This window comes from Diceros bicornis, chromosome 16 (genome assembly GCF_020826845.1).
Source record: "Diceros bicornis minor isolate mBicDic1 chromosome 16, mDicBic1.mat.cur, whole genome shotgun sequence".
Lineage (NCBI taxonomy): Eukaryota > Metazoa > Chordata > Mammalia > Perissodactyla > Rhinocerotidae > Diceros > Diceros bicornis.
The window spans coordinates 48822134-48894222 of record NC_080755.1 but is presented as its reverse complement, the minus strand read 5'-3'; the positions used below and the strand labels follow the sequence as shown (position 1 = coordinate 48894222).

Below are 72089 nucleotides of genomic sequence, written 5' to 3'. Positions count from 1 at the left end.
TCCCTCTTAGGTGAGACAGGAAGGCTGTGGGGGGCTAGAATGAGAGAAATTCCCTTCCTTCAGCTGGCATAAGGCTCTGACAAAATGTTTTTTCTGAAGAGTGGACCTCTGTTATGGATAAGGCTTTGGCTGTGTGTATTTTACAGTGATTACGCTTCCTCTCCCCCTTCTAGAGCTATAAGCTGTATGATTCATTGTATGTGAACTCCAAGAACAGGGAAAGTAATCTATGGGGATAAAAATCAGGGTGTGTTTGCCTCTGGGGTGGGGGAATTGACTGAAAGGGGCTGAATGAAAATGTTAGGATTGGTTGAAATATTTTTTATGTTGTTTTGGGTGTCAAAATTCTTGAAACTGAATACTTAAGATCTGTGTACTTTATTGTATGTAAACTACACTTCAATAGGAAAAAAGAAAAATCCAGCCTATAGATATGGGAAAACAGAGTAATATTAGCAAAGTATCTGTAATCATGAAGATACAGATGAATGGAGATGCTAGGTCAAGCCTAGATTAATAGCATGGGAGAGGTAAGTCGGTGCCAGCACCTCACTTTGTGAGCTTGTACCAGTCACTTCACTTATCCGGGTTTTAGTTTCCTCCTTTATGAAAAGAAGTGGTTGAACCAGATTATCAATAACTAGGGTGATATTATTATTATGTATTGTTCACATCATGACATTCTTGAGAGGGAGATGAAGCTCCCTTAATAATTATGCCAGGAGAAGAGTTGTAAACTGCTCCTGTCATGGGCAAATGGGGAGGAATAGTTATCCTGTCAATAAGGGTCTCTAAAACGTCTAAGACCACACGAGGTGACAGCCTCATTATCAGCAGCAGTGTGGATCTAGGAGTTGGACGTGATGTGTGATTTCATGGGTTCTGTTTGATCTGATGATGTGTCAGTTTCTGTCAGCACAGCTGCTTGCAGGGCAGTGAGAGGGGTTTCAGAAAGGCCTCCAGCCCTTCCAGTCAATGGGCTGCTGCCTTCCATGCCTGTGGAATAATAAAGACTTTCTAGTAGTAAGACATTGACATTTCTAGGTTAAAAACTATTGTTGAAACGAAGCTAATTTCTCAATAGGATGAAAAATGGATCCCTCTTTCCTCTGCTCTGATAATATGAAAATAATGGGTCGCCTTTACAGCAGTTACCCTTTTTTTTTCCATCTTTAGAGGCAAACTGATTAACCTATATTTATAAGACTCAAGATTATAAACTATTAGTGTCACTTCTGTGCTGCCAAAGCTTTGAAGGAACTGAGAAGAAGAGTTCTAAGTGACTAGGGTTCTAGCCATTCTGATATGTAATAATGTCATGTTGATGGAATTCAGTTTACTAGAAGAGACATCTGACTAGAATCCATTCCTAGAAAGAATCCAATGGGTGATATACATTTGTATATAAAAGCAATAGAGAGTAGAAAATATCTAGGAGGTGACTGGAAAATGCTCCAAAAGTTAGTGAACCTCCCTAAGGTCTTGAGAAGGGAGTGGGATTTAGACAAGGGAACAAGCACTGTGCTCAGAGTTAGGTTGGACTGAGACTCTTATAAATAAATAAATTTATTTATAAATAAATCCAGTCTCTTAGGTAGAGCAGGAAGCAGCCTTCCAATTTGTGTGCAGCTAAATAGGACCTCTTTGTCCCCAGACATTCCCCAGGGGATGTATCCTGTGCTAAGAATCAGGAGGGGAGATTCCTAGTTCCAGGTCTGCCCTGGAAAGGTCAGATTGCCTGATGGTTAAGTGCATGGACTTCATCAGCATGACCTTGGGAGGTTAGTAAGCACCTTAGAGGTTGGTAGAGAGTAGAGAGGATAAAATGAGATCACGTTTTAAAATCCTTTAGCATACTCCCTGGTACATCATTCCGCTACTAGAAAGTTAGTTTCTCAGGTTCTGCACGGTGCCTCTATAGTGCTTAACTTTTTTGTGCTGTTGTATCTCTTTGGCAATCTAGTGAAGCCTAAAGACCATGTTTCATAATTTTTAAAGTGCAATTATATTGAACATAACTATCAAAATAGTAAAAACAAGTTTTGATATAGTAATATGTATTTCTTAAATTAACTCATTAAATAAGATCTCGTGGTGGCTTTAATACCTATTTATTTCAAAGTCGTGATGAATATATGATATATTAAGATATCTGCTGTAATTTAATGTGATATGAAACTGTCGAGGATTTCTATTGGTGACTGAGTCACAGATATTGCTAATATCACTATGATTTGTTGCCTCCTTTCATAATTGAAGGAAATTTTTTCATTTCGGTTAGAGATTAGTCAAAATAAAGATGTAATTTGTTTCCCATCTAGATTTATGGACCACTTGAATTCTATTTAGGGTGAGCAACTGTTTCCCAGGACCCAGGACTTTCAGTGCTAAAACTTGGACAGTCCCATGCATACTGGGACAGTTGGTCACTTAGTGGACCCCAGGTTAAGCATCCCTGGGAGCTCCAGGTAAGATGTAACTTTCTTTCTCAAAGGCAACATATTACCCCATTATTAACTTTTTGTCTATCAAAAGGAATTAGAGGGGCCGGCCCCATGGCTTAGCGGTTAAGTGCGTGCGCTCTGCTGCTAGCGGCCGGGGTTCGGATCCCGGGCGCGCACCAATGCACTGCTTGTCCGGACATGCTGAGGCGGTGTCCCACGTACAGCAACTAGAAGGATGTGCAACTGTGACATACAACTATCTACTGGGGCTTTGGGGAGAAAAAGGGAAAAAAAAAGAGGAGGATTGGCAATAGATGTTAGCTCAGAGCCGGTTTTCCTCAGCAAAAAGAGGAGGATTGGCATGGATGTTAGCTCAGGGCCGATCTTCCTCACAAAAAAAAAAAAAGAAGGAATTAGAAGTAGCTTCAATGACCAGACTTGGCAAGTTATATATTTCTTTTAAATCTACTTTGCTTTAATTTTTTTTGACGTTTTTGTTTTTAATTTTCAGTGAACCCCATTGTGTGTTCATTGTTGTTGGAATGCTAACAAGTTAATTACTAATTACAGCACAACAGTGGTTGTTTGAAATCTAAGCAGTTGCCTTTTGATCAGAGCAGTCTGAAAGCTGAGCAGAGCACGGGGTAGGCCACTACGGCAAGAGGTAGAGGAGGTGATGCCCACAGGGATGCAGGAAGGGGAAGACACACTTTGTTTCTGATGTCCCTGTGCTTTTTTCAGCACGATGTCATGCGTAGGGGCCCAGAGGAAGAGTCAAGGGACTCAGGTTCCAGTCTTGCATCTGTCATTTACAAGCTGTGTGACTTGGGAGAAGTCAGGTCACTCCTCTGAGCCTCTGAAATGCCTTCCAATGTTAATATCCTCTGGTCGTCAATCTGGGAACCCCATACTTTTAGTGCCCATTCACCTAGAACGTATCATCCCTTGGAGTCCTGTTTCTAGATGGAGGAAAGGAAGTATTCTGGGGTTGCTCTGACCAAGACATTTCCTTCCCCTGTTCCTGTTTTGAGCCAGGTCTCAAATGCCAGAAGTCATGGTTCATGGAGCTGCTGGCTCCCACTTTGCAGGCTCCCCACAAGGAGTGTGATATAATATTAATGGGGCAACATTGGCATCCAGCTCAAGTGGGTTATTTGGGACAATTCTCTGTGGAGACTGATATTCCTGTGCGTGGCTATAAAAGCATGTGGGCCTACTGGCTTTTCTTGTTTAACTTTTATTGTTTGGTTGAACATTTTAGCTGATGGATAAAGACCTCGCTCTGCAGTCCCAGTGCTTCATCCAGTCAGGATGGTCACTTAGGGACAGGGCTGAGCCATAGGTAAGACCTGAATATCTCCTGAGGGAATTCTAGCTTGTTTTTAGTTGTATTCTGAATGGAATCATTGGGTTTTTTGGGGGGAGAAGGGGAAGAAACAAAATAATCTAACATTTTTTTTCCAGATCACAAAAATAAATGTTTATTGGAGAAAATTTAGAAAATTACAGAAAGGCATCAAAATTTCACCATGCAGGGATAGCCATTGTTAATTAACATGCTGATGTCTATCCTTCCAGGTGGGGATATGAGGGAAATGCCATAATCAAATATCTGAAGGGATTTCTGGATATATCTGCTCATGAAAACTATCTCTACTACCCAGTGAGCTTCATGCTGAAATTGAGTAGTACGTGCCATTTACTTTAGAAGAAAAGCATTAACAACCACAACAGAACTTTCTGGCTGGGTGAGACAGGCCGACCACTGAGGAGTAAATTCTCCTACATGAGGCTGTTTAGTGCAAAGACCACACACTGAGCCACACTGTCTTCCTATCTCTGAAACTGAATGAAGCATTTTCTGTTGATAGAAATGATGCTATCAAGGAGACAGGACTAGATGCTGCAGAACTTTACAGACAGAACTCTAAGAAGAGTCACAGGTAAGTCTGAGCAATTGTGCAATTAACAAACACTTACTGAGTACCTCCTGTGAAGGAGTCAAAGGACACAAAGAAGTGAGGGGCGTGGTCCTTGCCCTCAAGGAGCTTACATTAGTTGGGGTGCAAGGTATAAAGCATAAAATACAAAGCAAGATGAGCCAAAGGTCAAAGTAGCAGCAAATATAAGGACTGCCATCAGTGGTGGGGTTTTTAGGGCAGAGTAGGAGGAGAACAATCCTATGTCAGGAGGAGGAATTAGGGGCCAGGAATGCAAACTTATTTGGGGGAGGTAGGATCTGTAGCTGGATACCAAGATGTTAAATTGGGGTAATTTCCATATGTACACCATCTTTTGGCAATATCTGTTTTTGAAAGTTTAAAGTCAAAGATATTAATCTGAATAAGCTAGGTTATGTTTTAGTAATTAATTAACCCCCAAATCTCAGTGGTTTAACACCAGAGTTGATTTGGCTCACTCGAACACTGCTGGGAATGCAAAGTCATGAATAAGTTTCTGAAGAGGCTGTTTTTCTATGAAACTGTCAGCAATCTGCCCACCCCAGCTTCCTGCCTCTCTTTCCATAGCCAATTTCTCCCTCCCCAGAGGGACTTAGTCTATTTTTCTTCATCACAAGGCTACCGCCTATTTTATCCTTCGAGCTTCTTCTGTGTGTCCCCAAACTGGCAGCAGAGGAGGCCAGACTCCTAGTTCCCAGCTCTTGGGGTTACCCTGATAATTGTCTGACTGCTTTTCCGAGATGGCCTGGGTCTTGGGGTGCTGTGGGCTTGCTCAGTCATGTCCCGAGGGCCTGGCTTGGGGGGCACCGTACAAGCCTGAGATTATGGCTTGCACATCTCATGGCAGTCCCCGGAGTTGGGGTTACTGAGTGCAGGCAGGGACACGTGAGAAGAGGGCACCAAGCCAGAAGCTGAGTGGGAGGGGGACTTGGGGGTGTTAATATAGGAGGAAGGTCAGTGCAGTTAGAAGGAAGGCAAATGAGGAGGACATCCCTGAAGTAAAATGCTGGGACTATTTAAGGAGGCTGCCAGAGAGTTAACACTGCCCACAACAGCGAAACAGTCCAGGCATTCAGCAAAAGGAACATAGAGAATTACAGAGGTTAAAGAGAATGACAGAGTTCCCTGGTCCCTTGTCCCACGATTCTCTTTAGATAGTATACAGATAAACCTAACCCTCCTCCTTTTTTTTTTTAAACTCTAAGCATATCTTTATGTTTTATTTATTTATTTTCCCCAAAGCCCCAGTAGATAGTTGTATGTCATAGCTGCACATCCTTCCAGTTGCTGCGTGTAGGACGTGGCCTGGGGCGGGAGAAGCGGTGCATCGGTGCTGCGTGCCTGGGATCCAAACCCGGGTCGCCAGCAGCGGAGCGCGTACTTAACCGCTAAGCCACGGGGTCGGCCCCTCCCTCCTCCTTTTATACCAGAGACTCACTGAACTTACTTCTGCCATCTTCCATTCTCCCTGCTTTAGCATTTGCTGGATCCGGCCTGTGGAAAATCCCCCCTCTTAGTTAGGGCTGGATCAAAGAGTGAGAGCATACAGGCCATGTAGTGTCCCTGTCACCAGTGGATCATTTCTTGGTCTAGGACGTCCAGGTGGGGGAATAGTTCCCATCTGGGAACCCTCAGCTACCTAGAGGAAAGACTGTTTGGGCCACTTCCTCTTAGAAGCCTTCACATTCCATGCAATTTTGTCTCCTAAGAACGAAGCCTCCAAGTAGTCGTTCTGCTCTTGACATGCCTTAAGGCAGAAAACTTTCTTGTCTATGTTCCATTTTGAAGGATGTAACGCTTCCAACAGGACAAAACACATCTATGTGGCTGCTTCAGCTTCTGATTTTCTATTTAACTCGGACTTTTCTCTCCTGTAAGTCACTCAATCATCCTCCTTTACTATGTTCTACACTTTGTTAAAGATAATTTCAGTGTGTCCCGTTTCTGAGAAAAATATCTCCAACTAAATTTCCACCTTAGTTCCCAGCAGGCTTTGTTTGCTGATTAGGTCACAAAGGTTTCTGGAAGCTAAATCAGACATATTAGAGTTTGTGACTAAAGTTGTTTAGATCTATATCTATGTATGTGTGATATCTACTGCAAGATGAGAATGAGTTTTAAATTGATCTTTAAGTGTTGAACAACTGTGTCCACTCAAATATTTTAGACATTTCTTCTGAACTTATCACTTCATGTCATAGGTTGGTCAACTTTCATATTTTCTCCATACACATTTTTTTCTTTCGATGTGGTGCATGCACCCCAGCCGGAAAACTCACTTACACGAGATCAATATCCCTGGCGCTGAGCATCTCCTTGGTGTGCAAAATGAGTCCCGTATACTAGGACGTCTTTAGAATTTGTTGATTTTGGAGGTGATGTTTGGTTTGTTTCTGAATCTGTTGCTGGAGCACATTCCTTTACTGTCTGTAGACACTGGAGAGCTTTATAAAATGTAATTTGAGGACATAACTTTCACCACCCAGTAATGCTGTTGGGCTTTTGCAGTATGGTACCTTTGATGGGGAATAATGGCACCTGGAGCACATCTGCGTCTGTATCACTAAACTGTGTCCCATGGGCTCTTCTCTAGGGGTCCTTGAATTACTTGGTGGATGGGGTAATATTGTAAATGGATATAGTGGGTTGAAGTGTGGCCCCCAAAACATACATCCACCTGGAATGTGACCTTATTTGCAACACGAGTCTTTGCAGATGTAATTAAGGTAAGGATCTTGAGATGAGATCATCCTAAATTAGGGTGGGCCCCAACTCCGGTGGCAAGTCCTTAGAAGAGAATAGAAGGGGAAACACATGCAGACACACAGAGAAGGCCATGGGAAGATGGGGCAGACTGGAGTTACAAGCCAAGGAATGCCAAGGGTTGCCAGCAGCCACCAGAAGCAAGGAGAGAGATGTCAAACAATTCCCCTTCAGAACTTCCAGAGGGAATCAGCCTTGCTGATACCTTGATTTCAGACTTCTGGACTCCAGAACTGTGAGGGAATAAATTTCTGTTGCTTTAAGCCGCAAGTCTGTGATAATTTATTGCGACAGCCCTAGGAAACTAATACAATGAATGAAGGTTGTCCAATGAAATATTTTACATGTAGTAGGGAGCATGTCACTTAAAGCAAGGGTTGGCAAACCATAGACCCACGGGCCAAATCTGGCTCCTGCCTGTTTTTATAAATAAAGTTTTAGTGGAGCACAGCCATACGCATTCATTTATGTATCATCTCTGGCTGCTTTTGTGCTACAATGGCAGAGTTGAGTAGTTGTGACAGAGACTGTAAGGCCCACAGTGAGGAATACATTTACTAATTTTTTTTGGCGTACAAATACAAATTTACTTAAGAGAGGAACAATGATGGGGAATAGGGAATTCTGTAGTCATTTCTTGGCCACCCTTAATATATCCGCTTTGAAAATGTGTATGTTCATACTTTGAATTTGCTTAAGGTCACATCTCTCCTATAGAAGTGGAGATATTGATTAAAAGAAGTTCAACAAAAACAACTGATCTATAGGATTTGTGTAGCCTCAAGGTAGATTGCTTAGTTCAACCTCCTCATTTTGACTTCTTGGACTTAATGTGGATTGGAAGCATTATTAGGTTGGGAGGATTGAGTAAGCAATAAATATACTCTCAGAATAAGGAAAAGAGCTATCTATCATTGTATTGAAGGTCCATCTCTCCCAGATGGTCCCGGTTGCTTCTTATTTGATTAGCAATGAGGATACAATTAGATGGGCTTTCTCTCTTCATGTGTGAAGTTCTCGCAGCTCCTAAACAAGAGAGATGGTAACTGAATTTAACTAGCACACACCAAGAGCTTATTTATTCACCTTATTTTTATAGTACATAAAAAGGCATTATTTCTCTGTTGAGGAAGTCATCCTCAATGATGATGCATGCTTTTCTCCTAATGTTTTTGCCTTTTTAAAGCCTTTTAAAGTTTTCTAGGGAAATAAAGATTTAGAAATTAGGTCATTGAACTTCTACTTGAGTATTCTGACTGGCTTTGAAAAAGACTCCTCTTACAAAAATTTTTCATACCTTGTGAAAATCCATTTCAAGGGATTTATACAAGGAAATAATCATGGATGTTCAAACATTCAGTTACAAATATGTTCATCAAAGCACTGTTTACAGCAATGAAAAATGGCGAAGAATTTAAACCTAAATTTGAAGCAACAGTGGAGAATTGGTTAAATAAGTTACAGTGCTTCCATACTGTGAGCTTATCAAAAAAATATTTGATGACATGGAAAGATGCTCTCGATATATTTTTAAGTGGGGAAAAAACACCACAGTATGCATAGTGTAGAACAAGCACATACTCAGAAAAACAGGTGAAAGTTTTAGGTGGTTTTTTTATATATTTTTTCTTATCTCTATTTTTTAATATTTTTTTCAAAGAATATTTTTGTAATAATAAGAAAAAACAGTTAACTTAAAATGAACAGACTGTCCTTTCAAATATTTCCATTTAGAATTGAGAATTGTTAGTTGATATGAAAATAACTTTTTCTTTTTCTTTCCAGAGAAATTGATAAAGTACTTAAATTGTTGCTCACTGGGAGAGTACATTTGGACAAGTCATTTTCTCTCCCAAGCTTAGATTTCTTTGTCTGGAAACAAGACCATTGAATTCATTGAATCTCTGAGTTCCTGGTTACCTATGACATTCTGAGTTTTATAGGATAGTGTTCAGAGCAGCCTATTCGTGGAGCTAATGCCCCAAGAATAGCGCACTCAAAATGGGGGATGCCTCAGTTGTTGAGGCTGGTTTCAGCCACCCCCGGGCCTCTGGACCCTGTGGAAGGCCCACTCACGAAGGAGCCCATGCTCTTGCTCAGACTAATGCAGAAAGCCTACTTCCTTACTGGCTGGGGGGCCTTGGGTCAAGTTGGCCCTTTTATGAATGGGATTTCTTTAATCCTCTTTGTCTTGATCAAACTGTGGCAATGCATTTTCTTAGCGAAAAAATTCTACTTTAAAAATTTAGTTTGGACTAATCCACCCCAGGCAGAGAGCCTGCAATAAACTTGGTGTCAATTTCATTTTTGGCTGAAGTTTGTGAAGTGTTTTGCTTTGTTTTTGAACAATTTACCATTTTTCAACGGGGAAGGTGGAGGGAATCATCAGCCTGGCAAGTAGTTTTCAGAAAATATAAGTACTAAGTATTATATCTAGCCTCGTATGTTTTTATTGTCTTCACTCGAATTTAATGGGGTCATTGTTTTCCCTCTCTGCCTCTCTCTTTCTCTTTGTCCCTCACCTGCATCCCAGCATCCCTTGGAGCTGCCCAGGATCAAAGATATCCCCTTGTAATGTGTTGAACTGTTTCTCCAGTAAGACTTTTAAGTTCCTTCAGGATAGGCATTATGATTTTGCTCATTTTGTATCCTGTTCATATCCTGTCCAGTGTGGTACATAGTGACCAATAAGGGCTTTTGATTTGAATTAAAGAGCATTGCAGCAAGTCCTCTCAGATGCAACTCTGTTTACTGAAGGCGGGTCTTTCCAATCATGCTGTATTTTTTACCCTACACAAGTTCTCCTTTTGGTTGAGATTATAATCAGCCAGGCACAAGAACAGGATGTGCTGTGGTGCATTAATATGCTGGGACGTTCTTAATGTTGGAGCATGGATATTGAGAAAAACAATTCCTAGGACTGTTCATTCATTCATTCAGTCAGTCAACAAATACTTATTATTATTCACGGTGCTGTCAGAGGCAGCATAGTCAGAGCAGAGTGGGGGCTTTTGGTGTCTATGGTCTATGCACAAAGATGGGATGGGAGATAAAAAAGAGTAGAGGTGATACATAGACTTTGTGGTGTGTCTGTCCGTCCATCCAACAAATATCAGTTGATAGCCTACTAGATTCCCATCACTGTTGTAGGCAGTGAGGGCACAGTGTGATTAAGGCAGGCAAAGTTACCTGCTTTGCAGAAGGTAGAGCTTATAATATAGCGGGAGACACAGACAAACAATGAGGAAATAAATAAATACTATCATTTCAAGTGAGGAAAGAAAATGCTACGAAGAAAAATAACACAGGATAAGGGGATGGAGGCTGATGGGGGCATCAGGGAAGGCTCTGTGAGGAGGTGGCCTAAAGAGAGACTGGAAGGGGGTGAAGATGCAAGGGGAAGAGCACTGGACCGAGAATCAGGCCATGTTCTCATTTTAATTCCACCACTAACTGTACAACATGGACCAAGTCCCTCAGCGTCCCTCCCTCACCTGATTATTGATGAAATAAAATGATGTATGTGATTGTAACATTCAAGAGTAATGTAGTATTATTAATAACGTTAAGGCTTGTTGCATGACTTGCATTCAAAGGACCTACTGAAAAAATGTGCCTGGGGGAATTTTAGTATTTGCTGCTAGTTCATGGCTGTAGACTGCCAACCCAACCTTTCTGGGGTCCTACAAATCTCCACGGATAATTCCTGAAAACGCAGAGAATGAAAAAAAGGAGGATGCATTTAATCTCTTCATTGGATGCAATGTGTTAGTGTGTGCATGTGGGATCTTCTGAACGGGACAGAGACAACCAGCAGTGTTTTCCAATGCACAATAAAACAGTTTATTTAAAAACAACGCATTCAGTACTGTGTTTGGCACACGAGGCAATGAGGCAGGCACATTCACACTTAACAGGTACATTTGGGGAGCTGTCGAAGCAAATCATTGCATTTTCTTCACAAACTACAGTCACAATATACACGAGATTACCTCTACAAAAGAAAGATGATCATCCTTGTTCACCAAGAAAGCAGAAGATATTTACATGTTCCTCAGTTCAGCAGTGCTGGCTTCTTTCAGGTCTCCATGGCCCTGTCAGTCTGGTAGCTTGTTTCTAAGGGCAGCTGAGGCTGCCTCTCACAAGGGATGTGAGTCTGATTCCTAAGGGCCACGGCTTCTTCCAAAGAGCAAGAGTGCTTCTGATGTAGTTGGGAAGGAGTGAAGTCTTCAGTGCCAGTCTCTCAGCATAAAATGGCATTTTCCAAAACAAATGCATCAAGTGTGTGTGGGGGAGGGCTCCATGATTATAACAACATAAGAAGCATTTATTTTCCCTGACACATGCTTCTTGCCATTTCTTTAATAATTTACATTCACTGGTCTCCTGCCTTTTGACCTATTGGTTTCATCATTACTCTATAAAGAGCTTTGTTCCTCATTCTCCATTGATATAACATTCTTTAAAATGATGCTAAAATAAAATGGTGAAACCAAGTAGGTTAAGTGAGAGAAGATATCACAAACATTCTTTTGTCTTGACTTCTGATTTATGCTTTCACAATGGATTGTCAACTTCCCATCTAAAGAATGGAGGCAGCATGGTGTGGTGTAGTAGAATCAGTGGTTGGGAGACCCAGACTCAATTCCAGTTAACTAGCTGGGCAGATAAGTCACTTCCTCCTTTCTGAACCTCAGTTGTCTTATCTCCACATTGAGGATTTTGATCTGGATTCTAGACCTGAGGTAATGTCTAGATCTGTGAAGTTCTGCTATGGACTTAGGTGACTATCCTATGTGAGTAAACAATGCTGCATTGTGATATTTCAATATTTTTGTTCTATGTCCTGGGAGAATTTCAGTGTTAATTGCTGATGCTTGGTGATTGGATCTTAACCCATCAATAAACCCCTCCCAGGTTCTTCCTGTAAGCCTGCTTTTCTGCACAGTACGGGCTCAGATCTGGATCTTGAAATGTGGTTAAAGAGCATTTCTGAAATGGAGACCAATTATTCTAAGTCTTGCAAAATTCTGCATTTCTAGATTCCAGATTTCAGAGGGAAACCTCCCCTTCCTTTTTGCAAGTACTTCATTGACGTTATTCCACCTACACTCCATTGACCAAACCTTTCTCCCATTATCTACCAATTTTTCTTCCTCACCTCCCTGGCTAAAAATGTTGTGGGAGTGGCTGGTTCCTCAAGGCTGGTTTTGCTGTGAATTTGTTCATAATAAGATGGGGCCTACTGTCAGGTCCTTTCTGCTTATAGCTATGGACTTATCTCTTTGGTGTCCAGGAAAGAGCCAGAGGATGAAGGCCTACTTTGTGCCCAGGCTACATGCAATTTGTTTTGAATACAGAAAAACATCTGAACTCATTACTGAACATCTGAACACCTGACTCATTTAAAACCAAATGTAGCTTATTCAATATAGAGAAACAAGCTCATTTCGATGACTCTTGAGAAGAACAGAAAACAGAGGTATACTCTGGCCTTTTAAACATGATATAGAAAATGTCCAAGTTTAATTTCAAACCTTTACAGTCTAGAAATGCCCTATAGAACCTGTAGGATATTTTACCACAGCAAAGAAAGTAGATTTGGTCCTTCATGATCTAATTTTGATTTACTGCACATAGAATGAGAACCTATGGCCATTTATTGTATCTGAGGAATTAAATGCATTTTTTTCCAGCATTGCCTTCCAAAGGATTTAATTAAGCCCACCTAAGAGTGACTTCCATTAAAAAAACCTTTAATTTGCAAACAAAGCTTGTTCTGTGGCTCACCAGGGTATCTGATGTCTAAACATTTAGTAAGTAGGGCATTCACTTACAGCTGGTGGTGAACAAGAAGGAAAGTTGCCCTACTGCTCAATGCCCAGGGGACTGCAGTGGCCAAATGTTTGTGGGTAGGTCTTTTCAGGGTCTAGCCTTACACTAGCTTAGGTAAGGCCAAGGCCTCACATGATGCCTTCCTCTACAAGGTTTGTCCAGTGGTGTTTTGATTTAGTGGTGTTTCTTGTCCATTAGGAACTTTTCTGAGGGCAAATGAAGCCCAGCTGAGTGCATACTCAAACCCTGGGCCTGAGGCTCAGCTGGGTGTCCCTAATGGGATAGAGACATTTATAATATGGAGCCTCTCCAGGTGTGGTGGGGCCAGGTAAGCTTATTGGATGTCTTGTTCTTCCCCTGCTCCTTTGCGGGCACTGATTTCTGGATGCTTGTGAATTTTGTGTTGTCAGAAGGATGAGGAGCAAGTGGACAGGGAAAATTAGAGAACTGGGGAAACAGGCGATGATATATGATCATATAGGATATGAAAAAAGATCAGCCAACATGGTTTCAACTGGCAGTTTAACTAAAGAATGTTTACCTAGGTCACCCTTAGAAATCAGACAAGCCATGGCTAGTAATCTACTAAGGTACTGAGGAGTCTGTTGAGAGGTTCCTAAGAATCACATGGCTAGGAAATATTTTGAACACCTTAGGGTCCTTATCCTCAAGGATCCAATAATATACTAAAAATTAGTAGAACTAACTAAAGTAGAAATGCCTCCTTTGGGGGAGGGGGCACTTGGGAGTCCCTCCAAAGTCACTGCTCACCTCTCCTATTTGGTGCTCACTGACTCAGAAATTGTTCAGGCAGTGCTGTGCTGGAGCCAGCTCACACTGGCTCTTGAAAACATAGTGTTACATTTCAGCTGGTTGACATCAAGTTAGTAGCTTGAAATTGGCTATGATGAGAGTATTTACACCATGAAAATTGGCAAGTGCTACAAATCAGGGCTTCACTGTTCTCCAGAGCCAGTTGTTACACATTTAGCATCACACCAAAGAGCTAAAATTGTCTCTGAATCCCACAGAAGATAAATCAAAGGAGCCCTTTAGCCTCTGATGATTAAAGGCTTTGCATGTGCACAGCTATAGAAAGGAGCCTGGCCAAAACTTCATTAGGAGGGTGGCACCTTATTCAACAGAGGCTGGCACAAGGCAGCCAGCGCCAACTCACCACCTTTCTCATATATATCACCACCTTTCTCAATTTTAGCTCCTTGAATTTGCTTTTTTGATTGGTTTCATTTTAACCTTAGGCCCTTTGCATTTGGGGCATTACCTGGAGGTTGAGAAATAAGACCCCTTTAGGAATACTTTAGGCTCTGGGAATGAGAACCAAGTAGAATCTGAATAAATCATTTAACTTCCCTGTTTCTCAATTTATTTGTAAAGATGTATGACCTGAGATCTGCCTCTTAGTTTGAAATATAAAGAGCTGGTCTTGGGGTAAAGTATATTAAAGCTATGTTCCCGACTCTGTCTTCAGGCTGGCATCCACTCTGACTAAATTGATCAGTTACTATTTCCTTACAAATTAGTGACTGATCAATTCAGCCAAAATAGCTGAATGGTTGAGTCACTAAGACTGTGTCTATATTGCCATGTAGCATGATAACCTCAAGGAACAGATCTGATGCTAATTTCATGAGGAGTAATAAGCATTCAGCTACTTTGGTCAAAATGGTATATATGACTTTGTATATATTGTTGGTCCCCAAATGCTGGCCACATCAGAATCACCTAGGAATCTTTGTAAGCTGGGCTTATCCCAGGACATTCTGAGTCAAAGGTCTAGGGTGGGGAGCAAGAATTGTATTTTAAAGAGCTTCTCATGTCATACAGCTTTGTTTGCTGGTGGATCAGCAGTATAATCCAGGTCCTAACCCCATAACCCTATTGTAATCTTAACTTGGAGTCAGTTATTCTGCGACAGGCTCTTCACTGTGATTCCACTGTAATCAACAACAAGAGAATGAGCTTCATTCAGGATAAAAGCATCTATTCAAACACATATATCTTCAATAATAAGCCATCACAATAAAAATAAATTTTAAGAAATACTGCATAATCCAATAATGACATTCTAACAGGTTTTCCATTTCAAATGTTATAGCTATGGTGCAAAGCAATCAGAGTGTGAGAGAAGCAGATTTAGTCATTTTGGTCCTTGGGGTCAACTCACCTGTGGCCTTCATTAATTGAGCCACAGAGCCCAGATAGGTCAGTCAGGTGGCCCAGGGGCTCTAAGTCCCCAGTGCCATTGATGCTCTGTCTGGGTTTTTCAGCTGTATACACATACACATACAGCCTCAACTCTCTTTGTAAGCAAAAGGACAGTTCTATGCATTTAGGGAGAAGTAGAGGCTAAACAGATACTTTTGCCTGGCACATTCAAACAATTAGGGCAAAAAGGATTTGAGGATCCAGAATTATACAGAAAATTGCTCTCTGTCATTTTGCACATGAAGACCCAGCCCAAATTATTCATTATTATTCCCACATCTTAGCATATTGTACTAAACGCAATACTGCAAAGTTTGCTGTTGAAATTGCTTACGATATGGAAGGCATTGACAAAGGTATTTCTTACCTCAAGGGGCCCCCGCTGAAAATTATACATATGGTGAAATACATCACCATCCTCAATATTCAACTTTTAAATTATGCATACATATTACTAAAACAAGGTTTTATTAAGATGAATAGATTACTGGATAAGATTCCAGCTGTCGACTGTGAACTGTCAGTAACTGAATAGTGATTTACCAGAATCATAATTTATTAAGTGAGTTTTCTCTCATTTCAGGGGGGAATGTAGGTTACCAGTAGACTGTTGTATACCTAGGCAAGCATCTCCTTTATTGTTTTGCATTGAGAAATAAATACCTTTTTTTTGGGGGGGGGAGAATCTTTTTCCTCCCTTGCAGTCTTTCTAACTTATTTTCTGTGCCTTGTGGACCCCAGACCAAAATCGCTTTCCCTTTGAGCCTATCTTCATTTGATGCTGATAAGGCCAAGAAGTACTAGAGGAGGAGTCATAATTGCTCCACTGATTACCGGTGCAATCTTGGGAAAATCACTTAGCCTCTCTATTTCTCCACTTCTCATTTGTCAAGTCAAGAATTAGGACTAGAGATGCTCAATGGCTCTCCATTTCCAGTGTCCTAGAGTTCTACAATTCTGTCCTTGCTTCCTCTGGCCTCAGGTCAACACCTCTTTGCTGTCTGAGAACGTCTAATAATTACTACCTTGCCCAAAGGCAGAAGAAACGCTCTTCCGTTCCTCGGCTTACCCACCAAATGAGGTTAGTCTTGGCACTCACATTCATGGATAATGGAGGCCCAGACACAAGAAGGCTGGAGGAGCTTCTCCCTTTGCGCATCCTGGCTGGTAGCCCCACGGTCAGGTGCCTGACATCAAGGTCACAGACAGATGGCACAGTAGTCACAGTCAGCACTGCTAGGCACACAACACTACTAAACATAGCACTTTTGCAATGGTCAAGGACACTTAGGACACAGAAGCAAAGGCAGAGGAACCATAGATGTTTAATCATCAAATATGAGAAAGAGTTTCTGGATGTGGGAGGGATTCTTGATACTGCATTTTAACTCTGTCTCCCCTGGATCTACATGTCTGCACATGACAGAGCAACTGATGAAAACCGAGGGACTGGCATTAAGCAGGTGGCTAAATGTTTGTGTGGTTTTTTTTTCCTCTGCAACTGAATTGGTCATTTGTGATGGTGTCATGTGTAGACAGCTTTGTGGGCTTTATGGTGAAATTTATTCCAGTAGCTGCTGATGGACTTGGCTGTGAGTATCCTAAAAGAGGGAAGGTTCTGACAAAAGGATGCACTTAACCTAGAACCAATAAAGCAAGAGCAATACCAAAGCCAGGGGTGTGTATCTGTAGCTGAGTTGGGGGGGAGACGCAATGGTCCTGTCTGCCCCGGTCACTGCTCTTGACCATGCAGGCCCGGAAGTTCTGGTTACTTACACTACTGCCTTTCCAATCTGGACTTGTGGGACCCACCAACTCTTTTTGTCATGACAGTGGTTATATAGGTTTTATCTTTGAAGGAGTCTTTAAAAACAAAAGGAGGTTTTGTATGATCAGCTAGAGGCTGTTTTTCTCTATGCTGGCACTGTAGGTCAAGGGCATAACTAACAATAAAAATAACAGTAAAAGCTGCCATATATCGAGTGCTCATTACATGCCAAAAAATGGGATAAATGCTTTATTCACATATTGCATCTAATTTTTGCAACAGGAGGGATATAGGCCGTATATAAAGAATTTATAAATTATGAGAATTGTGGCTAACTACTATGGGAGGGCCTGGGATTTTCTTCAGACATTTTTAGAGAAAAGAGAAGGGTGGTCTTTTTGGATCAACTCCAGGAAGTTCTGCCTGGAAACAGGGAATGAACCTGATCTCTAAGGCCTTCTAGTTCTGGGAGATTCTGTTTCCTCGACATTTTGAGTTCTCATGAAAGTGACAGATGAAATGATGTTGGGAGATGGAGAAGTCCTCTCACTGTAGGTTAAGATGGAGCCAAGAGTGAAGTGAGATTTAAAAAATCTCCCTGAACTTTAAACAACCCCCCTCGACCACCAAAACTTGGCATTATGATGAGATCTAATTTAAATTTTTTTAATAAAAAAATTAACCGGTTTTAGGGATTTTGGTCTTTTGCTCTTTTAACCTGCCTGGCTCAAAGTGTCTACGTATTTATATTTAGTGAAATCTAATGGGCACATTGGGATTAAAACTCCAGAGTCAGAATCTGGCCCATGCAAGGCGAGCATTAACATCACTTAGCTGTAACCAAACGAACTAAGTGCTTTGGAAGAGCCAACTAAACACTCTGTCAGTTATCAGTCTTGCACGATCCTAACATAGCACAGCATGAGAACTGCAGTACCGTCCTCTTTAAAGTGACAGAGGATGAGCATGGTGTGGTTTTGATGCCCATCAAATTATACCATTGAATTTAAAAATGTTTTTTTACTGTCTCCCCTTCTAATTATTTAAAGTATCGAGCTGTTTTAGTGTTTCCCATTTTGAAACATCTATTCTTATTTCTTCCCATCTATTTGGATGATTGCCATTCATACAGTGTTGTAAGATGTGTCACAATTGGTGACACACTTGAACCTGTATGGTTTTCCTTCACTAGTTAATATCTGGATCTATGTAAGCTGCTATGATTAGCTTTCTGAAAAAAATTAGAGTAAGACAGCTCCCCTTTAGGACTAGGCAGAACATGAGCATAAAGACTGTCTTTCCTTACTGTATTTGGTTTAATTTTAGGCATGATTATACTTCCCAAGGAGGGGCAGTGAGCTGATTACTGAACTATAGCAATTAAATAGTATTTGTAACACTGCAAGCAATCTAGATGAAATTTCTGGAAAAGAACCAGCCACCTGACCCAAATGTATTACAAATGTGCTTGACTGGCATTTGGAAAGAAGAAAGAAACTTATTAAAATTTAACATCAACTTGGCCAGACTTTGGGCTGAACTGGAAAAAAAAAGTGCTGCTCAGTGAAAAGCTAGGGACAGGAGTGATGTGATTGCTACTCCTAAGGCTGAAATAACGAAAAAGATAATGGCCAACTGATTCCTTCATGGCAGGTCTACACATCTCAAATTCCAAGAGTTATTTAGTACCAAATCTTGCCACTACACAATGGCTTTTCCTTTTGAAATGCTTGATTTGTAGATGTATAGATCCAATTTCAGTGGAAAGAGGGAATATACAGTGTCTATAATTGTCTTGAAGAGAACAAATGGTTCTGGAGCAGTGCTAGTGGACACAATGGTACTCAGCACTATTCGCAAGGGGGCCTGCCCTGGCCAACCTGGAAGCTTCTACTCTACTCTAACCCTGCTGGTTCTCAAAGGCTCCGAACAGGCAACATGGTCACAACACTTTAGGGTATATGGGATCCATAACAACTTCTGAGCATTCTTCCTTTTCCTCTGTATGTCCCAGGCTCTTAAGCTGACTCATTACCTTTCTGAGAGAAATCCCAGCCCAGTGCTTGGTTGGGATTGTGGGAGGCACTAAACCCAGGCTGCAATGCCCTTGCAGATGTGGCAACAGAATGATTTGCCACGATAACACTCATGTCAAGAGATGCGATGCCACCTACAACATAGGCTTTCTTTGTGATAGTGCAAGATGCACTGTGTTACATGCCACCTACCACAGGGCGACCACTCTGCTGTAGAGTGACTGCATGGACCAGTGAGAACTTCCTAACAGGTATTTCTTATAGAAGTCGTCATAAGGGGATTGATCATGATTTGCTCAGTTTGTCATGAAACATCAAAGTTACTCAGAGCCTTGAACACATTAGTACAGATGCAACACATACAAGCAAAGCTAATTCAATATGATTCCTAGCAAATTATTAAACTCCATGGTGGTGGGGCAAGGGGAGTGTTTGGAGAGAGGGAGAGAGGGGGAGAGAGAGAGAAAGAGATGAGATAAGCAAACCAGTTTTTTATGTTTCCATTTTGAAGAGTCTGATCCCACCCAGGCAAAACTGAAATCCTGCCCAAATTGGCCAGAGGCCTCTGACTATGAGGACTGTATCTGAGCAAAGCTGCAGAAACTACAGCTCTAGTCCTCATAAAAAATGGGAGGCAGTTTATTATTAAAATACAAACATGAAAATACTTTAAACCATCTCGTTAGCAGCATAGTTCCAAATGCAACATTCCTTTTATCAATCAAGTTTAAATCATGTGGCTTCAATGCGTCTGTCCTGCTAAGCCCCTTAAAAGAGCAGTGCAACAGAGGGAGAGAAGACATCTTTCCTTTTAAATGGCAGACAATCCTTATAAGAAATTCTCTAGGGTTCTATTCTGATGACTATTCAATTTGATTTGGGGCACTTTTTAAACAGCCATTTGGCACTTTCTGTTCCAAGTTCTTAGGCACAGTGTGACAGAGTCAGCTTGGTGAGCCCTTCCCCGTGCATTCGGTACAGCAGCTGAAACTCAGCAGGCAGCTGGTGGGACTCCTGCCACTTGGTGGTAAATTTGGTTCCTTTTTTGTCATAGTAATGGTATGGAAGATCTTCCCTTGTGTTGGGGTCAAATCCAAAAGGCCAAAATCCATACAAGTGGATCTCTTCACATATTGCTGATGCAAGAGTGTACATAAGAATACCTGTGCTCAGCCGTTTGGGTGACAAATGTTTGTTTTTCCAGTACCTGTGGAACAATAAGTACAGGTGGATTCAGAGGCCAGTGTTGAAGTTCCAATCAGATAGGTCAATATCTGGGCTGGGAGGTGAATTTGTCCAAGTAACTTAAACTGTACTTGCTTTGAATCTATCTTTTAGACCATAAAATGCGTCTGGGCAGGACCAGCTACATAATTTGTGAGACCCAGTGCAAAATGAAAATGTGGGCCCTTGTTTCAAAAATTATTGTGGATTTTGAGAGAATGATAGCAGAGTATTAAACCCAGTGCCAGGCCCTTCTGAGCACGGTTCCTGTGTGACTGCACAGCTTGCCCATTTTGATGCCAGCCCTGCCTCTGGGTTGTACTGAAGAGTGGTGACTCTGACTCAATTGTGACACCACAGAAGGCCACCAATGAGAATGACTATGCTTCTCATACATAAAGGGCCCTTGGAAGTGGGGAGGAGGTTGTTTAATCTAAGGGGACCTTCTCTGTCACTTCCTTACCACACCTAGAGATAAGTCCTTCTTCTTGGGTTTGGAAAGATTGTGAGGGCTTATTTTTCTCCACCCTCTTGTAAAAAATCATATTCCCTTCTCCTTTGTCTTCTAACTAGGGGTTTGCAAGCCCTTCTTTAGCATGCCACAACCTAAGGAAAGTATTTACTCAGTTTCTGAATTAAAAAAAATGCTAAATTATGGTTATTTTTCCTTCCATATTTAGATTGTCCTTCTTCACTACTTAAAGGTTTCAAAGATAGACCTCTTCCCTTCCAGTTGAAGTTTAAAAGTTCAGTCTTGGTCTTAATATTCTTACCTAAGGAGTTAGAATAATTTCTGACAATTCTTTTGGTATAGCTGAACTTAAATAGAGCAAGAGGGGAGCAAAATGATGAGGTCAAAGACCACAGGACAGGTTGGCAGAGGCCTGGCTTCGAATTCTGGTTCTGCCCATTTTGGGCAGTGACATTGGGTAAACAACTCCTGTTTTTTGTAGCTCACTTGACTCATCTTTCAACTTAGGAGTTGGGCTAGATTACCTCTTAAAAACATGACCATACATCCTGGGAAACTGGGACAGTCCCAGTTTTTTCCTGATATCTTTGTTGTAATTATTAATAGCACCCTCTTTGTCTCAAAGAAAAGTTCCAGTTTGCACTATCAATTATGGTGTCACCCTACCTGTTAGATACGTACCAGTTTATTAGATGATGATTCCTCTTTCTGAGAGGTTAACCAAACAGATCTTAAATTTGGAAGACTGTAGGGGACTACAGGATGGGAATAATCTACTATGGGATAAAAATCTTTAGAATTCCCTGTTTACCAGGCCTCCTAGAACCCACTCCAACTTGTAGTAATATCTGGACAGTATGTGGAGAGAGTGGAGCTACTTACATAGGGGAAATTAGAATTGAGGCAATTTCCTCAGATGATGTAAAGAAAAAAAGAATCCTACGATTAATCTTGCTTTATAAAATTCCCTGAATTAGTGGCTCCCAATTCTGACTGCATATTAGAATCATCTGGGGAGTTATTAAGAAATACCAAGTACCTGGGCCTTTCCTTCCCCTCCCCAGACAAATTATATTAGAATGTCTTGAAGTAGAGCCCAGGCAACAGTATTTTTTAAAGCTCTCCAAGTGATTCTAATGTACAGCCAGAATTAAGACCCATGAGACTAGACAAAATAATCCATCTCTGGTCAGTCTGTCTATCAAATTACAAGGGATAACACCAAGCTCATAAAATACATATTTGCCATTGTTTGACCACTCAAATCCCAAATTATAAAGGCAGATTATATAATTTATGATTTATCTAGGTGGTTTGCTAATCTTGGACATATACAAAACACCCAAACATCAAATAAAAAGGAACATTTTAAGTCAGTTGCCTCTTCTTTGAAAAAAACTACTTGATTTGTCTAATTTAGCCATTGGCGTTATTGGGAAAGAGCTATCCATTTAAAGAAAATTCTTGATCTGTGAAGAATTTCCATGACTGCTTGTAGGACTTACCACCAAGGGAGGGGACAGGGAACAGAGAGGAGAGGCTGATGAAACACCAGTCCCTCCACTTGGCACTTGGTTACCAGCTGGGGCTAGGAGATTGAACTTCTTACCTAGAATGATTCATTCATTCATTACAAAACGTAAGAGTTTGTCCTGAAGTACTAAGATAACCACATCAACTAACTAATCGAATAGCTCCCACCCCCAAGAGATTACAGTATTGATTTGCCATCTGGTGGGGTATGAGTTAAAGGCAATAAAATATACACACCTGTTGACATGCTGCATTATATTTCCAGGCCAAGCCAATTGGACCTTTAACTGACCTCTGTGTTCAACAAAAAAGTCAACTAATGTCCTGGTAACAGTTGCTGAAGTGTGGAAGAAAAATGCAGGGATCCAAAGAATGGCCCCATCGAGCTTTTTTAAACTGAGGAAAAAGTTGTTACGGTCCTGAATGGTCAAAAGATTGTTGTAATATTTTTCCAGGATGCTGGGGTTGAACGTGGTAAGGTTGGTTTTCTTTCCAACATCTCTTTGGAAAGCCTCCGTAGGGGCGAAATTGCAACGGAAAACAAAATCTGACTTATCTATTTCTTGTCCACACCGGCTCCCTGTCAGGATCCCACTATTTCCAACCACAGCACAAATATTATAATGCTTATTCACAATGGGTGACACATCTGGAAGCAGCGATCGGAAGTTATTGCTAATAGAGAAAACATATTTATGGCTGGAATAATCATAGTGCATCAGTTGTCCAATCCGAACACTATTCTTGGTCAAAGAAAAATTTTTTATTACATCGACATGCTGAAGAATTTCTTGCCTAAAATAAAAAGAAATTCATTAAATGCATCCCATTCAAAAGAATTGATTTTCCATTTTATGTCTTATGCTGCCATTTCATTCAGACAAGAATCGTAGGCACGTTAAATCCAAGAAAGAATATACATTCATAACAATTGTGGTCTTTGAGGGGAGGACTGCTTCAGAATCTACAGACATGCGCTCATCTTTCAGTCAAGTTCTGGATGTAATCCTTCGAGGCTTGTGACTATTGTAACTTAGAGTTCTAGCTGCCATTCTTTGGTTTTTCTGCTCTACATAAAGAGTGTATTTGATCAAGGGGGAGGCATAGGCCAAACTGTGTCAGGAAATAGAAGGAGACAATTTACACAGGCTCCAAAGAGCTCACATTAATGCACAAACATTGGTGACTTAGAGTTTGTAACTAGGGACTACTTGTTTGCTATTGGACTGCAGTGTTCAAGGAATATCAAATATGACTGGTGTCCAAATAAAAGCCAAATAGATATGAGTCAGTAGAGTACTATCTATTATTAAAATGTGAAAATGGTAATAGCAGTGGGTATAGTTGAATATTTAATAGAAATGAGATGATAATCTCATTAAGGTCATTTGAATATTAAAACAGGGATATTTTTTCTACTTGATTATACAGAAACACAATTTAGTTGGAGAAATCTAATCCTTAGAAAAACAGGCTATTGTAAATCCTGAAAACGTGTGTATATTCTAAGGATTCAGAGGATAAACAAGGCAAGGGGGATACTTAGCGCTGATTTCAGTTTGCTTTCATGTTGAGCTTTAAGTAAAGTTAAGCAGCTCTTCTTAAAGTCTCAGCTATTTAAAATATTTAAGAGAGACCAGTAACATGTTACTTTGCTACTAGATTCTCTAATTCTAAGAAATCACATTGAATTTCCTGTATCTTTTGCCTAAAAAATAGCAAGAATGAAATGAAATGCTTTGCATATCATCACTTTACCTAGAATTTTATTTAAAAAAAAAATCACTATTTGTCAAAGTATAGAGCAACATAAACTGAAAGCTTTAATCCAAAACTTCCAAAGTTACCAGTACTGTTCTTTATAAGCTGTTACAAAGGTAAAGTAAATTTAAAATAATACTGGGGAAATTAAAGATTACCTAATAAAAGGATTAAAAGGAGGAAAGTTTTGAGAAAGAAATATTGTTCTGACTGGTCATTTGGGTCACATGGCCTAGTATAGGAAGAATATTTTTACTGAGTTAGAAATATGTTTTGGGAAAAGGTATAATGTGTTTTATTCATTAAAGTTTTCTGGGTTGTTTATGAAATTAATATTGGATAAAAACCCAAAAGTTTAAAAATAAAAAGCACTTCTAGGTTTTAGACTTAATCAATTATTGTCATGGACTAATTTCTAATTAAACAGTGTTTTAAAAATTTTAATCATAATCACATGAGTGTATGCCAACTTTTCAAGTAAACAATATTTTCATGACACCTTGGATATCTACTGAATTTAATTCTGTCAGATTAAAATAAAAAAGAGAGAGTGCAATAACTAGAAATGCTATGGCCAAACACAACCCCCTAAATAGAGTGGTATAGTAAGTATTTGTAAAATAAGTATTCACACGCCTAATGAATACACTAGATGGCTCACATTCCATTTAGCAGCACAGTAATCCCACCAAGAAGGAGGGAGTAATGACTTATCTGGCATTGCTAAGAGTAGACCAGCATCACTGAGAATAAATAAATTTGAATAAATCTCATCTTTCTTCCCCCACCTCAAACAAAACAAAACAAAAATACAAAACACCCCCCCACACACACACACACATAAACTCCTTCACGTATAAACGAGGCTGCTACAGAAGAACTATTAAGAAAGATGCTGGGTAGCTTTTACAATATATTAAAAACTGTAAAGGTTTAAAATAAACAGGCAAAATCAAAACAAAACCTTACTTAAATACCTGCATTTATTTGGGCTAAGATTTTCACTAGTAATTTGACAGAGATTGATTGTAGTATTTTCTGTGTGTTTCAATGAGACAATACTATTTTATATTTTCAAATTTTTTCAGTGGTGGAATGAAAATGCATTGGGTGGTCTTTTTGCAATTAACCTTTTTTTTTTAATAGATAGCCTTGATAGTATTAGCCATACATATTAACTATAAATCATGGTGTTCAATTGATCCTAAGTTAGGGAGGATATCGGAAATATTTTTTTTCTTCCATTCAAATTGGTCTTCCTGATGTTTTCTGAGAAGGCACTACATACATAAAAAGGGTTACCAATCAGCTTTTGTGCGGTCAGGCCAAGAAGGCAATGCAAATACACCTCAGGGTGGGGGATAGATTTTTGTTGTTGTGGATCATTTCGTTTTGTTTTGTTTTTTGAACTCCAGAATTCAAAAACACCTTTTGGATTCTTCCCCCCCTCCTACCTTTGATGTAAAAACGCAGTCCGATTAAATGTCCACTTAGAAGGTTTCTCTTGGAGGTCATGGGTCAGAGAATTCGTAATGGGCACAAATGACGGATCTAGAAACTTCAGCGCAAACTGTGACCTGGAGAGGAGCATGAGTACACAGACAAACGTGCTGGCCTCAGCTGCGGGAAGCCAAGGGAGCCATTAAAAGTCCAGCCGGTGGGGGCGGGGGGCAGCTGGCACACGGACTGGCTCCATCCCGCCCCAAGTCACCTCTCATTTGGTCCACCCTCTGTTCCCCAACGCACCCCGGAGGAAGAAAGAAAACTAGGGGAATCCGTCTCCATTGTCCATCCCTCCCGGTGCGGGAGAGACCATAAAATGGCCGTCTCGCGGAGAGCAGGGGCGGGAGCCCGGCGCGCCGCTGGAGCCTGACGCGCGGCGAGGACCCGGAGAGTCAGCACCGCGGACAGCGGCCGCGCCGCCGCCAGCCCGACCCGCCACACTCCCGCGGTCCGGGTGAATCGATTTTTGGAGAAAGGGCAGAGGAAATCGGAGACCCAGGGGAAGGCTGAGGGTGGCTCCCGCCTTAACCTCTTCCTTCCCGAGCCTATGTTAGATTTCACTCCCTGTCTCCTGACTGGGACCCCTGGAAGCCGTCGGCCAGCTCCTCTCTTCTGCCCAGCTGGGGCTTCTCTAGGTTCCGCACCTCTGGCCCAGCTTGGACCACAGGGTGCAGGTTGTATTTGCCACCTGCCCCTCAGGGGGCCCTGCTGAGGGACCTCCTAGGGGTCAGAGGTAGGAACAGGGGCTCTCGATGAGCTGTGCCAAGCTGCTCCTGGCGCCTTCCCAGTCCAGCCCTACGCTGCCGGGCAGTGACTTGGACCTGGGGCGAGGGTAGGCGGCCCTTTGGAGGCTCGCTTCCCGCAGAGGGCGGGGGAGTTGCAAAAATCCCGGAAGGTGGAGGGGGAATGGAAACAGGAGGAGGGGTAAAGATCGAGGTAGAATACCCCAGGGGCTTCTTGAGAATAGACCCGCGCATCATTTGATGGGGTGGGGGGTGGGGGAGAGGAGTGGAGGAGAGAGCAAGGGGAGTCTGGCGCCTGCGCCTTTAAATCGCCTCCGGACCGCCCGGAGCCTGGCCGCGGAGTCTGCGGACAGAACGCGGCGACGGCGCTCACCTCACGCATGTCCATCTCGCGGTTCACCGCCCCCTCCCAAACACACACATTGCCTCTCCCTCCACCATCATTCTCCTTAACCCCTCCCCCCATTTTTGAAATGGGGGAACGGATGCCGAGGAAGAATATGAGAAATGCAATCACATCGATTAGGACAACGGCTTTTAGGGGCTTTGGGTTAAAAAAAATAAAGCGGAGGGGGAAGGGAGAATCAGAGAGAGGAGTGGAAGGACCACGCAGTTATCTTGCCCAAAGTGTCTCAGAGAAGCCAAAACACCCCCCTCTCACCCCCCCCTCCCCATAAACCTGCTACCCGAGGGCGCTCAGAGGCCCGCACTCACCGGAATCCCGCGTGGAACATGTACATTCGGGGCGCCCCCGGGCTGGCGTACTTGGGAGTGGTGAAGATGTTCTCCTTTTTCAGGGACACGTAGCTGATGAGCGATAAAATCAGCAGGGCGACGCTGAGCATGACCAGCCCCAGCACACTGGCGACCCGGGCCATTTTGCAGTTTCTCATCCCGGGCTGCCTGGGATCAGGGAAAGCGGGGAAATCGGTCCATTGAGCGGCCAGCAGCTCGCTGGCGTGTCAGCGTGTGAGTGTGTGTGTTCGCGTGCGCGTGTCAGCGTGTGTGGCGGGGGAGGGGGACCGGGCAGGGGAGCCGCGGAGGGCCGGGGGTGGGGTGGCGTGGGGGCGGGCAGGAGCCCCAGAGAGAAGGCGGACCCCCAAGGCAGGGGCGAGCGGGGCCCGGAGGCTGAGCAGGAAGATGGAGGGTCTGCGCGGCGGCGTGGCGATGGAGCGCGCTGCGCTGTGCGTCTCCGGCCGCCGGCTCAGGCTCCCTCGCGCGTTTCCAGCGAGGCTGCCATCTCCCCCGCTGCCTGCAAGATAAATGTGATTGGAATAATGTTACAGTTCGATCTAAGCACAAGATTTAATTAATGAACTCTAATCTCCCAAATAACTGGGGGGAGGGGCGGGAGAGGGAGGGATGAAGAGGAGTGCGGAGGGAGGGGAATTGAGGCTGGAAGGCTGCAGCCCACGTCAATGGCCTCCCCGGCTGAGGATGCGGGTGAGGAGGTGGCTGTGGCGAGACAGACGCCCAAACTTAGTTTAATAGACCATTCATTACTCTATAAATATATCACGGAATATGGAGGTAAATAACTGGATTTGCTGTCCTGGAGGATACACACCAGCTGGGTGCTTCTGAAATGCAGGAGAGTTTTAGAAAGGCAACCATTTAAAAGCTTCTCTCCTCACCACAGAGGTGCTTCCCTGGGCCCCATGGAACAGCACCCGCCCCAGCATCCCAGCAAGGAAGCCCTAGACAGCTACTGGGCTGGCCTGCCGTGTGAGGGCTTAAAACCTCCTTGGAATTTTCGAGAATCTGTACCCTGTCTACCTCCTAGCCCGCCGCATACCTTGTTTATCTCTAAAAGATGGGTAATGCCTAGCAAAGTTGTGAGGTGAACCGTGCCTGTGGAGGGCCTGGCTCCCCACCCCCTGACCTCCTGTCAGGTCGACTCCCAGCACACAGCAGGCGGCCAGTGGGCATGCCCCTGAGTTGACCAGGCCTGGAGCAGTCCGCCCTGATTTAACTCTCCCTTGCCCACTTTTCTGACTCATCCCTGTGGCTAGGCCTTCAGTATGGGCCGCTTCACTTAGCCCTGAGCAGCCCAGAAGCTGAAGGCATTGTAAGCCTCTGTCCATTATAAATGCCCAGAACTCTTTTGAGGGGGCCAAGAACCAAGTAAGAGAGGCTGCCTTTGAGGGTGGAAGGAAAGCTCACTGCCTACCTCTTTGTTTTGCTTGACTTTCAATTTGTTTTAGCATATTCATATGTTGCCTGTTTTAATATCCATTGGAAATAAAAATTAATCCATCTTCAGTCACACTGCTGGGTGCTCAGAGGCAACCCACATATTTCTTTAGCTCTGTCCTTGGCAATTAGCTTGTGGCTTCTTCACCCTAGCTTCACCCTTGGCCTACGCCTCCCAATACTGGTCAATAAGCACTTATGAAAGAAGCTAGAGGTGAGAAATTGGCCTTTGAGAGCCTTTTCCAACAAAGCAGTTGATATTTTCCAAGGTGGTTATGATTTCTTTCCCTCCTGAACTTCTTGTCTTATGGGCTTTGGTGGACCTACTGTTATGGTCTGTCTGTGGGCTGTGAATTCCTCAAAGGGGTGAGCTCTGGGCTGTGAGCTCCTGCAGAGCCAGGACTACGTCTTCTGCCTCCCTGTTTCCACATACCACTCAGCAACTGTCTGTGTCCTGCTAGGATGATTCCTATATTGCATAACGGGACTGAAGGTCATAGGATGTAAAGGAACCAAATTGGCCAGAAAATAAACAGGCAGGCAGGAATCCTATGCTAGGCCTAAAGGTGAAAATGGGTGGCTCGATAGTTACCAGAGGGAAAAATCCTGCAGATGGTGCTTCAAAGAGTAACCGCAGCTACTGGATACAGGATTTTTTTTGGACCTGGGATTATAGCTACTTAGTAAATTAAAAAATAATTAAGATACTTTTGCAAAATATCACTTAGATTTCATTGGAAATCAGACTTGTATGGGGGGTGAAAACAAGAAATATAGACATGAAAGACCCTGCTGACTTAGTGTTTTCAAGGGGAGTTGTTAGTTTGGACACATGTGCTTCCCTCTCCCACCTGCGTGAAAGCCTACCCTTTGCAAACATGACTCTGTTGCCCTGTGTAGTCCCTCACCAACCCATAGCTACCAAGAGTAATTTCCAGGCATCATTTGGATGGGAAGACTGGGAAAGATGGTGTGTTTTGTGAGAAATGGCATAATTCATTCATTTATTTCTGTTTTTTTTCATCAATTCATTAAGTAAAATGTGTTGGTTATCAGGCACTGTGCTGAGCAGACACAGGGGTTATAAAATCATCCTTGATCTCTGATACTTATGGTCTTGTGGGGGAGAGAGGAGTAAGCATCCTCCTAGTACCATGTGAAGAGCTCAACAATAGAGGGCCGATGAGAGAACTGGGGAATAGACTGCAAGAGGTTGGCAGGGTTCTTCATAGAGGGCAACATCTGAGCTGGGTTTTAAAGCAAGAGTGGGATTGATTAGGTAAAGAAGTTGAAAAAGGACATTCCAAGTAGAGGGAAGACTAGGAGGCAGGGAAGATCATAGTGGGCTTGGGGAAAAGCAAGACGTATGAGGTGACTGCCACAAAAGAAGAGCCTAGAAAGAGAGTTGGGGTCAGTTTGTGAAGGGTCCTGGATGGCACACTAAGGAGTTGGCTGCATCCTCTTGCAGCATTGCTCAGAATTGTCCGACATTTGTAGAGCACAATGGCGCAATCTGATTTGCACTGAATGGATGTAGGAGCAGCTGGAGTCAGGCCCATGGGGAGAGGGAAACATCGCTGCTCATGTGGATGTCAGCTAGTGTCCAGCGGCCCAACAGCCTGTCCACATGCTGGAATCTCCAGTGTGCCTTAAGTTATCCATGAACCAACTGACCATTTTCTGTTATGAGACACTCCTGAATAAGGCATTAAGGAGGTGATTTTTGGAAGGGCTAGTGACCCCTCCTAGACAACACGGAGATCATAGTCCAGGGAGCTCACTGGTTCCTGGGAAGAAAGTTCACTGGGAAACTGCTTTTTGGCCGCATGTGACTGGAGTTCTTTCTGCACATTATTGCTTGACTTCTTAGTTTCTAGTAGGCCTAACAGGGGACACAGAGGAAAGATCTCAGGATCTTCTGGGTTTCTACCTCTATTTTCCCACAGAAGATAAACATTTTATGAGTTCAGAGGTGGGAAAAGCCATGGTGGTCAAAGAAAGCTCCGCAAAAGCTCTTCGATGAAACTGAGTCTAGAAAGATGCATGGAAGTTTCCAGAGATGGAGGTATTAACAGAGGGCAGGGCAGGCAGGGGAAACCAGGCTGAACAGAGATGTGGAGACAGAAGAGGGAAAGGCCTGCCAGGGCCAGTGGATAGATAAGCCCCCTTAGAATGAAATGGAAACAGCCAAGATGTAGAGAGTACCTACTATGTGCCAGACACTTTTCATACGTTATCTGTACTCTTTCTCTTGATCCGTTGAGGCGGGTATAACTATCCTCACTTTATAGTTGAAGTAAACTATAGGACTTGCTCAAGATAAAGTCTCTCTGGTTCCAATGCCCACCCTTTCCACTCTTCCATTCTGCTTTTCCTGAGACAGAGAGCTAGAAAGGTGTGCAGGTCTGGCAAATCTGACAGTGTCATCCCTTGGCAGTGAGATCCAGTTACTACTACTCACGGTGATGGTGATGATGATGACATCTAACATAGATGGCACACCTGCTGTATGTTGGGTGTTATACCAGGTATTTTACATATCTGATCCCATTCAATCTCTATTCCGTCCCTCTGAGGATTTAATGACTGCCATGATTTCAAGAATGAAGAAACTGAGGCTCAGAGGGACCAAGTAACTTGCCAAGGTCACACAGCTAGTATGTTCTAGAAGAGGATTTGGCTCCAGTGTGTTCCACTGGTATTCCAGAGCCCAGAGGAAGAGGAGCTTCCACCTCCTCCCTTAGTCATTGTCTCAGGGTTTCTGAGGAAGAGAGTGCACGTTAACCTCTTAACGCCATTTAATCACAAGGGTGGAGGGGTGGGGGCAACAAGGGAAAGACAGGAGCGATACATCTGAAAAGCAATGGCCTGCTCTAGGGACAGGGAGAAGGCTGGGGAGGGCTGGAGCCTGGGGAGGGAGGGCCAGCCGTCCTGTGGGGACAGCCTGGAGACAGCCTCTTATTTTCGTTGTGTTCTTTAGTGCCAGCACAGCACCCAGCTGCGCTGGGTGCTCAGTGTGAAAAGAAGGCAGGGAGCTTCTCTGCTTTACAGAGTACCTGGGGTCCAGGCTAGGCAGAAGGCTGGTCTTCAGAGTGTAGAGGAAGATCATCCACCTCGACTGGGCTGGATGAGTTCGCTTGCCTATTGAAGAGACCACGTTTAGTTAAGTAATTAGGTTGAGCTAGATTAATATTAATACATGCACATAGTACAAAATATTAAACACATGAGGGATGCACTGTGAACAGTAAAACTCCTTCCCACCCTTATCTCCCTAGAGACAGTCACTGTTGCTGCCCAGAGATACTCTATGCGTCCACAAGCGTATGACTATGTATTAATTTTTTTAAACATAAATGCTGAGACCAGTTTGAAATGATATTTATTTCAATGTTTTTGTCTGTATCTTTTCAAAAGACATTTTGCATAAAATTTTAACATTTCAGATGTTTGCAACGATTACATTTTCTAGAAGCTGAGGAATTACTCATTTTGCGCCTACAAACGAATGTTTCTCTTAAAGCTCCGTGAAGCATCTCTATGTGAAAGGAATACAAGAACGTCAAATAGCCTTTTCTTCACTGAATAAATAAAATATGTTTGGAAAGCTGTCTTAAGGCTTTTTGCGCTCCAGTCCCTAGGAAATTGTTTGGAAGGAGCTATTATGTTCAATTGTGTTAATCTCCCCGGTCCTTGCATAGAATTTCGACTTTTCAAATGTTTGCAGTGATTACTTTTTCTAGAAGCTAAGGTATTATACTTGGAGAAGCTACTTGAAAAATAATCTTACAGTTAAGTTTTAAGCTATTCTTGTGTCTATTGTGTCTCTTTATTGCACTAACTGTGGGTGTAGGAAATCACCCACAGTTAGAGCAGCCGCAATAACATTACCTAGGGACTGTCAGGGGAGGTGTTTTAAGAAGAAATCTAATTTTAGCCTTTATCTTGAGTTTTTGGGCAGTTTTTGTCCCTTGTGCTTCTGAAACTGTAATTGTCAACAACATATCTTTGGGAACAAAACTATTGTTTTGTTTGTATATTGTTATAACAAAATATAACAAAAATGGTAAAATTTCCATGTAATTTTTAAAAATGCACTACCACTTGCTGATTTATTGATGAGCACGGCTTCAACAGAGGAAATGGTAGGAATTGTTGAAGGATGGAGTGCTAAGTACCCCCTTCTCTGGGCTCTGGACGCCCCCCCACCTCCCAATTATAAGCACACACTCCTAGCTGAGATTTCTTGTGTTTTGTTCATAGGGAATTCACAAGGATAAGAGATCACTAGGCTTCCCGATATTGAAAAATTCAGTTGCAGAGGGAGGTGGGGAGAGACTGAGCCACACCATATTTTATATTATGGACCTCCATATCAAGTCATATTCACAATAATGCCGTATGATAGTATTTTTATTCTTTTCCATAGATGTGGGAAAAAGGGACTCAGGGAGTTTAGAGAACTTGGCCAAGTTCACAGCAGCTTTTTACAAAATGAAATTTTAATATAGGACCAAATGGCTGCACAGTTATTCCTCATTTCACCAAACCTTGTAGCCTCTCAAGCTAGAAGCTTAGAGTCTGTACACTGAGGCATGAAAGATGCTTCTTCGAAGTGGATGTTTCTCATTAGAAAAGGAGTCAAGGATGTAGTATCCACCTTGGCTTCTGTACTCCTTCCTTCTCATGGTTAGCTTTTTACAAGGATGTTTGAACACAAGGAAAGTGGTTTCTCAATGTTTGAGATGATCAATGTAAACTTGTGAAGAATCCTTTATATCTTTGCTTAAAATTCTATTTTGTTGTGTAGTTTTACATACAAAGGGGTCTAAGTCCTGTTGGAGGTGGTGCGAGATGTGGGAATATCTGGCTTTGGGTGTCTATACTTCTGTTTTGAGGAGGGCAATTTTTGTTTGTTTGTTGATTGTGGTAACATTGGTTTATAACCTTGTATAAATTTCAAGTGTACATCATTATACTTCTATTTCTGCATAGATTACATCATGTTCTCCACCCAAATACTAATTACAACCCATCACCACACACATGTGCCGAATTATCCCTTTCGCCCTCCTCCCTCCCTGCTTCCCCTCTGGTAACCACCAATCCAATCTCTGTGTCTATGTGTTTGTTTGTTTGTTGTTATTATCTACTACTTAATGAGTGAGATCATACGGTATTTGACCTTCTCCCTCTGACTTATTTCACCTTCATAATACCCTCAAAGGGAACTCTCATACACTGCTGGTGGGAGTGCAAAGCTGGTGCAGCCACTATGGAAAACAGTATGGGATTCCTCAAAAAATTAAGGGTAGAACTATCATATGATCCAGCTATTCCACTGCTGGTTATCTATCCAAAGAACATGAAAACACCAATATGTAAAGATACTTGTACCCCTGTGTTCATTGCAGCATTATTCACAATAGCCAAGACGTGGAAGCAACCTAAGTGCCCATCAAAGGAAGAATAGATGAAGAAGATGTGGTATTTATACACAATGGAATACTACTCAGCCATAAGAAACGATGAAATCCAGCCATTTGTGACAACACGGATAGATATTGAGGGGATTACACAAAGAGGAGGGCAGTTTTGAAGCGAGCCTTTCTGCAGGTGGAAGAGGTTGGGCGGAGACTATCAGAGGAGTTGCAGGCGGATCAGGAACGTAATTAGCACCTTCACCTTAATAGCAACTGGAGTAGAAGGAGCCAGGGCAGGCTCAGAGGTGAGAGGAAGGTAACTCATCTTCCCCAGGATATCTCTGATGCTTACACCAGTTATCTGACACCTGGCTTAAGTCCTATGTAGGAGTTTGCCCATCTTTTTATTCTCGCTCTGAGTTCAAGCTGCTTATTAGAAAAAGGAAACTCAACGATTATGTATGCTATTTCCTTGACAAAGAATTGCATTTTTTGTATTTTCACTGAAGGAAAACATCAAACAAAAGTGAGTAGAGAACATGTTGTAATACTACTCTTCACATCTATGATCATCTATAATTAAAGAAAGCCTCCCTATTGGACCTTAGTCACTATGAACAGGTACCACTGCTCACCTGGGGGCAGGTGCTACCTTAGGGATGGTCAGAGTGCGGAAGGTTGAGAGTATTACTTCATTTCTGGGAGACCTGGCACGACATATATTATATAAGTAGGTGTATCCAGGTACCTGAAGCAGACCCCAAGGTGGTTACTGAATTCTACTGCTGGTTTTGGCTCAGATCTTGGACTGTCCTGTCCCATCTTCCAGGGGAATTAGGCTTTTCTGATCCTGCAGCATTGCCTGCTCTCAGAGACATCTCTCAGTCTCTCCTCTGCCTTCTCCAGTCTCTATAACAATTAGGATTCTCAACTAAATGGGGACCTTATAACATTACACTTACTTTCTAATATTTACAGCAGCATCCTTCAACTCTTCAGTTTTATGTTGGATGGCTGTGTATTTAGCAATTTAGGTAGGATTCGCAAGACTATGGAAACTGCATCTATTATAGATCCAGTGCAAGGCTAGCTGTGAAAAAGAGAGAGTTGCAAACAGCATTAGACCTTTAGCTAGTGATTGTGAGCACTTATCAAAGGATGCTCTCTTTGTGAGCTCAGTGTGGAAAGGGATACTGGTTCCACACAGGTCTTTACAGCTGATAATCACTATCTTTAGGGGCATCTTTGGGGAAAAAATCTGACAACCATATAAATCTTACATTTTTATAGCACTGCAATCTTTTTTCAAAGTACTCTCACATCTATTATCCCATCTTGACCTCCCAAGGAAACTGTGAGTTGGGCACAGAGAGTATGTCTATCCTGATTTCACAGATAAGACACAAGGAGGTTAAATCACACAGCAAGGGAGAAGGATACTGGGGCTAAACATCCATGTCTGATGTTAAGACTGCTAGTCTCTCTACTAAAAAAAAAAAAAAACCCTCCTTTTTTATTCTCTGCAATCTAGCTTCTACTGCTGAAATTGCTTTATTTAAAGCAACGTTTCTCAACTCTACCTGCACACTTAAGTCACATGAGCAACTTAAAAATAATACCAATGCACAGGCCTCACTCTAGACCAATTGCATCAGGATCTTGGGGTTAGTTCCCAGGCATCTGTGTGTCTTAAAACTCCTCAGGTGATTCTGATGCACAGTGAGGCTCAAAAACCATTGCTAGAAGCTGACCAATGGCCACCCTCACATCAAATTCAATGGCTTTTCCTTCACTACTAGCCTGGGGCCATTGGATATTATGTTCTTGTTCAAACTCACTCCTTTTTTGGCTCTATGAAATGACACTTTCTCAGTTTCCTATTCTTCTCTGATGGCGCCCTCCCTGTCTTATTTTCTTCTTCATCATCTCTGTTTTGTCTTCCTAACTTACATGACTTCCACTTCACTGCATGGTCACACAGGGTCCAGGGAATAGTGTGAGGGGTTGTGCAATGGGTTGTTTATTTTCAAGGGCTTGGACGTTAGAATGTAAGCCATGTTAAGAGCAAAAGCTGTATTCTGATCACTTCTGCAGCTCTAGAACTTAGGACCATTCTAGAACCTAGGACAGACACATGCTCAATAACTGGATGAATGATCACATGTACTTGACTGAATCGCATATCCATGTATATAGTCCTGACCTGCATTCCAGTCTTGCCCCTCTAATGCCATCTCTTGGATGTGCCACCATCTTCTCAAACCCAACCTGTTCAAAACTGAGCACATCATCTTCCTTCCCTCCACAAAAGAGCTCTTTTAAATGTTTTCCAAGCACTTCTCTGCTTCCAATAGCCTCATCCTTTCAGGCCTGTAAATCAGCTTTGAATCTTCTTTCTCCTTTACCCAGGCCTGCATCATGATCTGCTCATTTGGCTGACACTGCCCTGCCCATGGCCTCTGGTGAAGAATCAGTGCTAGGCTGTGCACTGGGCACTGACTGGACCAGGAGTGGGTCCATTCATCCATTGGCCAGTTGCTTATATGGTGACGAGGGAGAAAGGCTCTCAGTTCTCTTGGAACATGGAGGGAGAACATGGAGAGCATGGACTGGCAGACATGGAGGAATACCAGAGTGACTTTGTGAGCCAGCTTGCTTGGATGCTGAATGTCTTTCTAGATTCAGTTCCAGGTCCTGTGAAGCCTTTATAGAAATGCAATTTTTCTTAAGGTCGCCAGCATGAGACTTTGTTCTGGCAACACTCAACCATAATCAATTATATCAATGTTGGTACTAATATTTATTCCTTTGACAATAATATATTTTTTTCAATTTGTCTCTTCTTTTCTTTTTGTCCCATCTAACCAAGGTCCTAATCACCTCCTGCCAGAACCAGGTAATAACTTTCTAGCAGGTGTACTTGTCCCTTCTGCCTAGACTTCCTACCTCTGGTTTAACCATCTGGGGAACTCATATTTGTCCCTTTGGAAAGGTTTTTGCAAGATACGGAGGAAGAATGGTCCAGGGATTAAGTAAAAGAATGAATCTGGAATCACCGTGCCTGGACTTGAATCCAATAAACTAAATTGGTGACCTGGGAAAAGCTATTTAACTTCTCCATGCCTCAGTTTCCTCACCTTAAAATAGGAAAGAGTAGTAACTATGTCAGAGGGCTATTGAAAGGATTCAGTGAGTTAATTATGTAATGCACTTAGCACCATGCCAGGCATATAGTAAATATCAAGATATGTTGGCTTTATTATTGGCATCTCCTCTGAGAAAGCACCCAGTTTCCTGCTCATTTCCCACTCTTCAGTTAGGTGCTTCTCTTCTCTGCTCTCATCAATTACATATTTTCCCATTATTTTATAACCTAGGGCTAAGCAATATTTTTGCATAATGAATTTCACAATGATCGTTACATTGAAATTTGGGTAACTTTGCACCTTCTACCTAATACCTCAGAGCAGAGTGAGACTCTTGACTGGTGCCTGTAACAGGCATTGTTGGCAAACTCCCCAACCCTCATCCCCTGTACAAGAACAATTCTTGATGAGTCTAATCCCACTATAGTAATTCCATTTTCTTGCCATATTCTGCTTTGTGGGGAGCATGAGCCCCTTCTGGCCAATGAGGCATGAAGGAAAGTGACTGGGAGGATTTCTGAGAAAGATTACCTCACATTTAAAGTGAGACTTGAGGAAGAGCAGTCACTCTTCTTCCCCTGGACATTGTTGTGTTTGTTGTGAGGTTTGGAATGGTGGCAGCCATCTTGTGACCATGAAGGGAGATAGCTGAGGACAAAGCTGAGACTGGGGGTGATAAAGTGGAAAGGCAGAGGAACTGGGTCCTTGAGGATATTGCAAGGAATTGATCTAACTGATCTTGCAGCATCCCTTTGCCAGGACCCCTAGCTATGTGAGAGAATAAATCTTCCTTATTGTTTAAACCAGTTGAGTCTGGGTTTAATTTGGCCAAAGGCATTCTAACTGACATAGTGCTCATGCCACATTGTTTAAACCCTGAGGTATATTTTTTTAAAAATCTGCTCCCTGTTCTGATGTCCCTGGGACCTCTTGAAGAGAGACTTTTTCCAGTAGTGCTAGATGAGCGCAGTATTTCAGTACCCCAGGCAGGAGATGAAGGAAAGGGGGAAGGAGAAAAAGGAAGATAATGGAGGAGACGGATAAGAGAGTGAGAGGCAGTGTGCACAGCTCCCTGCCCCCACTCAATCTATGTGAAGGACAGAAGCTCTCCAAGATTTCCAGCCTTATAAGGGCCCCCAGGGCTATAGCCCAACACCTCTCTTACATGTGGACTCAGCTCTTCCTTTCTGGCCAGCCAGCTCTTGTCAGTTACCTGCTAAAACAACATAAAGCATCAGGTTTGTTTATTTCTCCCTTACCTTTGCTTAAAGAACTTCTCTCTGCTCCCAATATATTCCTCCAAAGCATCTTTGAACTCACCTGAATACTATGGCTTCATCCACTAAATATTTAATGAGAACATACTGTGTGCCCAAGCAGTGTTCCTTGCTCTGGGGATCTAGTGGTGAACGATACAGACAAGGTCCCACCCTCATGGTGCTAATATTGTGGGAGTGACAGATAATAAATGAACAAGATTATTTCATATGGTGCTAAGTACTACGTAGAAACTGTAAAAGGAGATGTGCTAGAGGATGTGACATTTGAGCTGAGGCGTGGAGGAGAGCAAGGAGCCAGCCAGGCGTTCCAGGAAGAGGGAACAGCAAGTCACTGGCCCAAAGGTCAGACTTAGCTTGGCATATCTGAGGTACAGAAAGGTTAATGTGGTGGGAGTGTAGTGCGAGTGGGTTGGTACAAGATCCTATAAGCCCTTGTAGAATGTGGAGCTGGACTTTATCCTAGTTGCTGTAGGAAGCCCTTGGATGGTCTTAAGCAGCGGAACAGCAGGATTAGATTTATAGTTTTAGAAGCCACTCCTGATACTGTGTGAAGAATGGTTAACGAGGGCAGAGGACAAGGGTTGAAGCAGGGAGAACAGTTGGGGGCCCAACACAATGGTCCCGACAAGAAGAGAATGTGGACAAGATGAATAAGGTCCCTGCCCTCAAGGGCCCATTGTCTTGTTGGGGTTATAGATGAATAAACTGGAAATTCTGATAGACTGTGTGCTACCATAGGAAAGCTTGCAGTCTGGCATCCTTTAATTTCCCTATTATGCTTCATGGTGCTATGGGGACCTGATTTGTAGGGGACCTGGATGGGCAAGTGGCCCAGAGCCTCAGCAACTGAAAAGCAGGTTTCTCCATCTAGTAGGGAGGGAAAGAACTGGTGTCCCTTGTTCCCTTGTTGAGCATGTGTGAGGCACTTTTCGTGATTTTTGATGCACATACACTTTGACTTTCAGGTGAGATTTTATGTCCTTTGCAGTAAAATGATGCTTTTTTACTTTTTGTAACATAAATGGAACCTGGTATGCATTAACTGCTCAGTACTGTTTAGTGTTTGTCAATGATTCCTGCACTTAGTTGAGAGAGGAGAAGAGTCTGGTACTTACTAGAAAAGGGAACTCTGTCAAGATCTTGGGAGGAAACAGTAGGCACAACCAAATGGGGCATTTGAAGGGAGTTTAATAAAGGTGTGGGCAGGGCTTAAGGGAGGCCAGTTGAGGGATGGTGAAGCACCATGGGGCTAACAACAGTGGGGAGCACTTACTCTCCTCCTAAAGGGCAGGAGAGCAAGGGGCCACCAGAACCTAGACAGGGTAGGTGATGAAGAGGACAACCTATGGGAACTGTGGCCTTTAGTAGAGGGATGTGGCTAACCTATGGCAAATAAATGCCTGACTTCATGCTTCTCCCAGTCTCTGATCTCCAGCCAGGGTCTTGTGTTAGCTGAACCTAACGCCAGAAGGCAAGGAAGCCCATTGATGCAGTCCAGATCCAGGACTGCATCCCAGGGCATGAAGCGGAGCAGATCAGAGGGGAGAGTGGCTACGGAAATGCAAACAGAAGATAGCTGACACAGGAATCTTGCCCCTTCCTGTCTCCCTTCCTTTTGGAGCATGGACTTTAGAGTGAATCAAAGTGAAGCTATCATCATCATCATCATCATCATCATCATCACCACCACCACCACCACCACCACTCCAATTTACACAAAAGGAACCTGAATATTCAAGATAATGTGGTTCATTGTGGCAGAGCCAGGCTTCCATCCAAAGTGTTTGGACTCCTGGTTCAGTACTTCCCACCATCACACCCAGTGCCTCCTCAGCCACCGGCTCCTGTCTGCACATGTATGACTCATCTTCATCTTCATAAGTTAACCCACTCTCATGCCTGGCAGCTCACCCTAGAGGATCCCTGCACAGAATCCCCCGAGTCTGCACACCCTGCAGCTATTTGTAATTTCTTATTTGTACCATGTGCAACATCACTATACCGCCCCTAGGAACTGGGAGCACGGGAACCACACCAGGTCCTGATGAAATTCCAAGGCTGGGACTGTAATTACCAACAAGGAGCTACCTGATCTGAACGGTCTCTCCTTTCAGTGGGACACAGTGTTCTGTTGCTGCACCTGCTGCCAGGAAGGCTGCCTTCCAGGGATGACTCCTCTCTGGACACGTGCAGGGAGATGTCCTTGGCAGGTGGTGACAGCTCTGTTGGTTTTGAGATGAAGGAGCTGTTTTCCAGGGTTTCAGCCCAAGAACTGTAAAATGGAGACAACTTGGGCCTTCGGTAACCATGTATATTAGAAATAGTGGCAATTCTTGAAGATTGAGAGAATTTGGGAAGAGTGGCCTAATAATAAAAAATTACTAATATTCGTTGTGTGTTTATTATGTCAGGCACTATCCCAAGCGCTTTACATGTGTTATCTAACTGAATTTTTACAACACGTTTATGATGGGGGTACAGGTATCATCCTGACAGTCCACCTATGTTTCCTGGGTCCTTTCACTATTCTGCTCTGCTTACATAGATACCTCTGTCACACCTTCTCGTCTCTCCTTAAACCTCTGTACCTCCTTCCTCATTCTCCCTCTAACCTGATGAATTCACTGAGAAAATAGAAGCACCTAGAACAGAACTTCCACAGCTGCCTGTCTTCTACCACCTGAAGAGTCTGTGTCAATGTGATACCATCTACCTTCCCTCCCATTGCCATGGATGAACTACAGCTTTGTACTTGTGCACTAGACCTTGTCTGTTCTTGCCTACTCAGGGGCATTGGTTCAGCAATTCTCCTCTCCTGCATCATCAATTATTGCTCTCCGCTACTTCACTCCCAACAGCCCACTAACATACTTTCATTTCTTCCATCTTAAAAAAAATTCTTGGGGCCGGCCCCGTGGCTTAGCGGTTAAGTGTGCGTGCTCCGCTGCTGGCGACCCGGGTTGGGATCCTGGACACGCACCAACACACTGCTTCTCCGGCCATGCTGAGGCCGCGTCCCACATACAGCAACTAGAAGGATGTGCAGCTATGACATACAACTATCTACCGGGGCTTTGGGGAGTAAAAGGGAAAAAAAGGAGGAGGATTGGCAACAGATGTTAGCTCAGGGCTGATCTTCCTCACACACACACAAAAAAATTCTTCTCTTGACTCCAGATATTGCTCCAGCTACCACCCCACTTTTTTCTCCCTTTTATAGCAAAACTCCTCAAAAGAGTTGTCTATACTTTTTTTAACTTTATTGTGGAATAATTGACAAATATAATTGTACCTATTTAAAGTGTACAATGTGATGATTTGATATACATATTCACTGTAAAATGGTTACTAAGATCAAGATAATTAATGCATCATCAGTTCACATAGTTCACATAGTTAACTCCTTTTTTCTTTATGGTGTGAATCTCAGATTCTACTCTCAGCAACTTTCAACTATAGGATACAGTATATTTAACAATATGATATTGTACGCTTGAAAGAGTTGTCTACTCTTGATGTCACCAATGCTCCACAGAACTCACTCTAATCAAGCTTTTGCCTACACCCTTCCGCAGAACCCACTCCTGTCAAGCTCACCAATGACTTTCCTATTGCTGAATCTAATGGTCCATCTTCAGTCCTTACTTACTGGGCTATTAGCATCATTTGACACAGGTGATCACTCCCCTTTTGGAACATTTTTGTCTCCGGATTCAGGGACTTCATGCTCCTGTGAGTTTTCCTCCTTTCTCGCTAATTGTTCCCTCTCAATTCTGTGCTGGATTCTTCTCATTTCCCTAAACTCTCAACCGTGGAGGGCCCCAGAACTCAGAATGCAAACTATTTTCTATCTATACTCATTCCCTAGATGAACTCAACCAGTCTCATGACTTTAAATCCCTACATGTGCTGAAAATTTCCAATTTTTAAAAAATATTTCACTCATTTATTTGTTTTGTTATTGAGGTGCAATTGACATATAACATTATATTAGTTTCAAGTGTACAACATAATGATTTGATATTTGTATACACTGTGAAATGATCACTACAATAAGTCTAGTTACTAGCTGTCACCATATAAACTTACAAAAATTTTTTTTCTAGTGATGAGAACTTTTAAGATTTACTATCTTGGCAACTTTTAAATATGCACTACAATATTATTGACTATTTTCACCATGCTGTACATTACATCCCCATGATTTATTTATTTTATAACTGGAAGTTTGTACTTCTTAACCTTCTTTACCCATTTCACTCACCCCCCAACCCCTCTCCCCTCTGGCAACCACCATTCTGTTCTCTGTATCTATGAGTTTTGTTTTGTTTGTTCATTTGTCTTGTTTTTTATTTCACATATAAGTGAAACCATACAGTATTTGTATTTCTCTGTCTGATTTATTTCACTTAGCATGAAAATTTCCAAATTTATGTTTCTAACTTGCATCTCCTCCTATATTCCTGGTTTATTTCTTCTCCATAATGCACATTGCCATCTGACATGCTATGTATTTTACTTGTTTATTTGTTTATTTTACCACCGTTAAATGTAAACCCTAGCACAGGGATTTTTTTTAAACTTTGAATTATGGAACATGTCAAATATACAATAAATCCCTTGTATCCATCATCAACTGTAATAATCACCACCTCCTGGCGAATCTTGTATCATTTATACCACCCCCCCGCCACTGGATTAATTTTAGGCAAATTTATACCATACCATTTAATCCACAAATACTTCAATATGTATCTCTAAAAGATAAGGACACTTAAAATATAACCATAGAGGTTCCTTAATATCATCAAATATCCAGTCACTACTCAAATTTCTCCAAGTCTCACAAATGATTTTTTTATTGTGATAAAATACACATCACATAAAATTGACTATTTTAATTATTAGCATTAAGTACATTTACATTGTTGTGCAACCATCTCCAGAACTTTTTCATCATCCCAAACTGAAACTCTGTACCCATTAAACATATAAATGATTTTTTAATAGTGAGTTTGTTTGTATCAGGACATATAAGATCCACAGACCGCATTTGATTGATATTTCTTTTAAGTTCATAGGTTTCCCTCTCCCTCCACACCCCCCCTTGCAATTATTGTTGAAGAAATTGGTTGGTTTGTCTTGGATCTTGCTGATTGCATTCCCATAATGTCATTTTACACATTCCTCTGTCCCCTGTATTTCCTGCAAACTGGTAGATATAGTGGCTTCTTGAAATTCAGATTTTGTTTTTGTTGTTTGCCAGGAGCGCCTCATAGGTGGTGCTGTGTCGGGAGTCACATAGTATCTTTTTGTGGTGTGAGCAGCCGTTGATGATCATGCCCGGATCCATTAATTCATTAGGAGGTAGCAAGACGGTATATTCTATCAATTTTCCATTTATTATCCAGAATAGTCCTATAGAGTGAAATATCCCCTCATCAACTATTGAATTACCTTGATACACAGCTCATTCAGGAAAGGTGAGTTAAATGCTTGATTTTATTTTTTTCAATTTTCAGAATAATACATCTAGCATCCTCAAAATGTGACCATTTAAAAAAATATCAGTACGAGCTCATGGATTTTTACAAATGTGGTGCATTTCAATCCATCGCCATTGTTAGTCATATTGATGCTCTTCCTCGCCTGGTGGGAGTCCCTTCAAGTTGGCCCCTGAGATCTTTTGACACGACCTTGGATAGTGGCCTTGCTTTTTGGAGTGACAAGATGTTCCAGGCTCATCTTGTACATATTCTGCTCTAGGCCTGGGATCTTTATATGTTTTGTTCATTGCTGTCTCCCCAGCATTGTTGTATTTACCAGAATAATCTCTGGTGCATAGTAGGTGCAAAATAAATACTTATTGAATGAATGCATACATCCCCATTTTATGGATAAGGAAAGAGGTTGAGATAGTAGGAGCTTGCTCCCAGACATGCAGCTAGCACATGGGAGAGCAGGATTTGGACTAAGGGACTCTGCTTTCTGACTTTGTGCTCCCAAGTGAAACACAAATGGTCACTCCCTGGGCCTTAAGATGGGCCAGGATGAAAATACAAATTGTTCAGAAAGGTGTGACCTACATTCATGAATGGTCCATCCAGAGGGGGTCCCTGAAGGGAGCAAAGACCACTGGGGGCTGCCTCGTTTCCATGGGCATCCTCCAGCACTGTTCTGCACTGGGAACCCATATTTACTGTGCACCATAGTAGGTGCTGACGTGTGTTATTTTCGTTACACTTTGCAACAGCCCTGAGAGCTATAGTATCTGAATTTAACGGGGGAGGTAGCTGTGGTTCAGGGAGGTGGAGTGGCTTGTTCGGGGTCACACAGCTAGCTGGAGGAGGAGCCAACACTGCAGGCCAGGCCTGCCCGCTTCAAAGTGAAGGCATGTTCTTCCTGTGGTTTCTTGTGTCCAACAGACTTTGGGACAGGATATTCATTAGGGCAGTGCCTTGTGGCGTATCTTATTACCTTAAGTTTGGAGACATTTAGGCCCTCTTCTGGGAGTCCTTTTCCCCCTATCCCACATGGTAATGTCCTGTCTGTCTTTCAGAGACCAGCTCAAACCCCATATCCCTCAGCTCTCCTGTCATATTCCCATGGTCCATTGTTTCTCCTAGCACCCAGCTGCCCTGAATCTGGGCTATGTGTGCATGCCTGCCCCCCAGAAATGGATATGGAGTCTCCCAAGAGCAGGCCCCATGCCTGACTCATCCTAGTATTTCTCTATATTTCCCTCAGTGCCTACACAGTGCCAGGCACACCGTGGTCACTTTGTCACTTTGAATTGTTGCAGAATGTGTAGACTGATCCTTCGAGTTTGAGGGTGAGGGTCAATCCTCTAAGTTTGAGAGCAAGGGTCAATCCTCTCATCTCTTCTTCTTACCCTCAGACACATTCATCCAGGTGACAGAAACATTTATGTTCTGTAGCAAGTTGGCACATCTGAGATGAATGGCCGAGCAGAGACGTGGCACCTCCAATAAAGTTTAAGGAACAAAAGAGTGACAGACAATGAGGCTGCTTACAGCCAGGGCCTCTAAAGTGGGTTGTACCTGATGATTGGCTGGAGTAGAGGAAGAGACATCAGACCTTCTATTTGTATTTAATTTTTAACTCATCCTTCAAAAATGCTTATTTTTGTGTATGCTTTACAATGTACTCATATACAGGTGCAGTTGTATATATATAAAGTTTTAAACACATGTATATTGAGAGTGCATCTCAAATTTTTCATTAATAGAAATGAGTGATCAAAAAAACTTTGGGGGGGGGCCGGCCCAGTGGCGCAAGCGGTTAAGTGCGCGTGCTCCGCTGCGGCGGCCCGGGGTTCGCTGGTTCGGAACCCGGGCGCGCACCGACGCACTGCTTGGTAGGCCATGCTGTGGCGGCGTCCCATGTAAAGTGGAGGAAGATGGGCACAGATGTTAGCCCAGGGCGGTCTTCCTCAGCAAAAAAAGAGGAGGATTGGCGGATGTTAGCTCAGGGCTGATCTCCTCACAAAAAAAAAAAAAAAAAAAAAAAAAAAAAAACTTTGGGGGGCCAGCCTGGTGGCATAGCGGTTAGGTGTGCGTGCTCCGCTTTGGTGGCCCGGGGTTCGCAGGTTCAGATCCCGGGTGCGCACCGACGCACCGCTTGTCAAGCCATGCTGTAGCGGCGTTCCATATAGAGTGGAGGAAGATGGGCACGGATGTTAGTCCAGGACCAGTCTTCCTCAAAAAAAAGGAGGATTGGCTAATCTCAGGGCTCAGGGCTAATCTTCCTCACACACACATAAAAAAACAAAAAAACAAAAAAAACCTTTGGAGACCATTGACTTCTAGAAATTTCTGGCTGGCACCATCAATGTTTTCTCATGGAAAATTCCAGGCTGCCACTACTGGAGTAGAGGAGAAAGGAAACAATTATTCTAAGGCACCAATGATTTGAGCAAGTGTTTTTGCAAAATCTGCTAATAGTTGGTCTATTCCAAGGGCCCAAACAACTGGGTTTGCTCCTCTCTGGAGAGGTGGGTCAGCTCTCCATTGGGTGCGACATTAGGTGGGAGGAGCCAACCCTTCCCCATGGGAGCCAAACACCTTGGTGCCCCTGTAGAGACTGTTGGGGCTGGTTGCCTGCAAGCACGTCCCTTCTACCACACCTTTTCCAGCTACATCCCAGGTTGTTGCCTTGTTGCTCTGCTCAACTCTCTCCCCAACCCCACACCACTTTTCATCTTTCTAGCTGCCTTAGGTGTTCTCTTTGGCCAGATTTACCTAGACACAAATGTTGGGGGGAGGGGTCTGGCCAGGGTGGCCTGATCCAACACTGTCCCACAGGTCACTGAATTTTGGGATGTGGTATCACAAATGCCTCCCTCTCCTCACTGATGCTAGGAAATGGGGTTCAGTGGGTCTCACGACTGCAACAGAGAGTCCTCCTCTGAGACAAAGGGGGGTGTCTGGGTTGAAGAAGCTGCCAAGGCTGCTGACCTGAGACACAGCCAAGTATAAATCCAGGAGTGACGACTGGAGGGGCCCCCAAACTCGAGACCAGAAGCAGGCGCTGAGAGCAAGCACAGCGGGTGGGGAGGACTCCTGAGGGACTCCCTGCTTCCCTAACTGGACTACATGTACCCTCCGTGGTGGGCGGTGTTGTATTGGAGGTACTTAAAGCCAAGAGATGAATGTGGTGCATCTTCCTGGGGTATCAACTTTTTTTTTTTTTGTGAGGAAGATCAGCCCTGTGCTAACATCAGCCAATCTTCCTCTTTCTTTTGCTGAGGAAGACTGGCCCTGGGCTAACATCCATGCCCATCTTCCTCCACTTTATATGGGACGCCGCCACAGCATGGCCTGACAAGCAGTGCGTCCGTGTGCACCCGGGATCCGAACTGGTGAACCCCAGGCCGCTGCAGCAGAGCGCGCACTCTTCACTGCTTGCGGCACTGGGCCTGCCCCTGGGGTATCACTTTTACTTGAAGAAATAAGGGAAAGATTTTTACACTAAAACAAATAGAGAAAGGGTATGAAATAAAATACAAAAAACACATGCATATTTAAAGTGAAGCGATTTTTTCATTAACTATCAGGGAAATGCAAATCAAAACTACAATGAGTTATCACCTCACGCCCATCAGAATGGCTATAATTAACAAGACAGGAAACAACATGTGTTGGAGAGGATGTGGAGAGAAGGGAACTCTCATACACTGCTGGTGGGAGTGCAAACTGGTGCAGCCACTATGGAAAACAGTATGGAGATTCCTCAAAAAATCAAGGATAGAACTGCCATATGATCCAGCTATTCCACTGCTGGGTGTTTATCCAAAGAACTTGAAAACATCAGTGCACAAAGACACATGCACCCCTGTGTTCATTGCAGCGTTATTCACAATAGCCAAGACTTGGAAGAAACCTAAGTGCCCCTCAAGGGACAAATGGATAAAGAAGATGTGGTATATATACACAATGGAATACTACTGAGCCATAAGAAACGATAAAATCCAGGCATTTGTGACAACATGGATGGACATTGAGGGTATTACGCAAAGTGAAATAAGTCAGAGGGAGAAGGTCAAATACCGTATGATTTCCCTCATTAAGTAGTAGATAATAACAACAACAAACACACACGTAGAGACAGAGATCGGATTGGTGGTTACCAGAGGAAAAGAGGGGAGAGAGGAGGGTGAAAGGGATAATTTGGCACATGTGTGTGGTGATGGGTTGTAATTAGTATTTGGGTGGTGAACATGATGTAATCTATGCAGAAATAGAAGTATAATGATGTACACCTGAAATTTATACAATGTTATAAACCAATGTTACTGCAATAAACAAAAAATTTAAAAAAAAATTTTAAAGAGAAAAAAATAATAAAGTGAAGCGATTTTTGCTGTAGATCTTTTTATGCCTCTTCCCAAACCCCAGATGATTTGCCTTCCCTGTTTGCTTGTGGGAAGCGCTGCACCAGAACATCCGCCTGTGGGTCTGTTTAGTGTGAAGGGCCAGAGGTGGAGGAGACAGGCAGCCTTCTGCCCCAATGAGTGCGCCTGAGAGGAGCAGCAGACCTGGCCTCCCGCCCAGCCCCCTGAGCCAGGAGCAGAGTGGGTGTGGCAGTCAGGCATCACCGGGAAATCTGATCCCACCCAGGGGTTGGGTTTCAGCCTCACCTCTCTGCGAGCAGCTCTTGCTTCTCTCTGTCACCTGCCCAGGGAGCTGGAACTAGAGAGAAGTTTCCACTGTGTCAGAGCCAGCCCAGGGCCTTTTCTGGGGGAGGGGACAGTTCTTTTTGGACTGGATCAGGGCTGCTCCGTGGGGTCTGAGCAGAAGAGCGTCTGCCTGTGTGGTATGGAATCACTGAAACTTAGAGCAGTGAGGACCTGATAAATCCCCCCTAACTCCATTGTTACAGATGAGAATCCTGGAGCCCAGGGAGGCAATTGGTTGGTTAGTGGCGCAGAGAGATTCAAAATAACATCTTTTTTTTTTAATTTAGAAAATTTTAAATTTTATTGTATAAGAACACTTAATATGAGATCTACCCTCTTAACAAATTTTTAAGTGTACCAATACAGCATTGTTATCTAAAGGCACAATGTTGTACAGTAGATCTCTAGAACTTATTCATCTTGCATAACTGAAATTTTATACTCCTTGATTAGCAACTCCCCATCTCTCCCTCCCTCCAGCCTCTGACAAACACCATTCTATTCTTTGTTTCTGTGAGTTTGACTATTTTGGATACCTAACATCAGTGGAATCCTGCAGTATTTGTTCTTCTGTGATGGGCTTATTTCACTTAGCATAATGTCCTCAAGGTTCATCCATGTTATTGCGTATTGCAGGATTTCCTTCCTTTTAGAGGCTGAATAATATTCAGTTGTATGTGTATACCACATTTTCTTTATCCATTCCTCCCTTGATGGGGAAGAATGGATATTTAGTTTGTTTCCACATCTTGGCTATTGTGAATAGTGCTACAATGAACATGATGATGCTAATATCTCATTGAGATTTTAATTCTTTTGGAATTAAAAGACACCACATCCCAAAACCTCATTGATTTTAATTCTTTTGAACATATACCCAGGAGTGGGATTGCTGGATCATATGGTAGTTCTTTTTTAAATTTTTTCATACTGTTTTTCATCGTAGCTACATCATTTTGCATTCTCACCAACAGTGTACAAGGGTTCCACTTTCTCCACATCCTCAACAATACTTTTCTTTTTTTTTTTGGTGAGGAAGATTGGCCCTGAGCTAACATCTGTGCCAATCTTCCTCTATTTTTGTATGTGGGATGCTGCCACAGCATGGCTTGATAAGCGGTATGCAGGTCTGTGCCCGGGATCTGAACCTGCAAACCCCGGGCCACTGAAGCAGAGCTTGCAAGCCCAAACACCGGGCCACTGGGCTGCCCCCCACCTTTTTTTATAATAGCCATCTTAACAGATGTGAGATGATATCTCATTGTGGTTTTGATTTGAATTTCCCTTATGATTAATGACATTGAACATCTTTTCATATACCTGTTGGCCATTTGTATGTCTTCTTTGGAAAAATGTCTATTCAAGTCCTTAGCCTATTTTTAAATTGAGCTATTGGTTTTTTTTTTTTTTTTTTTGCTATTGAGTTGTGTAAGTTCTTTATATATTTTGGAAATTAACCCCCTATCAGATATATGGTTTGCAAACATTTTTTCCCATTTTGTAGGTTGTCTTTTCACTCTGTTGATTGTTTCCTTTGCTGTGCAAAAGCCTTTTAGTTTGATGCAGTCTCACGTGTCTGTTTTTGCTTTTGCTACCTGTGCTTTTGGTGTCATGTCCATGAACTCATTGTCAAGAACAATGTCATGAAGCTTTTCGGCTATGTTTTCTTCTAGGAGTTTTATAGTTTACTTACGTTTAAGTCTTTAATCCTTTTTGAGTTGATTTTTGCGTATGGTGTAAGCCAAGGGTCCAATTTCTTTCTTTTGCATGTAGACATCCTGTTTTCCCAACATCATTTTTTGAAGAGACTGTCTTTTCCCATGGTGTATTCTTGGCATTGTTGTTGAAAGTAACATCTTGGCCACTCAGTCCAGGGCTGTTTGCACTCCTCCAGTGCTTTTCATCTGAGGGGAACTGAAAGGTCCATCTGCTCCAAGGCCAGGTCTTGCCACAATGGTCAGAATTTTCTAGAACAGTCTTTGCTAGAGATTTATCCTAGCAAAATGTGACTCCAAAAAAAATATATGCACAAGGATCTTTATAGCAACGTTATGGAAAATAGTCAAATACAGAGACAAATCAAAAGATTTTGGTTGTATCCATTATAGAACAACGATGCAATGTAATAAAGTATATCACTAAAAATCTTCTTGGGAAGAATACGCACTGGCATAAGGGCCCCAGTGATGAATACAGGATCAGTGGAAATAGCAGTGTGATCTCTGGATGCTGGACTGTGGATGGTTTTTATATTTTCTTTATAATTTTATGTATTTTTCAAGTTTTCTACAATGAACATTCATTATATTACCTTTATATTATTTCACCTTTTAAAATAAAAATGAAATGTCTTTTTGAGTGACTATAGTTACTAGTTATTGAAAGTTGCCAATGTATTTTACAGTTTCTGGGTTCACTGGGTAGCCACACCTTACCTCTAGTTTGACTTTCCTTTTTGCTGAAGAACACCCTTAAATAGTTTAAACAGAGAAGGAGTGTGGGTGGTAAAAAAAAAATCTATTAGTTTTTGTATATTTACAATGTCTTTATTTTGTCCTTACTCTTTAGTGATCATTTATCAGAATGTATAGTTTTTATCACATTTTCCTTCAGCACTTTGGAGATATGGTTCTGTTGTCTTCTGGCATCCATTGTTGCTGCTGAAGAGATTAAGGTCAGTTTAATGAGTGTATTTTTGTAGGCAATCTCTCTCTGTCTCTATCTCTATCTGATAGCTTTTATGATTTTATCTTTAATATTCTGCAGTTTCACTATGCTGTGTCTACATGGGGATTTATCTTTGTTTATTCTGCTTGGCACTTGGTGTACCAATCTGAGGATTCATCATCTCTCATCAATTTTTAGGCATTTGCTCCTTGAATATTGCCTTGCTATCAGTTCCTCAGTTCTCTTCTTCTAGAAGTCTAATCACATGTATGTTTAAGTCTTTCCATCTATCCTCTATGTTTCTTAATTATTTTATAATTTTTTAATTGGGGTAAAACTTATATACAGAGAAATGCATAGACCTTAAGTGTCCAATTTGATAAATGTATGCACCTGTGTAACCACAACCCCAATCAAGATTTAGAACATTTCCATCACCAAGAACATTCTGTTATGGCTCCTTCCAGTCAATTCCCACCTCTCATAGACAACTATTCTAATTTTTTCCATCATATATTAGGTTTTCTGTTCTTGAACTTCTTATAAATGAAATCACGCAGAATATAGTTTTTGTGTCTGGTCTCTTTCGCTCAAAATATTCTTAGGATTCAACCATGTTGTTGTATGTACCAGTAGCTTATTCCCCCCCCTTTTTTTTTTTCATTGTAGAAAAATACCAGAATTTGTTTAATCTATTTACTTGAATCATCTGGAAGGGAGTAGGGTCCGTTTTATTGACTGTTTTTTTCTTGAATATTAGTCACATAAAATCAGGAAAAAAGTCATTGCATCAATACTTTGTCACTTCTACCTCTCAATTCTTCATTCTTTACCAGCTTTGAGTACCCATTGTTCTCTTCTTACTCAACACTTGAGTCTCTCCACTTATCTCCCCTGTCACCTAGCTGGGAAGAAATATGATTGCATCCTTCACTCATACTAAACATTGGGCAGTGGGGTAGCTAGAATAATATCTCAAAATGTCCATGTCCTGGGGCTGGCCCGGTGGCGTAGCAGTTAAGTTCAGTGTTCTTCCACTTTGGCGCCCGGGTTCATGGGTTCAGATCCTAGACGCAGACTTATACCACTTGTCAGCCATGCTGTGGTGGCGACCCACATACAAAATAGAGGAAGATGGGCACAGATGGGCACAGATTAGCTCAGGGCAAATCTTCCTCAAGCAAAAAGGAAGATTGGCAACAGATGTTAGCTCAGGGCCAACCTTCCTCAACAAAAAAAAAAAAAAAAAGAAAGAAAGAAAGAAAGAAAAAAAGCCCACATCCTAATCCCTAGAAGAATTTGTTACCTTCTATGGCAGAAAGAATTCTGCAGATATGATTAATTTAAGGATTTTGAAATGGGAAGATTATCCTGGATTATTGAGATGGGCCCAATGGAATCACCCAAGGGTCCTCATAAGAGGGAGGCAGGAGGGTCAAAGGCAGAGAAGGAGATGTGACAGAGTCAGGAAAGGTGATATGATAATGGAAGCAGAGAGAGAGAGACAGAGAGACAGAGATTGGAAGATGCTATGCTGCGGCTTTCAGAATGGAGGAAGGTGGCCATAAGTCAAGGAATGCAAGCAACCTCTAGAAGCTAGAAAGAGCAAGGAAACGAATCCTTTCCTCGAGCCTCCAGAAAGAATGCAGGCTTGCTGACCCGTTTTAGACTTCTGACCTCTAGAACTGTGAGAGGGTAATTCTGTGTTGTTTTAAGCAGCAAGTTTTTGGTAATTTGTTACAGCGGCAACAGGAAACTGGTACAGGGACTGGAGGTTTGACCTCCCTAGAAATGTTTGAAATCTAAAATGGGCCCAAAGAAGAAGGGCATTACTTAAGTCAAATGAAGGACTGTAATGGGGTGTTTCAGCCATGTGGGTGGCCGCGTATCCCACCTGCCAGGCCTGCTCCTGGGATGCGCTTCATGTGTTGTAATGCCTGCACTTCCTTCATCACTGCCATTGCTTTGGAATAAGGTTTTATTTTTCTAAGAAGGCTCCTTCCACTAGCACTGCTGCAGGTGTTAATTTATTAGAGTCAAGACAGATACAGTGAAGGGAACAGGGTATGAAAATCTGAGAGGTCCTCAGCCTCCAGGCTGGAGGCCTTATGGGGCCCTGGGCACCTCAGAGGAGATGCAGGGTTGGCGGCGGGAGGCAACCAGGTCCATGGCTTGGCGTAGCGAGGTCTTGCCCTGCAGTCCTGGAGACCCAGCAAGGGCATGCGGAGGCTCTTCTAACAAACTGTACAGAGGAACAAGTTGCAGTAAGAAACAAAGGTGATTTTGCTTCCGATTCTTCAGAGATAGCAATATGTCAGCAGCCCCCAGAGAGGCTGAAAGTAAATGAATCAGTGCTAGAAAGTGAAGGATACCGTCCGCCCTGAATGGTGAAAAGGACCCCTGAACAGTATCTTCATTGATTTTTTCTGTAATTGACACAGCATCTCGGTTTGCCTTCAGGCTTCAGGAGGAGAAAACGGGGAGCCCATGTACACACAGCTTCCTCGGGTTGGAATTTTAATAAAAAAATTCCCCTGAATGAGCTTCCTTCCCTCGATCATTCCTTTCTCTTTGTCTCTTCTGTCCTATCTCCCTTCTTTCTGCTTGCTTCCTTCGTTTCCTTCCTCCCTTCCCTCCCCTCTTCTCGCTCTGTCTCATTTCCTTTTGCACAAATAAGAGCTCAGATAATAGATATCACAGTATGGGTACCTATTTTTGCTGGATGTGACATTGAGGACCCTAGGAAAGAAAAAAAAAGCACATTCTATCTTTCGTGTTGGCTTAAACTTCATTTGGTCAGAAGCTCAATATTTTTTTGTGGAAAAATACGTCCCTTGCAGTCACTGTATGTGAGAACGAACTGCCTTCTGGGGTAGAATGGAGGGAGGAGACCTGGGCTCCCTCAGGGGCTCCCAGGGGTCCACCTCAGAGGAGATGGAAGGATGCCCTCCTCACCTGATGGGGCAGCTCCCCCCGGGAGAGCCTTGTTTCCGCGATGTTGCTGGTTACGGATTTCACAGGCAGGACAAGCAGAGGACAGCCAGATAATTTTCAGGAGAGCCTCCTGAAGTGAGTCCCTCTGTAGGACCAGCCCCATAGCTGGGATGGAGTGCTGTTCCTGGCTCCAAGCTGGCTTGAGGAGGCCTGGGAGAAAGGGAGGGGGCTCCTAAGCCAGAGGGAAGAGCTGTCAGCAGATTTATCAGCAGCCACTGGGAAGTGCCCAGGGAAGACAGGATTTGGTGCTGGGGAAGGCAGATGGTCTGATAATCTCTCTTTGTCCCAGACAAGCTTGCCGAAGTGTGCTCAGAGGAATGGGGGAGCATTTCAGATGGTCTAGTATGAAGGTATTGCACTAGGCCCAAAGCTAGTCATGGCACAGAAGAGGATCAAAAATTATAAGAAATTAAAATGAACCTGAGGGTTTTATTTGCCATTGTTGTTTTTAAGAGTTGGCTTCGAATTTGCCTTTGTGAACTGTGTTCACTGATTCAACAAATATTTATAAAGTTCCTGCTATGTGCCAGGCGCTGCGCTTTATGATGTGAATATAATGGTTGGCAACAAATCAGATGGAGTGTCCTCTTTTATAAGAAAATATAAAACCACCAGTGTGGTAGGTGATATGGAGGAGAGGTGGTGGGGTCACGGGAGGGATAACAGGGGGGACTGGCTTGGTCAGGGAGGTCAGGAAATAGTTCCCTGAGGACATGGTGACTCAGTGCTGGGAACTGAAATCTGCAGGAAGAGTAGGAGTTAATCAGGGGAAGGAAGTAAGAAAATGTCCAAGAAGAGAGAAGGCATGTGCAAAGGCCCTGTGGCATGGTAGTTTCAAGGAACCCCAACTGGTTGGCCAGCACTGAGGGCGGGAAAAATGGTGAAAAATGAAGTTGGAGAGTCAGGCCAGGGGCCAGGCTGTGTTAAGGATTTTGGTCTTTATCTCAAAAGCATTTGGAGGGCTTTTAGCAGCTTTAATGTGTGTGTGTGTGTGTCTGTGTGTGTCTGTGTGTGTGTGTGTGAGAGAGAGAGAGAGAGAGAATATCAGGAAAAGGAAAAGTCAATGGAGGGCCAAGAGTGGGGAAGGGTAGGCCAGTTACAAGGCTACTGCAATGGTCCGGGCAATAGGTGGTACAGGCTGGGACTAGGATGGAGGTGGAGAGAAGTGGATGGAGTCCATAGATATCTTTAACAGAAAATCAGCTGTACTTGGTGATGAGTTGGATGAGAATGGTGAATGAGAGGAAAGAGTTAACGACTCCTGGGTTTCTGGCCTGATCAACCGTTTGGATGGATGGTGGTGCCATTTGATGATGCAGAGAACTATGCAGAAGGAGCAGATTTGGGATGGGCATGAATTTGGTATTAATCATGTTGGGTTTGAGATGTCTTTGAAAAATCTAAATGGAGATGTCAGGTTAACTTCCTATGTTCTTCATGGTTTTTCCTGCTACTAATTGAGAGCTACTTCCACAAACAATTTCATTTGACCCCCATAATGTGTAGGTGAGCAGAGCAAGTACCAGTTGAATTCTTTTGACTCCTAGTGTGGGCCTCCTTCCATTCTACCACACTGCTTTCCAGCTAAGGCATATCAGGATGAGGGGCATCCCGGCACTGTGGCAAACTGCTCGGAAAAGATATTTTGGCAAATAGGGTCTTCTGCCTGGATGGCCCCATAGTCTGCCATGCCACAGAGCATCCTATGTGCTAGTGACAGAAGCTGACAGTGTCAAAATGCTTTTGTGTGTGGTCAGGTTTCAAGGGTTGGATATCACATTCAAGATTCAAAATTCAACTCAGAGGGCTAACATTTGTTGTTGAGTCGTTTATTCTTTTTTTTGTGTGTGTGTGAGGAAGATCAGACCTGAGCTAACATCAGTGCTAATCCTCCTCTGTTTGCTGAGGAAGACCGGCCCTGAGCTAACATCTATTGCCAATCTTCCTCCTTTTTTTTCCCCTTTTTCTCCCCAAAGCCCCAGTAGATAGTTGTATGTCATAGCTGCACATCCTTCTAGTTGCTGTATGTGGGACGCCGCCTCAGCATGGCCGGAGATGAGGTGCGTCGCTCTGCGCCCGCGTTCCGAACCTGGGCTGCCAGCAGCGGAGCGCACGCACTTAACTGCTAAGCCACGGGGCCGGCCCCGACTCGTTTATTTTTCACAACAGCTCTGTGGTATCATGATCTCCATTCTATGGATAAGTAAACTGAGGGACCTTAATAGAAGCTACATGGCCCAGGGGGCTCAGCTAGAAATGGGTCAAACTGGGGTTGGAACTCAGACTGGTCTGATGGTACGTCCGTGCTCCTTGAACAAAGCCTCACTGACTCCTCATGGGATGAGGGGCTGAACCAAATGACCTTGAAGGCGCTTTCTCATGCTCCCATTTAATGATTTGAATCATGAAAACATTGTTGGGGAAAAACTAGCACCGAATATGATCCTAGTGTGAATGGTCTGTTGCTTTATGTTATTTTTCCTTGAATACCAAGGGTCAGCTCTGTGGACGTGTGGAATACTAATGTCCATTTTTGCCTGACCTTATAAAAAAAATCAAGCTGCAAATAAAGCAATAAAACAATTCTGTGGAGCTGTCTTAACAAGGAGAAATTGGTCTATTCAGCTTCTTTTTCCCTTTTCCAGTAGTCTGCTTTGAGCTTGGGAGGGAGATAGGCCTAAGAGGGAAGATTTAGAAGCAGAAAAGACTGAGAAGTGGCTTCAGGAACCAGAAGCACGACAGATTTCGGGCATCCCATTTGGGTGGGGAGTTTTCCTAGCCTCCTCTACCTTCTTCTTGGGACTCCCTCTGATGTTTTCTCTTCCCTGTCCCTCAACACATGCTCAGTGTCCTCCATCGGTGGATTCCACCCCAGCCACACATCACAATTACCTGGGGGGACTTTAAAAAATATACAAATACTGGGCGGTGTCCCAGATTAACTAATTCAGAAGCTTTGGCACTAGGGCTGGGTGATTCTAATGTCTCACCAAGGCCAAGACCCACTGCCCAGGCCATAGTGTTTGTGCCCAAAAGCCTTCTGGGGCTTTTAGGAAGGGCTAATTTAGGAAGTAGGCATAGGAAGAGGAGCTAGTGAAGGTGACCTGGGCAGACTCTCAGAGAAGTGGAAGGAATTTTGTTATAACTGATGATGGAGGAGGAGGTCATGCCAAGGTGGAGGGGAGTGGTCAGCAATGTCTCAAGGAGAGAGAGAGAGGCAGAGAGACTGGGTCTCGCTCATGACCCCACATGGGTCCAGCCATTAGGACTTCAGTTGGAGTCATTTTAAGGGTGTTGGGGGGATGGAAGGCTGCCTGGAGTGATGAGAGATCAGGAGTCGAGAAAGCAAGAATAGCAGTGTATGTTTCTCTTCCAAAGCAGTCGGTGGCGAAAGGAAGGAGTTCTAGAAGCAGTAGCACGCTGTGGACAAGGTGAAGGAAAAACTTTGTATTAAAATGGGGGAACTTGAGCATGGTTGTGTGCTGAGGTGAGCACCACAAGGACGGACAGAGAGGTAAAGGTGATCGACAAAGCTTCCACTTTCCTCCCAGGCTGGATCTGATTTATTCTCAATCTTGTTACCTCTCTGTGCCTCAGTTTCCATAACTGTAAGATGGAGATAATAATAATAGCTGCTTCCCAGGGCTGTGGAGAGCAGAGAGCACCATGTGCCTGGCACATGGAGAGCATGATGTGATATGGGCTTGCTGTCATCATCTCCCCTCCTCAGTATCCTCCCCCTCCCAGCACTCCACCCTACCCCCATTGCATTCTTCTGTCTGCACTCTCTCTCCCTGTCTTCCCCAGGCAGCATCTGCCTGGGAGCACGGCTTGAGGAAGTGGTGTCATAGCCCCCTCCCGGCCCGGACTGGTGGCTGGAATGTGCTGTAGAGCAGAAGAGGACAGTTTAGCTCCTCTGCTCTGACTCTGGCTGTTTGATTATTTCCTTTGCAGTCTTTAATAGCCATGCTAATTTTGTTGCAGAAATCTATACTTGGTCCTCGCAGCGTATGATGCAATGACAAAACTCTGTGTAGCAGCGTGAGGGGGAAGGCTGGTCTCCACGACTTTTCATTAAAAAAGGTGTTTTAAATGTGGGTAACAGCACCCGCAACCCCATGTCTGGCTGCCACTTCCGGAGTCTGCCCTTGAATGTGAGGCTGGGGAAAGAGCCCAGGGCTGGGCAACAGACGACCCGGGTTCCAGCCCTTGTTCTACCAGCAAGCGGCTGTGTGACCTCAGGCTAGTGGCTTCACGTCTCTGGGTCCAGGTGATTTCCTGTGAGGGCACTGGACTTCAGTTCTGACAGCCAGCCCCCACTTGTTGGCCTTCTTTGGGCTGCTGCCCACAGTTGCCGTCCATCCCAGAGGTCAGGGGGCCTCACTCACATCTGTCTACCAGAGGTTGCTCAGCAAGGCCAATGTTGTTGGTCGTGAGAGGAAGCCACTGAGGAAAGGCAGGGTAGGGGTTTTAGGGGATCCCAGAGGCCTGGCTACGTCCCCGGTAGGCCCCGCTTGTCATCAGGGAAATCGATTATTCGTACTTGATTCCTTTTGTCTCAGAGTCAAGGTCTGCAGGAACGAGGCATTCTATTTCAAGTCTTCCTGCAGGAACACACTTCTGATGCTGTCCTGAGAGCACCAGGGCCTTGAGGGGGAGGTGCGCGGCCAGGGGAGGGGAGCAGACCACCGAGCGGGGAGAAGGGGCAGAGGATTTCTCATCTCACAGTTGGCGTTGGGGGATAGGTTCACGTCTGTCAGCCGTGCTGTGACTGTAACTGTCTTTCATTACCATTCTGAGTAGTGTAGCCTAGTGGTTCAGAATGCACTTTAGAGCCGGACTGAACTGGGTTTGCGGTCCCAGAAGAACTTCCTAGCTGAATGACCGTGTATAGCTTGTTAAAAATACTGCTCTGTGCCTCAGTTTCCACACCCTTAGTCTTCCTCATAATAAAAATGACAAACATTTGGATGGCACTCACCATGTCCTGGGGGCTGTTCCGCACTCATTCAGTCCTCACAACACCATTATGTTTCAGCTTGTTACTATCCTCAATTTACAGACCAGAGAATTAAAGCTCAGAGAGGTTGTGTGGCTTGTGGAAAGTCACACAGTGAACCAGTGTTAGAGCTGGGATGCAAACCCAGGCAGTCTGTGCTCTTAGCTGTTAGGCCTTGTTGCCTCCCTAAATTCTTGGCATTGATCTCATGTTGTTCTCCTCTACCACTCATCCCCCTCCGTGTTACAATCATTCACTAACCCCAGAGTCACCCCTCATTCCTTGAAGAATTTACTTGGCCAGCTGTTACCCTTGCCAACATTCCTGCCATAATTCTTGGTAGGTGATCCTTTCTTACCTCAGCCTACCTGCTCCTTGACCTCCCCCTTCCAGTTCATCTCACCCTCCACCCTACCATCCTCCCAAGTCATCCCCTGGACTTCCATTACCAATCACCAATCCGTCAATTCCAGTCAGCTCATCCTATAACCCCCCCATCACAACTCTTCAGTTCACTCTCTGTTCCCCAAATCCAATTACTAATCCCCCCTCAGCACCTGCCATCAACTGAGCCCATCACCTTATCATTGTTCTTCATCTGCCCCCCCCAACCGCCATGGCCTCACTCCCTTCTTACCTTCAATTCTGTGGCCCATCATTAGAGTTACATCCTTACGTACATGCTCCCCTTGCTAGCTGCTCTCTCAAAACTCCAACCCTGGTTAAATCCAACTGTCCCCTTGCTGCAACTGCACGGACGTAGCTGATCGGGACCAGAGAAATACGCACAGCCACACTGACTAGTCGCACCTTCAATTCACGACCGCTGACTTCCAGAGGGCAATTCTACTGCATCTCTCGGTCCGCTCACACTTTCATATTTGACTAATTTCTACTTTCTGTCTCCTCGAACCTTCCACATATTCACTATCAGTTGGTGATCTTGTCTTGCTGTTTCACTGAGAAGATAGAAGCTATCAGAAGAGAATTTGCACACAACCCGGCTACCAAATCCATTCACCTGCCTGTGTCTGTGCCCAGGGGTTAAAATCAAACACAAAATGGAGACCGGACTTGAGAATTCCCTGAGCAGACAAAACCGTTTAAGCCACGTAAGCAAAACTAAATCTAGCTTATGAACATAAGCGAAACTTAACTTAGGTTATTTCTTGTAAATGCCTCTGGTCATCGTAAAAGAAACCTGATCCTCTTCCTAAGATGGTATGAGATGCTCACTTCTAACCAATCCTCTGCTGTCCAGAAACCCTGGTTGTGATAACCAATCATTGTAAAGGTCAAACAGCTTCCTCATTTTCACTTTATAAGCCACACTGTAAAGAAACTTGATCATCTTCCTAAAATGGTGTGAGATACTTATAACCAATCCCCTGCCATCTGGAAATCCCATTGTAATAACCAATCATGGTAAAGGTCAAACAGCTTCCTCATTTTCACTTTATAAGCCACCCTGTAACGTGAGACTCTTGAGTTTCGTATCAGTTTTGAATTTGAAAGCTCCCAGTTCGTGAACTGTTCTTACGTGCACAATAAACTCTTACTAAATAGCATTATATTAATCTGGTGGTTTTAATTTTGCTGTTTCTGGATTTTTGACCCCAGAAAGTTCTGCCTTCCCTCCTTTTGCTATGGATGAGCAGTCTCTGCATCTTTTGGTCAAAATCGCAACTTTTGTTTTTTTCAGGGAAAGATTTGCCCTGAGCTAACATCTGTTGCCAATCTTCCTCTTTTTTTTTTCTTCCCAAAGCCCCACTACATAGTTGTGTATCCTAGTTGTGAGTCCTTCTAGATCTTCTACGTGAGCTGCCGCCACAGCATGGCAACTGACAGATGGGTGGTCTGGTTCCACACCGAGGAAACAAGCTCTGGCCACTGAAGTGGAGCATGCCGAACTTTAACCCCTAGGTCATCAGGGCTGGCTCTCAAAATCTCAACTTTTGTGTTGGATTCCATAGTCTCTCTCCCATTCAAGGACATAGTTCCTGAAATTACCCTTCTCTCTCCTGCATTATTAAAATTTCCCCTCCTTACTGGATCATTCTCATCATCATGTAAACATGCTGTAATTTCTCCCATCCTTAATGAGACACAAATCGCTCTTGTCTGTCTCTAGCCATTGCCTCATCTTTTTGTTCTCTTTCATGGCAAAAACTCTGAAAAGTTGTCTATACTTGCTATATCTAATTGTTATCCTCCATTCTCTCTTGAAGCCGCTATAAGGCTTTTGGCTCCACCAATCCAAAGGTATCGCTCTCATCAAGGTCACTGATGACTTCCATGTTGCTAAAACCAATGAGCAATTCTCAGTCTTCTTCTATTTGCCACAGAACTCAAGTGTATCCCCTTTACTTAGTGTATCCCTCTCTGTTCTGTGGCATACTTTCTTCACTTTGGTCTTAGACACTGCACTCTTCTGGTTTCCTTCTTACTTTGTGGACTACACTTCCTCAGAATCCTTTGCTATTCTCCTCATCTCCCCAACCTCTAAACGCTGGCATGCCCCAAGGCTCAGTTTTTGGACCTCTTATCTTTTCTATCTTCTTTCACTCTCTTGATCATCTTATCTAGGTTTCTGGCTTTAAATATAATCTATATGCTGATGACTCATAAATTTCTATTTCTAGGCTCCTTCTCATTTCTGAATTCCAGTCTCGTATCTTCAATATCCACCTCAAACCCTCTACTTGTCATTTTCAAAACTCAACTCCTGATCTTCACCTCCAAACTTGCTCCTCCCTTTGGGTCTCCCATCTCAGCTTCACATGGGAATTGCCTCCTTCCAGGTGTCCAGACCAAAACCTTTGGAATCAACCATGATTCTTCCTCTCACACTCCGTATCCAATTCATCAGCCAATCGTGTTTGTTCTCTCTTAACAACGTATCCAAGATTCAAAATGCAGATACCTGAAACCGCATGAAGATTCCTGGCCTCCGTGCTTCCCTCTTACTACTCTTTTCTGCATAGCAGTCAGAATGATCCTTTCAAAATGCAAGTGGGACTATGTTAATTCTCGCTCAAAATCTTCTAATAGATTTCCATCTGAGAGTAAAAACAAGTCTTACAAAGGTCTTCAAGGCCCTGCATGATTGTTACTCTCAACTCCCTGTTAGGTCTCCGATTTCCTCTTTGTACCTCCCCACTTGTTCATTTCTCTCTAGCCACAGTGGCTTCCTTGCTGTTCCCCAAACATGCCAAGAATGCTCCCACCTCAGGACCTTTGCACTTGCTATTTCCTGTACTTGGAATACTCTTCCCCAGATATCAGCATAGCTTGTCTCCATATCTCCCTTTCAGTGAGGACTTCCTTTTCCTTCCAAGTTATGATTGCTAGCTTGCTTTATTTTCTCCATCGCCCTATCATCATTTGACATTCTACATATTTTACTTATTTATCTTATTTATTATCTGTCTCCCCAACTGGAATGTAAGCTCCATGAAGGGAGCAACTCTTGAAGATTTGTTTGCTGCTGATCTCTAGCACCTAGAACAATAGCTGGCACATAGTAGTTGCTCAACAATTATCTGTTTAATGAATGAAGAATCTTCAAAACAGATTCTTTCATCATTGACTTGCTGTTAGATTAAGTAACATGTACCTGTCACATATTAATGCTTAAATAGTAGCAATTATTGTTAATCTCCATTTCAGAGGGATGAAAAGAAGCAACAACAGTGATTATGTCCTATGTTGACTGTAACTTTACATTCATGGAGAGGTTGGTGAAAAGTTAGTTACGCGATCAAGGCTGTAGGTTACACTTTGAGAGGAATTCAGAAAACCTTGGGGGTAGATTATGAGAAATGGCAAGAACTAAACCGTATAATAAGGGTTAAGAAAACTTTCACAAAAGAAATTGAGATTCATAGGGGAAAGTAAGTTGCCCCAGCTCACTTAGTAAGTAAGTGGTATTGGCAGTGGTGGGATTTGAAACAAAGTTTATCTGAAGCCAAATTTTGTTCCCCAACTTTGAGCCCCTCTCCACAGATGGTAGACTTGGAGACATAGACTTAAATCCAGAGAAGAAAAGTAGAGAAAGTTTAGGTTAGGTCCAGGAGTCTTTTTCATAGACTATATTTGTCTCCTGAAACTTTGAAACATAGTCACATAGTCTAATGGTGTTGAGGGTGATCGGGGTACGTGAGAACTATATGCCTTCTCATGGGTATTTCTAGTGCTAAGACTGTGGTTGTGTCCACATGTGGTTATGAGAACAAAGTTGATAAGAAATAATGTAGACAATCAACCTATTGACTGTGTAGACTCCGTGTACTCTCATGTGCTTACTTCTAATGCCTGTCTTCATGGGTCAGTTACTAGCGGCATTCATTTGGCTGTTCCTTTCATGAAAACTTTTGTGAGTCTTTTGGGTGGTCCATCTGGACAGAAGGAGAAATTTGAGGCAAGCAGAGCTCTTGATTACCCTCAGTCTCCTACAGGAGCCAATCCACAGTGGTCTGGAGACTGGCCCTTGTCAAGGAAAAGGGCCTGAGCCAGAGGCACAGCTAGATAAGCATCCCTTCTCCAGGCTGTCTAGGTGGCCCTGGGGAACCTGCACATACTGTGGCCTTGAAATATGCAGTGAGGTAGTGCAGGGCAGCTAATTTAGGTACCCTGGAGGGGAGAGGATGTACAGCGAATGAACAAATGATAATCAAGAGCAGAAGCCAGCTCACAGGCAGGCAGTCACAAAAGTTCCCAGTCTAGGATGTATTCATGTAATTCTGATAGGAATTCCACCAAAGATCAGGCAAAGGCTGGTCCTAATATTACTTGTGTTTCCCCATTGACAGCTTTGAGGCCAGGAGCCACATCTTATTCATCTAGTGTTGTGCTCAGGAAACCTGTAAAAGATAAATGAATTATTCAGAACTGTATTGTTGTCAGGGAGCTAGAGAAAGTGGGCTTTCAGGGATTCCTTTAAAAGGGTGTGTTGGGATGCAGAGGTATTGTCTTTGTGAAGCCAGTTTTGGGGCAAGGTGGTTACAGATCTGAAGGCGTTTTTAAAAGCCTATTTAGCTGGAGCCTGTTTGTGTGCTGGGGTGTGAAACTCTATGAATGTATTATCAAGAGGGCCTTAGATGGGTTTGTGTGATTTGCTTTGGCCAGAAACAGGCTCCTTCTTCACACGTTCCCTGGGGGCAGAGAGACCAACAGGACCACCTGCTACTCTAATGATCCATGCACACACACACACACACACACACACACACACACACCCAATTAATGTGGGAGATGTTTTGGTCTTTAAAGGAACAGTCTCAGCTTGCTCTAAAGGAAGAGTCTCAGCTTGTCCAAAATGGTAGGCACCAGCCACATGCCACTATGAGCGCTGGAAATGTGGCTAGTCCAAAGATCTGCTGTGAGTGTAAAAGCCGCCAGGTACCTAAGACTTGGCACAAAAAAAAGAATATAAAATCCCTCATTAGCAATTTTTATATCGATTACACAATGAAATGATAATATTTTGGATATATTGGGTTAAATAAAAATTTTAAATTATAATAATTATTATTATCATCTTTTTTAATGTGGCTACATAAAATTTAAAATTACATGTGTGGCTAACATTATATTTCTTTTGGACAGTGATCCTTTAAAAGATACTCTGTCAGAAGACTCATTCCTAGAATGCTTGTATTTTATTTAGGTCTTGAAGAAATTGTAAGATCTGAATAGATAGAGAGGAGAATGGGATCCCGCATGGGCAAAATGCAGATAGCTAACACCACAAGGTGTAGTTAGCGCAAGGAGGTAGAGCAGTTGGCCACAAACCCACTTCTAGGTTTCCCTAAATTTCAACCATCATTTCAACGTGCTGGTAAAGAAAGCACAATAATGACAGCTAACCTTGAGCTGAGAACTTGCTACGACTATTCTGGCTACGTTCTATTACTGAAACTTGCTGTGTGCCTTGGGCTGTACTGGTTACTTTATCTGCATCTGCATTAATGACGTAGGCACCTGACTATCCGCATTTTAGAAATGAGTGGAGCAGATGGATGGTACACAGAAGGATCGAGAAGGTGGAAGTTACAGGAGGTGGAGGGTGAGGGACAGGGAGCAGTCACAGGTGTTGCCCCCGTCCCTGGCTTGACAAGTAGGTGAATGCTGGACCCATGCCCTGGTTGGAGATGGCAGGAGCAATTGGTATCCTCCCAGCAGATGCCTGGCAGAATGCCTTACGTGTAGCATGTGCTCATTAAACATTTGTTGATTCACCACCCGAGCATTCTCCCTTCCCCCTCACTTTAATCATGCTCCTTCCTTGTTCCCATCACTTCTTCCCAGGAGAACTCCACCATTTTATTGCTGTGTGGTGGACAAACGATGGTTGTTGGAGTCAGATGGACTCAGGTTTGGAGCCAAATCCTGCTTCTTGCTGGCTGGGTAACTGGGAGGAAGGTGAGGCTCAATTCCCTCCCTCGTAAGATGGGAGGAACTAACCCTCACGTCACAGGCTGTAATGGGAATTAAATGACACATTGAATGTAATGAAACTTCAGGCACACAGAAGGTGCTAACAAATATTAGCTAGTGTCATTATTTGTCCTTTTGTTGTGGCTCACCTCTCTATTTTCCTGGTCTCAGTTGCTGGAGGAGGAGTTGAGACTGATGGTCTGGGGACTAGGGATTAGAAAGAAGTGACTTCCACGCTGAGGTCCACCTCCAACTTCCACTGCAGGCCAATTCACTTCTTAATCCACCTGTAAACTCCTTGGGATCTGAAAAGAGCCAGTCTCTTTTGGTCTAGAAAAAGAATTTTTCTTGGGCAATTTTTTTCTATAAATATTTTGAGGATTTCTTTTCTTTTAAATATCTATTTATCATTAGCAAGCCTGGGCAGCTGCCCTTTGGAAGCTGGTGATTTGCTTTGCATGTACAGGTAGCAAACGGAGAGCAGAAGCCACGTCAACAGTGTAGTTTCAAATGTGGTCTTCCTCTGGCTCTCTATTGTCGTGGTCCTACGACTAGCCATGTTCCAGAGACACGGGGAAGCTAACTGAGGACACTTTCCTCCATTAGAGGGAGGGCACACGCTGGGGCAGAGCCAGCCTGGGCTAGCAGACCTGGATTTCAGTTCCAGCTCAGGTACACAGGTGCAAGGTGGCTTTGGGCAAGTCCTTTTTCCTCTCTGGGTCTCAATGTCCTCATCTGTCTAAGCAGGGGGTTGAGTCTTAGGGTCTCAGCTCTCGAGACCCTTGATCGGAACCCCAGAAAGCAGGGGCTGCATCCTTCTGGTTTGTAGCTGGGTCCCTGGTGCCTTGCACAGTATCTGGCATATTGTTGGTACTCAATAAATGCTTGTTGAATACATGATTGATCCTCAGCAGCATCGGCTGCGACCACCTGCTCAGTAGATGCTGCTGATCCTGAAACATCTCTTGGGAGAGATGAGTAATAAGGGGACTTAGACATATGAGTTGCATTAGGCTGAGGGATTCTTACCATTTTTCATCTTTGTCATCCCCATGCTATGTACATACTCTGCCTGAATCTACACAGCATAAAATATTAAAAAGAGGGATAATAGTAAAACTACTTAATTCAGTCAAAAATTCCTGGGTATATCGAAAACAATGAATAAAATGTACATATTTAGTTTATTCTTTTGTTTAGTAAAAAAAAAAATCTAGTTATTTGGATTCAGGAGAAGGAGCCCAGCAAATGCTTAGTGAATTGAGTCAGTTCGTATCCTCGGAACCTCTAACGTAAAGGCTGAAGTGTCGTGGGCTGTGGTTATTTGGTTGGCAGAGCTGAGAGAGACATTTCTTCTCAGCAGACCCCTCTCAATGTGTTTACCCCTGGAGGGGGGCAAGAGTAGCTGAGGGGTCCCACAGACCTTATTTGTGAAGTCCATTAACTCTAGTCCCTTAACCCAGCCAATTCCTGCAGACCATTCCTGAGGCCATTCGGTAGAGAGTGGGCCCGTGAAATCCTCCTTTAAGAGGAAGGAATGCACACTGCGGCATTTGGTCCAGGAAAGTTCTCGGTGTACTCAGCACCTGAGGAGTAATAAATAGTCGTTAATAACCTAGGATTGAAGGTACACCATATCCAGAGCACAAAAAGTAGGACCCTGTACCTGAAATTATGCGCGCTCTCATGCACAGCCACGATGAGGAACAGATAGCAGTTCGGGTGCTGACCCCAGACCTTGTAAACAGACAGGCACAACTCACCAATTGGGAGCAGATGAAACAAGGCCTCCGCCTGAGGAAGATCCACAGAGCGGGGCTGAAGCTCACAAGTTTCTCTCCGGCTCTCTCTTGCTGTCTCATTGCTTCCTCCCTCTTCTGAATCTCTCTCTCTCCCCCCACACACACACTCCAGCCACTCCGAAGACTTCCACAAACCAGAGCAGTAACGTACACAGAGCATCACAGAGAAATCACACAAACCGAAGGGACATCAGCTTAATAGGATGATTTTCATCCTAACTTCTGTCTGATTTTACTTTCAGTTTATGGTCATTGTCACTTTTAATCATTTCTATTTTCTAAAATATTTCCGTCTGAGAGCCCAAGAGGGATTTCTTCTCTCCTTCCTCCTTTCCCAGCTCCCAGGCGTGCTCTGGGCGGTGCGGGGACGGGGGCCGGCTGCCCAGCGCGGACGGGGTTCCTGGCTGCAAGTGCCCAGCTTTCCTGGCAGACGGTGTCATTCGGCCTCAGGCAGCTCAAAGGCCGGAGCAGTGAGGCGGTAAGAGGGAGTTCCCTCTGGGAGGCGGCGGCTGCTGCTGCAGAAAACTTCGTTCCAGATCTCTTTTGTCCTGAGCGAACACAAGTCCCTGCACTGGGCATTGGATGGACACTGAGAGGGGAAAAAAAAAAAAAAAAAAAAAGGCAGGAGCTGTGTGATTTCTGTTTAGTTACAATTCTGCAATTAGATTTGCAGGAAATGTCTGAGTCCGCCAGAGAGAAGCAGGTGGATTTTTGGGGCTAGGACTGGGAACCGGACTCTCACACTAGCAGCCTGGGTGGCCTTGAGCCAGGCTGGTCGCCTCAGCCTCCTCATCCTTAAGCGAGAAGGATGGTCCGGATCGTACCACTCCCCCTGAGAGATGCTCTGTGAAAACTAGGCTCCAGGATCAATGTAGTTGACAGCGCAGCCACTCTAGTAATAGCCAACGCTTAAATAACACTTGGTTTTGATCTCAAAACATATTAATTTTTTCAGTCTTTGCAGGCTATGTAGTTGGTGACGCAGGTGCTGTTATTCTTATTTTACAGAAGAGGTACAGAGAGCTTAAGTGATGTGCGTAAGGTCACACAGCCAGTAAGGGACAAAGCTGGAGCTCAGGTCCAGGCAGTCTTGCCCCTGAGTCTGCTCTTAGCTGCTATGCCACCCCAGAGAATGTGACAGTCAGGCAGGGTTGCCAGAGTTTTGTCAGTAACAAACTGGTTCAGTTTTGTTCAACCAGGCAATTTCCAAACTGACTTGATCCAAGAACCCTCAGGTAGCATGAGAGTGTGGTGGCTGAAAACAGAGTCTAGAGTCAGACATGGCTGGGTTTACATCTTTCCCCTCCGCTTACGACCACTGTGACCGTGGGCAGGTGCTCAATCTCTCTAAACATCAGTTTCCTCATCTCCAACAAGGGGATGATGATGATAACAGTGTTGCGGGGAGGATTAAAAGAACCAACGCATGAAAAACTCTCTGCGTAGTGCTAGGCAGATTGTATGGACGTCAGCTTGTACTCATCTATCTATCTATTTGTATATATGTATGTGTGATATACACATATATATATAGAGAGAGAGACTATAAAGAAATGTATATCTATATATTATGCATACAGATATAGATAGAGATACATAGATATATACTATAAAGATCTATATATCTAGGTATTTCATATGATACATACATACATACACACACACAAACACATACCCACACATCCTAGTAAGAGTCTACAGAATTAATATTCCTGAAGCACATTTTGGGAAGTATTAGTCTAACAATCTCTAAGGTCCTTTTCTTTTCCCCTTAGTTTGATTGCTTTTTGAATTCTAAACTTCCTAGGATGTTATTAGTGCATAAGTGGGCTCCCTGTGTGGAAAGAACTCATGTTCACAAGATGTTATAGCTGGGGAGGGCCTTAGGGATCCTAGTGTCAAGCTCACTTGTTTCACAGAAAGCTGAGGCCTGGGGAAGTCCCGTGACTTGTCTAAAGTGACTATCCATGGCACCATCATTGGAAAATAATGTAAACATATGAATTCAGAGAGTTATAGGACAGCCCCTCATCGCCACCCTTGCCCTGGGTTGGGATGGAACTTCAATCCTATGAGTCTTTAGAGCTAACATTCACAGGCAGGTCCCCATAGCCTCAGGTAGGGTGCTCTGGGCTTTCCCGAAAACTCACTCACAAGGTTCTTGTAGGGGAGCTAAAGACCCCCTAGAACCTTCTGTTCCAACTGAGCTTCTTTTGGTCTCTCTTGATTTGCATCAGGCATGCGAACATTCTTTAAGAACCAAGTTATGTTTAAGGAAGGTTGCAAACTCTTTGGCCTTCTTGGTCAAGCACGTAATGAAGATGAGTGTGGGGCCTGTTTGAAACACTGTGAGTGGTCATCACTGTGACATCATGGGAGCACAGCCCTCCTGAAGTCATTTCAGTCCCCAAACCCCACAGCGCTGATCATCAAGGCAGGTCTCTTCCTAGATCAAGCATTCCAGGCTTACGATTTGTCATCACTCCGTGAGTAGTCTTAAAGCACCTTGCTGTGGAGTCTCTTTCTTTCCTCTTGACCCGGGTCTCACTAGTCCATGTCAGACTCTGATCCCTCCAGTGTGACCATCTCCCACAGTTTCACACTCTGCCATGCTGGGTCCCACCTCTGGCCTTTTCCCTCTGTGGCTAACTTTCCACCAAAGTTTTGTGTCCCCCTTTCAGGGAGTTGCTGGAAAGTGGCTGACCCTCCAGAGACCATAGTTCATATCCTCTTTTCATCTAGGTGTCGCAATGAACTGACTTTAGGCCAGTGAGATGTGGGAGGAGTGATGGAGCCACTTGCAGGCCTGGACCATATAGACCTCCCATGTGATCCTTGCCCACCTTTTCCCCATTTTCTGGGTGGATGTTGAAGTAGCCTTGAAAGGCACCTGTTGAAGATAACAGAACTGGCAGCCTGAGACTCTGAATGACCATATGGAAGAGTCCCACCCCCACCCCCACTGCCCAATGGCCTTCATGTGAGCAAGAAATAAACTTCTGTTGTGTTAAGGCACTGATTTTTGAGAGTGTTTTGTTACTGTAGCTAGTGTTCCCCTAATACATAGTCATATTCTCTCAACCTGCCCCCGACAACAGCTCAAGTCTACCTCTTGTCTGAAGTCTTCCCAGCCTCACTGATCTCAGTGTACCTGTCCTATGCATTTCTGTAGGTCACACTGTCACACTCAGGCAGTTCCTACTCTGCTACACATGGGCCTGTAAAGAACTAATTGAAGAGGACAGAGACCTTATTCTACACTCATTCTGCATTTCCCAAAATGCCTAGCGTCAAGCCTGGCAAACAGTAAGCACTCAATCAATACTTGTTGATCGATTTGAGAGGGGCTGGAATGATCCATATCAAACTCCAAGCATCATCTGGGAGCTCGCTGATTAAACAGATGAATCTTGCAGCCTTTCTCTAATGCCACCAACGCAGCTTTTGCTGAGGGGAGCCCTACGTCTGAGCCTCTAGGCTACAGAGCCCTCCTTGTCGGCTGGTTCCTGGCTGACTTCCCGGGATCCAAGGCACTCCGGGCCTCTCTCAGATGGCCGGGGCATCCATCAAATGACCTGCCGACTGAAGGTTATTCTTTGTTTTCTCTGATCCTCTTGCTTAAAAAACAAAAAACAAAAAACCCACAGGAGACCCTTGTTTCTAGGGCTCCTGTTTCTCTGTGTACTTATGTCGAAAGAGTGGAATAAAGTATCTTCCAATTACTGTACCTGTATTTTAAATTATATATTTATGTTATAAAGTCTTAAAGACAAGGGGCCTTGGAAGCCCAGACCCAGGACTAGGGGTCTTGAACATTGTTTAGCAACAAGCTACCTTGAACTGGGCGTTTCTGCTCTAATGCTGCAGCCACTGACAGGTTAGTGAAAAATTCAGCCATACCAGGAGTGGGCATCATGGTGAACAAAAATATTGTAGAGTCGCTATACTTAGTTTCATTCATATATTTTATTTTTTCATTACTTTTTGTAGTACAAGTAATATTTGTTTAATGAAAAACAAGAGAATGTGGATAAGCAAACAAAAAATTTTTTTCACATCATGTGAGTTTCCATGAATCAAAGATAACTTACTCTGAATTTTGGTATACATCTTTTCCAGACTTTCCAATGGCAACCTGTACATTTCTGGTATATATACACTCTACATATACTTTTTGTATGTTCGTTTTTACATAACATTTTTCTATCTTAAACATAAACAGTATCATTTTAAATGACTTCATATTATTCCATTTTATAGAAATGTACCATAGTTCAGAAAAACATTGTTATCTATTGTTGGATATTTAAGTGTTTTTCAGTTTGTTTTGTTTTGCTATTATAAATTCTTTTATGGACATTCTTACGTATAAACCTTTGCATCCTCCTTTGATTATTTCCTTAGGAGAAATTCACAGAATTGGAATTACTAGCTCAAAGGGAACGTAGATTTTAAAAGTGTTTGAGGGGCTGGCCGGGTGGCGCAAGTGGTTGAGCGCACACGCTCCGCTGCGGTGGCCTGGGGATCGCCAGTTTGGATCCCAGGCCCTCACGAACACAGATTGTCGAGCCATGCTGTGGCGGCATCCCATATAAAGTAGAGGAAGGTGGGCACGGATGTTAGCTCAGGGCCAATCTTCCTCAGAAAAAAGAGGATTGGGATCAGATGTTAGCTCAGGGA

General features: G+C 43.4%; 1 protein-coding gene and 1 long non-coding RNA gene across 2 annotated transcripts; one reads left to right on the top strand and one right to left on the bottom strand.

Moving 5' to 3' along the window:
• Positions 1–19655: 19655 nt before the first annotated feature.
• ST8SIA3 (ST8 alpha-N-acetyl-neuraminide alpha-2,8-sialyltransferase 3) lies at positions 19656–53137 on the bottom strand. Its single transcript, XM_058556618.1, is given in 8 exon segments — positions 19656–20240; positions 22500–23057; positions 25478–25600; positions 26984–27179; positions 27182–27338; positions 27341–27394; positions 27396–27472; positions 53071–53137. Coding segments are annotated over 8 exon segments (1515 nt in total). The 3' UTR covers positions 19656–19957.
• A 12345-nt stretch (positions 53138–65482) lies between these two features.
• Positions 65483–70415, top strand: LOC131415169 (uncharacterized). The gene is made up of 3 exons (XR_009222347.1): positions 65483–65592; positions 67748–67887; positions 70152–70415. It is a non-coding gene; the product is annotated as an uncharacterized LOC131415169 (long non-coding RNA).
• The last annotated feature ends 1674 nt before the right edge of the window (positions 70416–72089 follow it).